Source organism: Sitophilus oryzae, unplaced genomic scaffold, assembly GCF_002938485.1.
Source record: "Sitophilus oryzae breed Bouriz unplaced genomic scaffold, Soryzae_2.0 scaffold_1059_pilon_pilon, whole genome shotgun sequence".
NCBI lineage: Eukaryota > Metazoa > Arthropoda > Insecta > Coleoptera > Curculionidae > Sitophilus > Sitophilus oryzae.
Window position 1 is genome coordinate 5,372,090 of NW_022145681.1, and position 56,322 is coordinate 5,428,411.

The following is a 56,322-nucleotide window of genomic DNA, read 5'->3' on the forward strand; positions in this document are numbered from 1 at the left end:
ATCCAACTTAACAAACTTTAAATACGTTTTTGATATCTCTTTTTCGTTACCAATAAAATTTATTGTTGACGAAGGAGGGTTTATTATTATTATTAAGTAAATAATTAAAACGAAAATTTATTGCACTGCAAGTTTTATAAACAAAATTCAAATTTTTCTTAATAATTTTATTAAAACAAGTTAAAAACATAACAAAAAAATAAATAAATAGTTAAAAGGCAAGAAGTCTTACAAGTGAATAAAGTTTCTTAAATAAATAAATAAATACAATAAATAAATAAAAATGAAGTGTACCTAAACTTAATTTTGAAATGAAGAATTAATACGAGATTCATTTAAAAATATTTTATGGAGATGTTAAAATGGTGATGGTGTTATTTTCTAGAGTTCACTTTATGCCCAAAGTCTCTATCGGTCTCCTCTACATGTGCAGGTTCTTCGTCTGAGTAATCTTCATATTCCGTTTGGTCGTTTTCACTCTGACCAACTCTATCGGTTTTTTGATTGGTATTTTCTTCATCTTCATCATAACTTTCTGAAGAGTCATTTTCTATAAATAAAATAGTTACGTTTGTGGAGTATTTATTTCGGCAAATTTGTGGAAATGTTGCTGTAATTGCAATTATTCGCATTAAAATTTATAAGTTAATTAGTTTGAATAGTCCACTTTGCTTTTACTTTAAGAAAAGGCTTGAAAAAAAATATCAATATGACTCCTACCTCTAGAGGGTGCCACCTACATACTTTTAACTGGTTTGAAGAGTAATAACTTTTCGTACGTATCTGTATAAAACTACTGAGTAAAAAATGTTTATTTACGACGTTTTTTGCGTAAAAAAGGTCTTTGCTAAAAATCGCTACGAGTAATGGTTCTCGAGATACTTGAAATCAAAATTATCAATACCTATCATCATTGACATAAATTAAACATGTTGGCTAAATAGTTATTAGATTGAAATCATAAATTTGAAAGGGTTTTGTGCCAAAAGTTCAACAGAATCTGTTTTATCATCATATCAAAAAGTTACAATTAATTTAAATAATAATAAAAAAAATCCCAAATTCATTATTTTAGTCAAATAACTATCACTCAACGTGTTTATTTGTTGTCAATAATGACATGTATTGGCTATTTCCATTTTAAATATCTTGAGAATGGTTGCTCGTAGCGATTTTTATCAAGAGACATTAATTATGTAAAAAATCAAGGAAATGTATATCTTTTCACTCAGTAGTTTTATACAGGTACGGACGAAAAGTTATTACTCTTCAAAACAGTTAAAACACATGTAGTAAGGTACCGCCTCCTCCAAATATGAGTCATATTGACATTAAAATAAAATTTCTCATATCAAAAAACTCTCAGGCACTAATTTTCGTTCAAATAGTGGCGTTATTTCAGAAATTATTTGGAAAAAATCGAAATAAAAATGAAACTTCTACACGCTGTATCTCTGAAACTAAGCATTTTAGGACGTACGAACTTTTTTACTTTTTATCTGCCGAATATGCTGCCCAAGTTTCCGGAATAAAGTTCGGACCGCCCTGTATACTTTATACTATTTTAAATAGTTTTTTGTGTATTGAATGATGGTGAAACATATACTCCTTAAAACGATGGGTTAGTTTTATGGTTGCTGAAATGTGAAGCACCACTGTGAGTTTTTGTGTATTTTAAAGCTAGTAATTCTTTATAGAAAATAAATATTTTGGTCTTTAAAGTTTCAGTTTTTTTCAGTTCCTATATTTCCAGAAATATATAGATAAGGAATAATATGTGTAAATATAGTTAAATAATATTTCTTACCCGTTTCGGCACTGCCAATTTGCATTAAGTTACTGTTAACTCTACCGGCTGCTTGAAGTTTAGCTAGTCGTTCAGCAATTTCCTGATTAGGTAGAGTACTGTAAAACGACTTTAATGAACCATTATCAGTATCTTTGCGCTTAATTTGTTGTTCTTCAAAGTTTTCTTGTCTAAAAAATATAAAGAGATATAATTAATAGGAATGAACCTGTCCAGTGCAAGATATAGTATTTGTTGTGTTGTTGTCTGCCGAAATCACCATATTGTTGTATGGATTTCTCCAATATTTTGGTACTAAATGATAAAAAAATTGAATGAACACTTAACCAAACCGGATCAAAGAGTTCAAAGAGGAAACATTGGGCATTCTAACTATACAAGTCTATTTAAGAAAAATGTGGATATTTGATTAAAATGAAGCAATACTTCTCTATGAACAGTTTGCTTTATTTTAAGGAGTTCTTTAAAAAGTTTCAAATATATTTTTCTGTTAAATAAAATGGGAAAAATTTATTCATCATTTTTAAAATTTACATGGAATTTTCTATGTATAAGAAAGGGCGGTGTCTCTGCTGAGAATTTATTTCAATACAATTTAAGAGCCGTAGCACTTAGCGCTATATGTTACTATAAATGTCCGAAATGCGGTAAAACCTAGGATTTACCAAAATCAAGTGGTAGTTAAAACCAACCAACCCCACTAAATAACCACCTAACCAATGCATTAACACCCCCCAAATAACCAGGCGAACCAATGCATTAACACCCTCCAAATAACCAGGCTAACCTAATTAGTTAATGTCTTTGGTACATCCTAGGTTTAGCGTTCTTATCCTAGGTTTTACCGCATTTCGGACATTTACAGTAGCATATACCCCGCTGGCAAGGAAACCTTTAGGTCGGCGTTTATATGTATAGGAGTGAGTCGTTATGGCAATCTAGTAAGTCGGAGTGAGCAAAAATACGGAGTATTTATTACATAACTACTTAATCTGACGCTAGATTCCATGCGCTTGGGAAAATGCTCGCTTTCTGTCTTTATTCAGTACATCTTATTTTACTAAGCGTGGTTGACCGTACTCTTCGTACACATGAAAACCGGCACCCAAGACCAGAAATGCCGACCCTTAGTATATTGTTGATTACAGAACTTAGGATATTTTACATTTAGTTATGACGATTTTTTTGGCACTTACATAGACACCTTATGTCCTTTTTGGAAATAGGTGTTTAAACCTTGGACAAGAACTTCATGTTATGTTTATTTGTAAACTTCTGTTTCTGTCTGTTTTTTTACTATAAATGTTCTGGCGAATTAAATAAAATGATAAATTATGTTAAATTTAGTTAATTCTGTTAAACCAAATCAAATAATGGGTGTTAACAATGTACAGGGTGGGTCAAATTCGACGCTTTTAAAGGGGAACACCCTATATATTTCTACAGGAAATTTAATAATTAAGGAAAACTAATACTTGTGTCTGGAGTTCAATTTTTATCAAAAACAATGATGGTGAAAACCGCACATCGATATCTGTTACCGTCTATGAGTTACGGGGTGTTGTTGAAAAATGTGCATTTTTAACAAATCGCTGTAACTTTTTTGCTATGGAAAATTTTGGATTTTTGTGAAAGCATTTTCAAAGCACCTTTTTACGTAGAATTTAACGATTTAAGTATATTTTTTTTTTAAATAAAAATTTAAGGGTTATCAACAGAAAAAATGATTTTTTATATGGGACACCCTGTATATTTTTAATGAAGCGAAAAGAACTTAAAATTATTTTTGCAAAAATATAGCACACTTGATATTTTGTTATAGTCCCCTTCGAAATACAGAATTTTTAAAAGTTCGCCTCTTTTAACTAGTATAGGCTTTGGACCCTTTATAGATGATCTGCCCCTAATGGAACTCGAAAACATATTTTTCCAGCAAGACGAGGCACCGCCTCAGAACGCTGAAGTTATCAGCACATTTTTGCAGCCAATTTCGAGAATAATTGAATAGCTAACCCAGATCCCAGCGGTTGGCCGTCGAGGTCGCCGGACTTAGTGCCTGTTATCGTTAATGGATTTTTATCTTTGTGGAAGAATAAAGGTTCCTATTTTTAAATTGCCCTTATAATCTAGACAAGGATTAGAAGTACTTAGCGGTTATGTGAGAGGGTATCTTTCACCCTCCCTTGAGTTAATGAATTCCGCGAGAAATGTTCAAAAACGGTCCCGTCTGTCCGTAATAGAAGACGGTCGGCATGTCGAACACCTGTAGCAAAACCTCTTGTCTTGGTTTGCTACTAAATTTTATTGTCATTAGATATAGTTTAAACGTGTTGATGTTGTTAAATATAGTTTAAATTGTTATAAAATTCTGCATCTTTCATTGCAAATATTATTTTCGTTTTAATTGCTGCTCACAGGGTAGAGTTTTTGCATTACAGCTGGCGCCGCCGCGCCGCCGCACACTGGAACGACTCAATGCTAAAGAGTGGACATTGGCTGTTTTAAAAAGTTCGAAATTTCTAGCGTTTTAACGTAAATACTTTTTGTTTTAAGACATATTGGTCTTCTAACCAATCTAGTAACACATTATAATACGCTTTTTGCTACTACCACGTTGAAAGCGGGACAACGATTTTGGTAGAAAATGAAAAAACGTTTAAACAAGGCCGATTTTACATCAACTTTGGTTGTGATTTAAAAATAGAAACGAAAATGTATATCTATTTTCTGTAAAGTGGATAGTAAAATGACTTCTTGGGATACAATTAAACAATGAACAGTCAAGAAAGAATGTATCTCAGTGATGAGGTGTTTATTTAACTTTATTACTGCAAGAAAAGTAAAAAAAAAATTTTTTTTTGGACTATAAAAAAATGTAACCAGATGTAATTCACGGAATCATCTATAATATAAAGAACTTACCTTACAGTAACTTACTAAATGAAAATTAGCTGCAACTAGCTGCAACTTTAAGAAATATTATTTTTATAACGCAGGTCTACCTCTTTTTAGATGCACTTGAATCTAAAACTTATGGTATCCTAATTAGTGTTAAAAACTTAGCTATTGAGGATAGTTATTTGTGCATATACCAAGGCCTTAAACTGATATTTTTGGCCGAATCCCAATATTTATTATTAAACAGTTTTCCTCAATATGTTTCTCATTTATGTTTTCTAGGTGTACGCATTATGCAACTTTAGATGTGATTATAGGCCGTAGCTGAGGTACAGCAAATTTCTGTCCAAAAAAGATCATTCGGCGGGGGTTGGGACACGATTTTTGGCGACCCTTTTTACCAATTATATGCGATACATTATCAAAATGTCTGTTCTTAAAAAAAGAAATAGGTAAATGGCACTCTAGTAGGCGAATGTTATCTTGAATTTATAAGTTTTATTAAAGTTGCTATGTGTAGCGGCAAACTGGGAAGTCTGACAACAGCGCTAATATTGATATTTGATATTCAAGTCCGCATGCTCAAAACTCTTAAATATCAAACTTTTTAAACCCGACTTTAGCGAGGATAATTATTGACATTATTAAGTCTCCACCTGTATATGTATTAAATTTGTCCACCATTTTGAGTTTTATTAAATGTTCAATTTTATAATAATTTTAAATTATATGGAGTACTATTCTTTCTTTAAACTGCCCACAATTCTCAAAATCGAAGGTGTTCCTTGCTTTTGCTCATAAACTATAATAATAATAGTGTCTGTATTTACAATAATGTCCGCCATCTTAGATTTTTAGCAAATGTCAAATTTTATAATAAATTCCAATATTGTAAGGTGTTCTCTATACGAATTGGTCAAAACTATTAAAATCGGACATTTCATTGCAATGTTAAAAACTCTATATTTCGAAGGGGAATCGAACAAAATATCAAGTATGCTATATTTTTGGAAAAGTAATTTTAAGTTCTTTTCACTTAATTAAAAATATACAAGGTGTCCCATGTAAAAAATCAAATTTTCTGTTGATTATTCTTAAATTATTAATTTTAAAAAAATTGTACTTAAACCATTAAATTTTACATAAAAATGTGCTTTAAAAATGTTTTCACAAAAATACAAAATTTTCCATAGCAAAAAAGTTACAACGATTTGTTAAAAATACACATTTTTGAAAAATACCCCGTAACTCCGAAACGGTAACAGATATCGATGTGCGGTTTTCACCATCATGTTTTTGAAAAAAATTCAGCTCCAGCCACCGATTAGTTTTCGTCTATCTCCTATAGAAATGGGTGTTCCTCTTTAAAAGCGTCCAATTTGACCCACCCTGTACATTGAACATAGTAAAATAAATTTAAAATAATATTAAACAATTAAATCTCTAAAACACTGTTCTTACATTTTCTAAATTCTTAATTTATGTAATGAACATCTCACCTTGTTCCAAAGTAGTTCTGCACGATTTCAGCTTGCTTCAAAGGATCGACTACTGTTTGAGACCCATCTCCGTTGTGTTGAACCAGGTCTCCTAAACTGTACGTAGCCGACACGTAATTAGTATTCTCACCTACGGTAGGTAGCATAATTAATATATTAGAAAGCTAATTCATTTAATAGATAATTACACGCACCAGTTTTGGTTTGAGCTTGATGTGCCTGTTCGTCATAGTTGAACGAATGGTATTCAGGTTGAATATGAATTACTTTCTCGCTGGATGCCTTAAAACCAATTGTCTATCAATTAAAATTGGTACGGAATGAATAATATTCTTACTTTTACAAAACCTTTATTAAATTATTTAATTTACAATTAGTTTTTACAGTAAGCGCGTTTAGTAAGTAAACCGAGTGATAAAATCGTCGGTTTACAAGCAAAACACACTAAATCCACTTATTTTAATTTTTATTTATTTATATCATTTGACTAGATTTCTTCTAGAATATAGATCTATATCCAGGAAAAATCTGCTGTATACTTTCTAAAAATTATAAGTTTAATTTTTAAATTAGTTTCATAATATTCATTAAGTCCATAATGGCGCTATATTAGTTCACTATAACTAGGAAATCCCATGCAAATTTTGAACTGCTCAAATATTGGTTTTCCAGCGAAGTCGTAAATAGATTTTTTAAAGGTTTATGTATGGTAAATACACATGCCAAATTTGAACAATTTTGGACCAGCCGGTTTTGAGTAATTTAAAAAAGATTGCTACTATTTTTAAATTAAAACCGTAACAGGTAACAAACACCAGTCAGTGGTCAGGTAGGTTTACAAACTATGATTTTGTCATTGTCAAAAGTATCTAATTTAATTTTAATATTCAGGGGAAATTAACCGAAACATGTCAGATACACTGTCTAAGCTATTTCCTGCATAGTACCATTTTATCACTTTTTCTTTGTGTGTATAACAATAAATGATTACTAGTACTGAATATTAAAATTAAGTTACGTTTGAAAATGATGCTGACAACTTATGTTATGTCGGTTTTTGACTGGTGTTTGATTGTTACCTATTCAGTTTTCAAAAATCGATTCAGTTTTTCTCAAATTACTCAAAATTGGCTTGTCCAAAATTGTTCAAACCTGGCATGTGCGTTTACCAAACGTAGAGCTTAAAAAATCGATTTACGACTTCGCTATAAAATCAATAGGGGAGCCAATATCTGGACAGTTCAAAATTTGCACGGGATTTCCTATGTTTCCAACGACGATGCACCACCCTGTATGGAGCGGTTCATGGCGATGCGTGGGTTAGACGTTTATGGAGAACCGGTGACTGGATTTTTTTTAAATTGGGATCTTATGTAAAGGTGCCTGCTCCATCTATCTAAACTATTTTCAGCATCACAATGTTGCTGCATCAATTAAAAAGTAGTAGCAGCTTCGATATTTTATATGGACCATTCTTTGTATTTTCATGATTTTTCTATTGTACTATCCTGAGTATCCTGTATTTATCTCTAATAATTTTCCATATAAAATATAACACATACATTACAGGGTCCGGCAATAGTTTGTCGTAGCTCCTAGAATAAAAACTTGGGAATTTTGTTTAAGTGCAATCGTAAAGTATGTACTAGGATGTATTTCAGGAAAATATTTTAACTACTATAGGGTGGCTTAAAAAAGTGTGAAGGGATCGGGATGATTTTTTTTAAATGGAACACCTTGTATATTATTGCATTTTTGGTTTTCTTTCAAATCACTTTACATAATCCTAAGATACGTGTAAATCGATTTCTATAGTTTCAGAGATATTAGTAAATAAATAAAAAATATATATTTTTCAGCATTCCTTAAAAAATTATATTAAAAAAATACTTGTCCTGCGATCAAAACTATATTAGGTATTTACTTTAGATAGTCTGTACTTACTTTGCTATAAATATGGTAATCGTAAATCATACAGGATGTTCAAAATTCTACGCCAAACTTTCTAAAATTTAAATAATTTTTCTGCGTTTTTTTAATGGAACGCCCTGTATATTATTTTTTTCAATAGATGGAGTATTAAAAAATATACAATTTTTGTACTTAGAGTATTTCATAATTTTTAACGGTTACGGAGATATTCGCCGTTTTATATTTCATATGACATTTCCAAAGTAAATTTTTCTCAAAGCCAGCCAATGATTTTTTTCCTGTTTTAACGGCTGAACGAGTCATATAAAGTAATACTGCATATATCTGCGAAACCATTAAAAATTTTGAAATGCTTGTTATTTGAATGATAATTTTTTGTATTTAAAGTATTACTTTCGGTTTGCACTTCTTCGGTTGCAAAATTCTGAAGTTTTTTATTCTAGGAGCTACTGATACCCGACCCTGTAGAATATATGTAGGTATAGTATACTACAATAGGAAAATCATTAAAACTAAAGTTTTTTTTCGAAAAATGTACTGAAAATAATATATGTATCCTTTCTTCTTCAAAATTTTTTAGAAATGTAATGGTGAATGTTTAGAAAGTTTTTTAACTTCCGTAAAAATTTTAATGCCTTTCTTCGATATGGAAATTGATATATTTATCTGTTTTTCAAATTAAATCATTTACACCCTTGAAAAAGGAAATAAAATTTCTGAAAGCTTAGCGTATGTAATAAACTGTTTAATTATTTGCCATCATTACAATTGATTGGCCAAGACCTCTCTGTATTACTGGAAAATAATACACTAGATAGATGGAGCAGGTACCTTTATGGTAATAAGCAAATTTTCCAAAAAAAATCCTATTATCGGTTCTCCATAAATGGATACCTGCTAATGATAAAACTGCTCCCATAGTTATTTATATATTCCTAAGATTTATCAAAAAACATCCCACTTTCTAAGTTTAAGTAAAACATATTCCTACCTGTTCCGGTTGGTAATGCTGAACATAACCAGGTTCCGCTTGCAAGAACTGTTGTGCCAATAACTGCGGTTGCTGTTGGATAAAACTAGATTGAATGGCTTGGGTTTGTGTCTTTGGTGCATTATAAGCTGCATTCATAGCCTGTAAATTCAAATTGTATTAATTTGCTACAACTCTCTTGATAAAATACTCAAACCTGATAGTGTTTTGAGTTGGAAAACATCATGTCCTCGAGATTCTCGTTATTATTATCCTGATTTTGAGCGAAAGCAATGTTAATGCCATGATCTCCGTTGTTTTGAATGGTCAATCCCAAATTATCCTGAGGGAATAGTGTAGACTGTAGATTCTGGAATAGAGGAACATTGTTTTGTTGTTCTAGATTTTGAATATTGAGTTGGTGAGGTGAAATATGTTGATACGACGCGCTAGGATTCTGGTCCAATTGATGTGTGGCATGATTCAATTCGTCTCGAATAAAATGTAATGGTACTTGTTCGTTTGGTTCGGTGACTTGGTATTGATGCACCACTGGAGGTTCCTGTTGCAAACAAAAAATAAAAAAATACTTTTAAAATCCTCTATTAACGTGTTATAAAATTTATAAGAATAATTTTACTACTTAAACAAAATATTATTGATTTAACTAATAAACGTAATAAAATGTATTTTTTCTTATAGTACTCTTACTGCAATGAATTGGTGTTTTTGTTGTTGCTGCTGCTGTTGTTGTTGTTGTTGTTGTTGTTGTATTTCCTGGTATCGTTGCTGTTCTATTTTACGTTTCAAATGATTGGACTTATCGGCAGGTCCTAAATTTGGTGCTGGTATTGTATGAATAGGACCTATAACAATTTATTAATTTAAATTAACCATATTGTAATATTATAATATTAATTATTATTTAAACTTATTTTGCTTCTTCGTAAAGTTCGTGATTCAATTACCATTATATATTTTCACCTTCAACTATACATTTTTTAATACCGGGTGCGTTTTAAAAGTGGCCCATCCCTATAACTTTTTTATTTTTTCAGATAAAAAAATTGGGATTGATTGACGTATTCAATTGTTTTTAGTCACTTCTTGTTTCACCGGAAATGACTAAAACTTTTGATTTTTAAATGACAACCTCGGTATTTTTTTAATTTATTTGAGAGAAATTGACACTTTAAATAGAATGACATATCATATGTCAACTTTTGACATTTTCGCTTTAAAAAAAATCGTATTTTAAATTTCAATCTAGAGTGCCATGGTTGGTGCCATTTAAAAATCCAAAGTTACAGTCATTTCGGGTGAAACAGGAAGTGACAAAAAACAATTGAATACGTCAACATACTAACATACCAAATCTCGTTTTTTTATCTGAAAACATAAAAAAGTTATAGGGGGTGAGCCACTTTTGAGACGCACCCGGTATACATAATATCGTTTTCATACATAGTTACACAGGGTGGTCCGAACTGTATTCCGGAAATTTCGGCAGCATACTCTGCAGATAAAAATAAGTAAAAAAGTTCCTATAAATGTATGTCCTAAAATGCTAGTTTTGGAGATACAGGGTGTAGAAATTTAATTTTTATTTGTTTTTTCCTAGTAACTTGTGAAGTAACGTCAATATTTAGATAAAAACTGGTTGTGGGGAGGATATAAGAAAAAAATTGGTTGTGTTGGATTGGATGCTAGAAGTTTTTTGACACGAGAAATTTGATTTTGTTATCAATATGACTCCTACTTGTAGGGGCACGCCAACATATTTCCTAACTGGTTTGAAGAGTAATAACTCTTCGTCCGTACCTGTATAAAACTACTGAGTAAAAAAATATACATTTACGACGTTTTTTACGTAAAAAAAGAAATCTTGGTAAAAATCGCTACGAGTAATCTCAAGATATTTGGAATCAAAATTATCATTACATGTCATTATTGACATAAATTAAACATGTTTACTAAATAATAGTTTAGACTGAAATCATAAATTTGAAATGTTTTTGTGCCAAAAGTTCAACAGACAATGTTTTATCATTATTTTTTCAAAGAAAAATTTATGATTAATTTAAAAAAATATAAAAAGTTTCCAAATTTACAATTTCAGTCAAATAACTATCTACTCAACATGTTTATTTTTTGTTAGTAATGATATGTATTGTCTATTTCCATTCTAAATATCTTGAGAACGCTTGCTCGTAGTGATGTTTACCAAGAGTCATTTTATACGTAAAAAATCACGGAAATGTATATTTTTTCACTCAGTAGTTATTACTCTTAGGGCCGATTCTACAAAGCAAGTATAAATTCGGAATAATTATTCTTCGAACATTTTATACTTCTTGAAAGAAAATTTTAATAGATATTCCAAGAATTCGTTGTACCTGGTATATACTTGCTTTGTAGAACCGGCACTTAGTATAAGCTATTACTCTTTAAAACAGTTAGAACACATGTATGTGGCGCCCCCTACAAATAGGAGTCATACTGACATGAAAATTAAATTTATCATATCAAAAAAAAACCAGACACTAATTTTCATCCAAATATTGACGTTAGTACAGAAATTATTTGGAAAAAAATCGAAATAAGAATGAAACTTCTACACCTTGCATCTCCAAAACTAAACATTTATACAAACTTTATTACTTATTTTTATCTGCAGAATATGCTGCCGAAATTTCCGGAATACAGTTCGGACCACCCTGTAGAATACTTACGTACCTATTTCTCCAATTTGCTTGATAGGATGAGCATTGACAGGTATATTATTGGTTTGAAGATGGTAGTCGTACTCGGGGATACTCGGTGAAGATATGAAATTGGGCTTTTCAGGTTTAGCTACGAAAAACATTGAATAAGTAATTTTATTTTAAATTACATTTTGTTGCTTACGTAAAATACTTGGTATTATTTTAGTTTCTTGCGGGAATTGTAGTAAATTCGGAGAAGCACTGGGTGCTTTAAATTGTACAGGATTTTTAAAGAACCCTTTACCAGGTGGTATCCTTTGCTGCTTGTTCTGTTGGAATTTTGGTACACCGAAATTATTATGTTGGAGATGCTGTGCTGGACCAACATTATGATTATTCATTGGTGGTTTATAACCTTAAAAATATCTTGATTATTTTAATTCTTCCCCGATTGGTTATTGTTATTACCATTATTAAAGTTTCCTGGTGGTATTTTTGGTCTATTTTGTCTTACTGGTGGGTACCTGTTGTGTTGGTTAAATTGGGGTGGCATTTTCGGTGGAGGTTTATTTCTCTTTATAAATTGAGGAGGAGGTGGTCTTGGAGGGCCCATTTGCTGCGGTCCTGGACCTCTTCGTTTAATTTGAGGGTATTTGGAGTTGGCTATACTCAAACACGTGCTCAGAAGTATAAGAAGAATTATCTGAAAGAGAAAAAAATTACATGTCTCAATAATGAAATTTAGTTCTTTTCTGGTAAATCACACTAAATTTATCTAGTATAAAACTAATAAAAATATTGATGAATATTTAAACAGGTGCTTAGGCAACGTAATGAACCAATCTATAAAACCAATTTTAACTTATAGAATACAGTCTATAATTACTGTTACTGCCTAGTGATATTCTAACTCAATGTTTGTATTTTGCTATTTTTTAAAGAGCATTTTTAATGCTCAAGTTATGTATGTAGGTATGTACGCTGATCGATACGAAAAATTAAGATCTTATCTATCATTTTCAAGTACTTAAATTTTAATATATTTTGTTTTAGTGGCCCGATTTTGGTAAATCTTAAGCAAAATACCGGGTGGCGTCTCAAAAGTGGCTTACCCCCTATAACTTTTTTATTTTTTCAGATAAAAAAACGACATTTGGTATATTGTAACTAATTTTATACATAAATTAGGATTGATTATTCAATTGATTTTGGTCACTTCTCAAATTCCTGCTTCACCGGAAATGACTACAACTTTTGATTTTTACATGGTACCCTTATTATATTTTTACTTTATTCGATAGAAAATGACACTTTGAGTAGAATGAACTTTAATAATAGAAACTTTTGACATTTTCTTTTAAAAAATAGTATTTAAAAAAAAATAATTTTTAATGAAGGAGCCTTGGAAAAATAGATTTGATCGTCTAATGTTTTTAGTGTCTTATCCTGGCAGGTTAAATGATGCCCATATTGTATTTTTTATCATAACTTAATTTTTTCAAACGGAACGAGGGTGGCTCATTAGCATATTTGAGAAAAATGCATCGTTTTACGAATAATTTGGAACCACACACTTGGTATTTCGAGTCAAATTGTTGTTATGAACCGCAGTTACAATTTCAAATAAACAATAGATATGCGAAAATGTCAAACGTTGACATATGATTTGTCATTCTATTCAGAGTGTCATTTTCTATTGGACAAAGTAGAAATATACCGAGGGTGCCATTTAAAAATTAAAAGTTGTATTCATTTCCGGTGAAACAGGAAGTGACAAAAAATTATCATAAATTTTGTATAGTATATTAATTAGCTGGTCATTATTTCTGTTAGTAACAGTATTTAAGCAAAGGTACCAGTGAAAAATGTCATAATAATCATTGAACATACATAATAATATGTTTAAATATACGTACTGAGTATAATAATTATATTATTAGTATGTAAATTATCTTGTAATCTTAATCTAATTTTAATAAATTTTTAATTTTGCGTACATTATTAATAAAGCCTTTAAAAAGAATATTCTCGTATTGTGAACTAATTTTGAATAAGTGAGAGTTACAAATGTTTACCGTAACTGTAAAAACTATTTTAAACAATGCTAATTTAAGTATTTTGAATAGTGAATCTACATAGTTTAGATTTCTCGTGCGGCCACTAATTTTTCAAACAAAAAATTTCTCTTCAATCAGAATATAATAGTCACTTAAAAGAATCATATAGAACAAAAATATATTCTATATTTACTTTTTAGGGATATAATATTAAAAAAAAATAATTGTACTGTCAAAAATACAAAGATTCGTATTTCCTAAAAAATCAAATGTATCTAAATATATATGAAGTATACCGGGTGCGTCTCACAAATTTTTTGAGACGAATTTTGCTCGAAAAATCACTGCTGTTAAAAACCCATATAAAATATTTTTCTCTTCAGTCTGTACCTGTACTAATCTGTACACAAACCCTTGATTGTACCATTAATTATGCATATTTGGTAACCTGAATATTTATATCATCCTATAATGTCTATATACCGGATGTGTCGCATTAATGGTCCCAACGAACTCAAGAGTTTCTGTACAGACTGCACAGCTACAGACTGAAGTGAAAAATATTTTTTTATGGGTTTTTAACAAAGAGGTTAATTAGACAAGGTGTAAATGAAAAATGCCAAGACATTCGGAAGGATTGTGCTTTTGAACAATTAAAGCATTTATTTATATAAAACTAGAGAGCAGAACTAGAGCAGAAAGTTGTGGTGGACTGATGAACTTGAAAAACTTGTAGAGGAAAAAAAGATACTGTATTTGAAATGGCTAAATTCGAAATCTGAACTAGACAAGCGCACTTATAATGACAAGAAAAATGAGGTGAGGAGAATGGTAAAAGAAGAAAAGAATAAAGTGTGGGAGAACAAAAGCAAAGAAATTAATACGTATATAGGCGGAAGAAGGAATACGGAAGTATGGAGATTTATAAAAACAACAACAACTGAAAAACAGGAGTCAGCCCCTATAGAAATAATAACCAACAAAGAATGGCTGAAATATTATTCCAAATTGTTGTCAGAGAACAGACCTGACTATCAAGAACCGCCACAGCCAGAAATAAACATTGAAGGAGAGGAAATCTACGTGGATACCAACAAAATAAAGACCGCTATAATGTCTTTAAAGAATGGAAGAGCATGTGGCCCAGAGGGAGTATATGCGGAACTCATAAAATCTGGAAGCAAAAAACTGTTTAGAATGTTAACAAACATAGTTAACCAGTGCTTAAATGGTCATCCAGTACCTGAACAGTGGAAAAAAGCATATATCTCCTCTATATATAAAAAGGGCCCAAGGAAGGATCTCAATAACTACAGGGGAATTTCGGTCACCAGCACTATGAGTCGCCTCTATGGAAGGATACTGAGGAACTTAATTGAAGAGGAATACTCCAGCTACGAAGAAGAAGAGCAGAATGGTTTCAGAAGCGGAAGATCATGTACAGATAATATCTTTGCATTGAAACAGATCATCGAGAAGAAATCTGCAATGAACCAGGAAGTTCATATAACATTCGATCTACAAAAAGCATATGATACAGTGCCAATAATAAAATTATGGGAAGTATTGCACGAATCAAGAATTAACGCAGCTCTGATAAAAGCTGTACAAAATCTTTACCATAGAGGAAAATCACAAATAAAAACGGTCAACGGTCTCTCAGAGGAAATTTCTATCACTAAAGGACTCCGACAGGGTTGCTGTATATCCCCAACACTATTTAAAATTTATATTTCCAAGGCCTTACATCTATGGAAAAGAAAATGTAACGGAATGGGTATAGAACTAAATGACATATATGCAATTATATACCTTGCAATTTGCAGACGACCAGGACATAATTGCAAACGACAAAGATGACATGGAATATATGGTGCGGAAAATAATTAATGAATATGCTAAATGGGGCCTCACAGTAAATACAGAAAAAACAAAATACCTTCCAATTGGAGCTAATACAGAAAATCTTATTTTAGACAATAATATGGAAATTAGGACATATGAAGATTACAGGTATCTGGGATCGATATTTACAGGAGATGGAACGGACGATAGAGAAATAAACAACAGAGTAATACAGGCACGAAGAGTTATCAGATGCATAAATGGCATTCTATGGAGCACTGAAATTGCAAAAAACAGGAAATATAATATATACGAGACACTAGTTAAAAGCATATTACTCTATGGATGTGAAACATAGCGACTCACTGAAAGGAATAAAAGGAAATTAGAGACAACAGAAATGGACGCGATTAGAAGAGCAATGAGAATTTCACGGAGGGATAAGATCAGAAATGAAGACATTAGACAACAGATGGGAATAGAGGAACCAATAGTAAATGATATAGAACAAAAACAATTAATATGGTACGGCCACGTTCAGAGAATGCACAATGAAAGAATTCCAAAACAAGTCATTCATTGGATACCACCTGGTAAACGAAAGAGAGGACGTCCCAAGAAAACATGGATGGAAGGAATAAGAAGGTCGATGAGCGAGAAAAATCTGACCGAAGATCAATGGGAAAATCGCACAGGGTGGAAGTTAGGCATCGGACAACGTCGTAGGACGTTCTGACCCGAATTTATTTATATTTACATAAAACTTTTCTATATAAAGTTATTTGCTTATGCAAAGTGAATTTTAAATAAGTGCAATTATTTAGAGCTGGTAGAACCTTTTCCCGTATTTCAAATAAGTCCAAAATATCCGAGTTATTTGACTAAGAATTTGCACAAAAGTTATGTAAACATTATGAGGATGATGGTCTGGTTAGGTGAATTGTAACCGAAAATATTAGACAGACTACAAATGCAGGTTTTAAAACTTTTTGTTGGCAGTTCCAATGTAACTATCTACTACTAATAGTACTAACTAAACACCATTATTTTATTCATGTTAACTTTCCTTTACCGGGTGTTTCTTAAAAGGAGCTCACCTCTAACATTTTTATTTTTTTCAGGTAGAAAAACGAGATTTGGTACTTTAGTAATCTGACATAAATCAGGAGTGATTGACGTATTCAATTGTTTTCGGTCATTTCCGGTTTCACCGGAAATATTTAGAACTTTTGATCTTTAAATGACACACTCTATATTTTTTAACTTTATTCGATAGAAAACGACACTCAATAGAATGACATATTATATGTCAACTTTTGACATTTTCGCATATGGTTTATTTGAAATTGTAACATGCGGTTCATAACGATAATTTGACACAAAATACCAAATATGTGGAAATAAATTATTCGTAAAAAAATGCTTTTTCCAAAAATATGCCAGTGAGCCACCCTCGTTCTATTTGAAGAAATTGAGATATGATTAAAAATACGATTTGGGTACCTTTTAACCGGCCAGGACGACACGAAAACCAATATTAGATGATCAAATCTATTTTCCATTTAGATGATCAAATTAATGTTTGTAACACAACCACACTATAACACACTATAGATCGAAATTTAAAATAATGTTTTTTAAGGGAAAATGTCAAAAGTTGATATGATATGTCATTCTATTTCATTGGAATCACAAACAGTTCTTGGAAAAAAATTATAATAAATTGAAAAAATGAAGATTTTAACATCTGGTAGCTACGAAACAAAGCAGAATCGGACCTATGTTGACAAATAAATCTGTTTTTTTTACGTGAGGAATCCCCCCACGAGATATGGCACATGTTTTTTAAAACACCCTGTATATTACCCTGTATATTATATTTAAGTAAAATGCGTCTTGATTTCTGATATAAAATATAGGTAGTGTGTTCATTTGGGCATATTGGGATTTTATAATTTTTATAGCTTTTTTGTAGTAGATTTTTTTTATTTAGAAATGGTGATAATTCAAATACAATATCACCACTACACAGGGTGTTTCAAAAAACATGTGCCATCTCGCATAGGGAGATTTCTCACGTAAAAATAAGATCTATTTTTTATAACAACATAGGTCCGAATCTGCTTTGTTTCGTAGCTACGGAGGCTTAAAATCTTATTTTTTTTCGATTTATTATAATTTTCTTTCAAGAACTGTTTGTGATTTGAATGAAATTTTGAGGATAGAAGTCAGTATAAGTGTTACATATTTTAATGCTAAAATAGTGTCAACAGATTCACGTGCAAATGGGTTATTACTGGAAAAATTTTCAATCGAATAAAATCTAAGTAAAAAAATTCCTGGGGTGCCATTTAAAAATAAAAAGTTGTAGTCATTTCCGGTAAAATAGGAAGTGAACGAAAACGATTGAATACATCAATCAGTTCTAGTTATTTAAGTTGAACGAATTTATATGTCATATACTAACATAACAAATCTCGTTTTTTATTTGAAAAAATAAAAAAGTTATAAGTGTGAGCCCCTTTTGAGAAATACTTTGACTTTGGGAATATAAATAAAAATAGTATGTTGGTTTATTAGGAGTAAAAATCATATTTTTCGTTTCGAGGCTGTACTTTCGACGCCGAATAGAACATGCTATTTTTTTTCAAACGTCACAAATTTAAAAAAAAAATCAAACGTCGGCGCAAATAATATAAAAAGTAATACCTTGTAAGTAATTATAAATCAAGCAACAATGGGCACACTCGTTGAATTTGACACTTAATGTTACTTAAATAAGATAGAGAGATACATTAAGTCAGTTGATCGGGTTTGTTAATTGACTAATAAGTAACTTTTGATAACAACCCAGTGGAGCAAAGTTTTGTCACATTTAGGGAACATTCGGGAACAGTTAAGATTCTGCGTTTTATTGCTTCATATTAGGAAAAAGATAGGCCTGGTAACGTAACAACGACGTCCCCTAGAACACATTTCCTTTAAAGGAATAAAACCTCACTGGGAATATCTAATATATAAAATTCTCGTGTCACAGTTTTAGTTACCATACTTTATACTTCTCCCAAATGGCTTGACCGATTTTGATAAAATTTTCTATGTATATTTAGTAAATGAGAGCATGGGTTGTTATCTATTTTTTATACCCCTGTATGTATATGTGTCACCTCTAACTAAGTGATAAGGGTGGTCCACCCTAATTTTTTTTTATTTTTTGGACAACATTTTTTATTTTTATTTTTTTATGATGTGGCATTAAAACATACATACAACCCTAAATTTTCACCCTTCCACCACCAACTTCTATTTCTTAATAGCGATGGCAAAACAACATTTGCCGGGTGAGCTAGTTTTTATATAAAATACTAGGTAATAAATAAATACTACGACTGTTATAACTCAATCAATTAAATATTTTTCTTGTACAGAGACCTACCTTCATGTTGACTATAATTTCAAAAAATTATCCGGGAAAAGCGGAAATATATTTTCTTTCACTCACTCTCCATTCATGCACTCAGAAAACGTCGCGCCCCACACTCACAAACACGGAGAAAAGTTTAGCCAATTTCCCAAGTTCTTCATGTATCAAGCGCAACGTGTGTTCATAGCAAAACTAAGCAAAAATAGGTCACTGTCGCGGCATTTATACGCACAGACGGAAGAAATGAAGATATTGAAGTTGGCATCCGCACACATACGCTCTTCTTTTACCGTCTCTACATTCTCGATGGTCAGGTGAAGATACCTACACCGGCCGATCAACCTAAAGATAATACCGGTATCAAATAAGCAGTTAGAAATTGCTTTATATATAAAATAGTTTTTCTACCAGTTCTTTTAATTTTCTTTTTTAACGATTTGCTATTAATAACTGTATTTGTAAGTATTTGATATAAATATTTGTTTCACCGGAAATGACTACAACTTTTGATTTTTAAAGGCACCCTCGATATTTTTTTACTTTATTCGATAGAAAATGACACTTTGAATAGAATGACATATCATATGTCAACTTTTGACATTTTTGCTTAAAACAAAATTGAATTTTAAATTTCAATCTAGAGTGCCATGGCTGTGTTAAAAGTGAGCCTTGGAAACATAGATTTGATCGTCTATTCTATTCAAGACACTAAAAACATTCATTTTTTAGTGTCTTGAATGGCTAAAAGATGCCTAAAATGTATTTTTAATCATATCTCAATTTTTAGCCGACCATACCAATAGGTATGGTAGGCTATTAGGATCGGCAAAAAAAAGATTTTTTTAATTTCACTCAAAATGCGTTACTTGGGTCATAAATGACCTAAATACAAAATATTTGTGTCTGTCTGTCCGTCCGTCTGTCCGTCTGTAACACGATAACTCAAAAACCGCTGAACCTATTTTAACCAAATTTGGCACAAAAATACTGTGGCACCCGAGAATCTGGCTATTAGTTTTTGGTGGGGGTGGTGGGTTTGAAAGGGGGTATGGAAGGGGGTTAAAAATTTTAAAAAATCGTAACTCCAAAATTACAGTAGCTAGCGAAACGCGGTTTTCAAATTAAGATTAGGAATAATATTTGCAACAAAATTTGTAATAACATCAAAATCAGTCAAAGTCGCAGTTTTCGAGATATTAACATATTTTAGTATGGGCGGCTATACGTGCCTCCCGGCGCCATTTTTTTTTCAAATGGGACGAGGGTGGCTCATTAGATTTGGAAAAAGCATTTTTTACGAATAATTTGGTACCATACACTTGGTATTTCGAGTCAAATTGTCGTTATGAATCGCATGTTGCAATTTTAAATAAACCATATTCGAAAATGTCAAAAGTTGACATATGATATGTCATTCTATTCAGAGTGTTTTCTCTTTTGAGACGCTCCCGGTATATGGATTTTTTCGCGAAAAAAATTGAACATTTTGTATTTTTCTAAACTTTTTGGAACATTCTAATATGTATGTGAATATTATACAGGGTGTTTCATAAAACATGTGCCATCTCTCATGGGGAGATTCCTCACGTAAAAGTAAACTTTATTTTTCATATCAACATAGATCCGATTCTGATTTGTTTCGTAGCCACAGGAGGTTAAAATCTTAATTTTTTATCAATTTATTATAATTTTCTTCCAAGTGTTTTTAGCAATTCGAATGAAATTTCGAGGGTAAAAGTTAATGGGGCTAAAAAAGTGTCGACAAATTTACCAGGGACGTGCATATGGGGTATTACTGGAATATATTTCTAAAAAAAAATGTGGCGCCAATTATTTTTTTTAATAGCAAAATTGTGTAGAGGTGTAAACCATTTAATGCTGATTAAAAGTTGTATCTTGGTATTTTGTCCATTTCTATCTCCTTGATGGGATAAACGCAATTTTATTAATCACAAATTATATAATTAAAATAAAACAATATACACTCCAATATATGTTCCATATAGGCAATACATCATCGTTTCTCAAATTTTTTTTAGTGTATTTCTGGTTCTGGGTATGCGACGCACACCTGGGTATGCAAACTCACTAAAATTTGTGAGTTAACTTAATCATTTGTAGTATTAAAGACAATTTTGAAATTTGCGATTTTTTCCCTTTTTTTTCAGTGCCTTCAAAATGTTTGTAACGGTTTTTTTCGTGTGTATGTATTTAAATTTGAAGTGAAGCAGATAACAAATAAATAATTTTAACTTAAATTGTTACAATTATTTTTTAATCTAAAGATTATATCAATTGATTTTCTCTTTAATTATGTTTTAATACACTAGGTTTAATTATCGCGTGCACCACGCCAGCACACTAGATTACTGGGTTGCTCGATTTTTAATTTTCAGATTATAGAACTATTATTGAAAAGAAAAACTATACAAATTGAGCTGGCAATTGCCTCGTAGCAGAGCCATCATAAAAGCAGAAGTATATTCACATGTTTGTGACGTTTGCATTGAGGGTTAACAGTAAACTTCTGGATATCTCCGCTGAAACTAGTTTAATATTTAGATCCAAATATATTTTCTAGTTTACAGCATAACAAGCAGGAATAAACTTCAATCAAAGCTGGTATGATGTAGAATGTAGAATGTTCAGGAGGGGAGTTAATCATCGCGAATCGCGACCTTACAGATCTATTGTCTGTTTCCCTTTCTTGAGTTATAACGAGTTATAACTCAACAATCTCAGGGCTATACCAAAAGCCAGTATCTGAGACGGCTCCACAGAGGCCAGCTCCCCATTCCCGACATCAGTCGTACTAAAGTTCATGGCACGAATGGTCGCCGTCTCGGCGCACTCAGTGATAAGGTGTTCTTGTGTTTCCCCATTTTCCTCATCTGCATTTCCCCATCTGCATTCGCCGTTGTTTCTCAGCTTCAGGTTACTGAGGTGTTCGTTGAGGAGACAATGTCCTGTGATAGAAACCCCGGCCCCGTAACAATCCGAAAATTGTTTTACTTAAATCAACGAAAATCTTTGTTTTTTCTCGGTCGTAAGTTTTGATGAACTTTTTCGAGTGTCTTAGACCGTTGGAGGACTCCCATTCCAGGTTACGGATGGACTCCTCCAGGTTCCTCAGTTCCGCCTTTAGTTCGTTTCTGCTCGGAAAATATGATGAATGAAAAATATGATATTCACTCGTAACTTATGTACAAAAATTGCCTCTGAAAGCTTTGAATATCAAATATTATATTTTATTAGAACTATACTGGTTTTAGAATCTACAGACACAAACTTCACAGTAGACAGTAGCTCGTAGAAAAAATATCCCTAATATCTCGACGATTTACCTTTCCTGTTTTTATCATAAGAAGTAAAAAATATAAGTATATCAACTATGTGGAATGTTATCAACAATTTTCAAAGTATAACATACATAATACCACCGAATAATTATAAACACTTAACAATCGAATTGTATCATACAATATGTACCATACATATTGTTCTTTGCTATGGTAATTTTATGTTTGATTAGTCTCTCTTTTTCAAGAGAATTGCCCGACGACTGGACACACTCCACTATTGTCACTCTCCACAAGAAAGGGAGCATACATAAGTGCAGCAACTATCGTACCAATTTCCCTCATCTCACATGCCAGTAAAGTAATGTTCCAAATTTTAAATGAACGACTGAAAGCTTTTCTAGAAAGAGAAATTCCAGCAGAACAAGCAGGTTTCACCAAGGGCAGAGGCACTCGGGAACATCTTCCGAATATGCGCCAAATCATAGAGAAAGTAAGGGAATTTAACATCCCTCTTTATATTTGCTTCGTAGACTATAAAAAAGCTTTCGATAAAGTCAGATGGCATCACGTGTGGAAAATCTTAAAGGAAGTGGGAGTACCGCAACACCTTATTTCACTTATCAGTTGTATCAGCACACTACAGGATCAGTTAGAATACTGGATTCAGCTTCAAAGGAATTTTCTCTTGAACAGGGGTGTATATTGTCTCCTCAACTAATTAACATACCTATACGGAGAATACATCATGTGAAGGTCGCTAGAAATTCAATAAATGGCCAAAAACTAAATAATCTACGCTTTGCAGATGATACAGCACTACTCGCTAGCAGTCAAGAAGAGTTAATCAATTTAGTAAATAGGGTAGAAAACGAAAGCGATCGACTCGGTCTGGAACTAAATACACAAAAAAAAACAAAATCATGATAGTTGATCGGCAACATAACAACCATCCAAATATAAGTCATATCGACCGCTTTGAAGTCGTTAAGTCATACGTATACCTGGGATCACTATTGACAAATACAGGCACATCGGAAGAAGAGGTGAAGTGTAGGTGCAACATGGCAACGGTAGCTGTTGGGGGCTGACCAAGATCTGGAGAGACCGCCAAATTTCAAGAGCCATCAAAAACCGGCTAGTCAATTGTTTGGTACTCGCAATATTGACGTATGGCTGCGAATCGTGGACTCTCAGGCAGGCGGAACGTGAGAAGATAGATGCTACCGAGATGTATTGTTATAGACGTATGCTCCGTATCCCATGGACTGAACGCCGTACAAACGTTTCCATTATAAATGAACTGGAAAATCCGACTATAAAACAATTAAAATATTTTGGACATATAATGAGGAAAAGTCTGGACAATATGGAAAGACTCATAATTCAAGGCAAGGTGGAGGGACGTAGACCACGTGGTCGCTCTCTGATTCGATGGATAGGCTAGATAACGACTAGCTGTAGGAAGCCAATGCACGATGTCATCGAGATGACAAAAGACAGAGGCGCATGGAGAAAAATCATCCATGATGTTACGCTGACCACTACACTCCCTAATGGGGGTCAGGACTGTAGAGAGAGATTTTCTCTTCTAGATGTATCAGGCGCCACTAAAATATGCATATTATGTATATCATTTAAATACGACAAATTATTCTTGGAAAATTAACGAAATAAAATTGGGTTATGCGCTGAAAAAAACAATACTGTAATTTATATTTTTAAAGAAATAATCTAAATTTAATATTGGAGAAACTTGGTTACGGAAAAAATCCAAATTCAGCTAATGGGAATAAAATGATAATATCTAGTTTCTAAAACTGAAGCGTGATTTAAAATAAATCAAATAGCACTAAAAACTAAGGCAAATCTAAACTTGGACGGTTCATTTTCGTGCAGCCGAAAGGAAAGTTACCCATATCTAAATTATTGAAATACTCCAAATTCATAAAAATATGCTGAAGAAAGTGAAAAGTGATTATTGCACGGATACGGCACAATTGTTAAGGTCAAGGTATATTTTCTTTTTGTTTTAAACGAACAAATACTTGTTAAGCTTTAAAGAAAGTATCCAATATAATATTTTATTACAGTTAGCTTATTGGTAATATATTTTCTCGTAATTTTGATATATTACAGTTTTTGGGAAAACGTCTAGCTACTGAAAGAGAAATCAAACACCTAAAAAGGTTTTTTTTTGTATGTTAGAATATAAATGGAAACCAGCTTGTCTGTTTATTGTAAGTTTATTGTAAGTGGTATTATTTCTAAAGAAATTTGCTACAAATTCGGGGTACGAGCATTGGAAACCGTAAGAGAGACGAACATCATTAAATTGGGACAAATTTGCGTCTTGAGATGTCAACAAAAAAGTTTCAAATATTTCAAGGATTGCTGAGTTTTTTAGAAAAAATGTTTTTTTTTTAATAAATTTTTTTTTCTGTCATTAGTCATTACTTTTTAGAAAATTCGAAAACTAATCCTACATTCTCATGTCCATTTTATCAAGGCTACCTGATTAATTTTTAATCTGTGCGACACATAGGCCAATTTAATTTTTTTAAATAAGGACCTCTATTTTTTATTACCTATTTTGAAAGAATTCGGTCTCATGAGTACAATGATATGCCACACTAAGTTTAAATCTGGTTCTGTTTTTTTTTAAAGATTTAATATGTACCTTCATCAGTCGTCATCGTAATTCATCGAACAATACTGATGAGCTTTAAAACTTAACAATGACGTGTGGTAAAACATTGAATAGAGAGAACCAAATACAGTAAAATAATAGAAACTAATATAAAATAGATAATAAAAAATAAATAATATAAACAATCAAATCATTTCCCCGGAAAATAGATTAGAAATGGTGGAGCAGTATAATGAACAGCGAGGTTGCTGGACCTATCGCCTGTCGTTAAGGGATATTTTCCTTTTGTGAACAGTACTTGACGTCATTTGTAAAACTGAAATCAATACACCTCAATATTTAGAGCAAAAAGTACAACATGCATTCGGTAAAAAGGCATAAGTATAAAATCTCTTGAAAGGGCTATAGATAAAATTGGACAAAAAGCGAATTTGTGCATTAGTGAGGGTGGTAATAATCCTTTAGAACATATAGAACATTAGAAACTGGTTTGTAGAAGTTGATTTATTTATATTACTTACGATTAATATTATGTATATTACTAGATCGCTATATGTATTCAGACTTGGAATAATACAAAAAGGTAAAAATAATATCTTTAAAATACTGATCTGGATATTACTTATTTGAATTTTTCATTTGGCTCGATTTTCCTTGTTCAATGTTAATTAGCGCTCATCAATATTGTTATGATTATTAAAATAAGGTTAAACAATAATTTATTAAATAATTAAAAAAAACCAGAGCCGGACTTAAATTTAGTTTAAATAGTGTTGTTATAAAGTGTCTAAAACAAAAGTAAATATTAAGTGTTGTATATCGTTGTACTCAAGAGACTGAATTCTTTCAAAATCTGAAATAAAAAACGCAGGTCCGTGTTAAAAAAAATAAGTTGGTTTATGTATCTCAGAACTGTTATCTAATTTGAGAATTTAAAAATACGATCAGATAGACCAGATAAAGTGGCCATGAGAATGGGCAATTAGTTTTTCGTTTTTTTTTCAAACGTGACGACAGGAAAAAATAAAATTGATTTTCCAAAAAATTAGTTTTATTTTCAAAATACTCAGCAATCCTTGAAAATTTTCACACTTTTTTGATAGTATGTTGGCGGACATCTCAAGACGAAACTTTGCCCCAATTTAAACATGTTCATATCTATTGCGGTTTCCGAGATACCAATGCAATGGTCGTTCCTCGAATTTGTAGCACCCTGTATCTTCCTATGTCATCAGGAAAAGAATATAGAATAAACTATTAAAAATGCACTTTGGCTATTTAGCATAGACACTTTTAATAAACAGATGATGTTCTGATCTACTGATATATGATTATGTCAGATGTCAGATCCGAAATTAACAATTACTACCTAGTGATACTTAACTAATTATACAAGACAAAGCCAATTTAGCATGTCTGCTGTATCATGTTTTTTGTTAAGAATACATTATTATTTACAAAATTTTATTTATTTTTATTTATTTAGCGTATGGCTTACATCACAGTATCTTAAGTTATAGGACATAGAATGGTATAAACAACAAAAAAAAAAATGTATATAAAAAAACTGCATCAACAACAAAAAAAATATGTAGATAAAAAAAACTGCATAAACAAAGAAAAAAAAACATCCACAACAAAAAAATAGGCTAATTCGTCTCATAAACAGATATCCAGTCGTTGTATACAAGGAGGCAATAGATTATATATAATCAATTGCCTCCTGAGTAGCCATAAGGAAATCTTCTGAGTTGCCCATATATGCTCTTATTGGGCAGTCTTGCACTATATGTTTGACAGTCTGCCTGTCAGCTCCACTGTCGCATGCGGCTGAAGGGACATTTCCCCACCTATTTAGAGAGTCGGCACATCTTCCGCAGTTAGTTCTGATTCGGTTAAGAGTTGTCCATGTTCGACGGGGAAGGTCGAATCCTGCAGGTTCATTAATAACTTACGGTAGACCATGGTACGTTGGAGCTGCCTCATTTTCCCATTTCTCTCTCCATCGCTCATTTATATTAAAATTATTTTGGTGCAGCTCATATGCAGTCTTCAATGGAGGGTGTCTTGATCGTAGTCGATTTCCCTGGATGTGTGGTACGTCATCATGAACCTGCAGCTGAGGGTTATTCATTATTTTCGTAAACTCTCTGACCAAGGCATGTTCTCGGCGCAAATTGGGAGTAGCTATGTTGCTAAGAGTGGGCAGCCATATTGTAGGTGTTGGTCGAATTGTCCCTGATATAGTGCGCATAGTATGGTTTACTTGAGTATCGACCATACGGGTGTGTTTGCTATTAAGCCACACTGGAGCACAGTATTCTGCTACAGGATACACCAAACCCAGCGCAGAGGATCTCAGGGTGGATGCTGATGAGCCTCAAGTTGTGCCACATAATTTTTGAAGTATGTTGTTACGTGTTCTCAACTTTGCTGCCATTTTTGTCAAGTGTTCTTTAAATGTAAGCGTCCTGTCCAGAGTAACTCCGAGATATTTTCGATGTTTATTGTGAGTGAGTAATTTGTTGTCCATGTACACTCGCAATTCTCTCTTTGCCATCTTATTATTAAGATGAAAGGCAGATACTTCAGTTTTTACGATACTTGGTTGGAGTCTCCATTTTTTAAAATACTCGCTAATAGTTGCTATGTCTCTGGTAAGTACAACTTCAGCATCCTCCACCCTCCTGTGCGCCGTTGCCAATGTCCAGTCGTCTGCATAACCAAATTTTCGTGATTCAGTTGCAGGCATGTCCGCGATGTATAGACTGAAGAGTATGGGGGCAAGAACCGACTCCTGAGGAAGACCGTCATTCAGTTTCATAGTTTTGCTCCTGTTATTCCCCATTATAACCTGGAATGTTCTATTTGACAGCATATTGTTAATGAGGTTGGATATTCTTACACAAGGAATGACGCGAGTCAGTTTATATATTAGGTCCTGTCTCCAGACGGTGTCATATGCTCCAGTGAGGTTTATAAATGCGGCAGCGACTACATGTTTCTTTTGAAATCCGGCTTCTATAAATGTTTGGTTTGGTTTGGTTTGGTTTGGCTTTTTAATTATTTACAAAAAATTTACAAAAAAGGATGATTATTTACAAAAAAAAATATTTTACAACCAACATCACCTAGTTCGTTCATTATCGATCGGTTCCTTCATTATGATTTTGGTATTGTTCTAAGTCTTCTTCATGGCCTCCTATGAATGTGGACAAATTTTAGATTTGTAAATTCTCCTTTTTATAAATAATCTTTGTTATTAATATGGACATTTAAAGAACTAAATATTTCACCAATTTAAAATATGTCACATTAGTATGGTATTTTGTATATCAAATACGAATCTAAGTGAATTTTGGGTTTAAAACTGTGTTTGTATGGCAAAATACCTTTTTTACAAAGGTCGGAAAGAAATATATTTGAATATGTACACCTAAAAGCCAGTAAACCCATCAAACTATGTTCAAATTGTTGGAGATAAATTTGAATAAGAGTTTAGTTCGTTTGAATCCGGAAATCCAAGACTAAAATTTGGAGACAGTGTTAATTAGGAAACCAAAGAAGATTTAGCCAGTGAGGCAAAATTATTATAAATAATTACGAAATACACATTACTGGTAAAAATACATATTAAAGAATCTCAATAACATTAGCTAAATAAAAAAATTGAGTTTGATTCGTTTAACATATAAAAATATTCCGTTATTAAATCTGTTATTAACAAAGAAGAAACTTTTTAATTATATGATATTTCCACCTTTATAAAAAACGAATTAATTATATGTGAGAGGAATGATGGCTAAATACAGCAATTTGAAAAATATCTTTATAATCTATTAGAAAACAGACTAAAAAATAACATGCTTGGCCAGCCCACCTATTAGAAAGACCGTCGTTAAGGAAGACTTTTATGTGTCTACGTGTGGTCGTAGTTATAGAAATCTAAAATAGTTTTGTGCCAATTATTAACAGTTGTTTTTTATTTTATTTTTATTCTTAAAATTTTACACAAACGTAACTTTAATGAAGGAATTATGTGTAACACAGATTGGTGATAAAGGAATAAGGAATATATAGGGTGGTCCGAACTGTATTCCGGAAGCTTCGGCAGGCATATTTTGCACATAAAAATAAGTAAAAACTTCGTCTAAACTTATGTCTTAAAATGCTTTGTTTCGGAGATACAGGCTGTAGAAGTTTCATTTTTATTTCGATTTTTTCGAAATAATTTTTGAATTAATGTCGATATTTGGATGAAAATTGGTATCTGGGGTTTTTCCATCATGAGAAATTCGATTTCGATGTCAATATGACTCCTACATATAGGGAGCGTCACCTACATGTTTTTTACTGTTTTAAAGGGTAATAACTTTTTGTCCGGCCTTGTATTACGCTACTGAGTGAAAAATATACATTTAAGCCTTATTTTACGTAAAAATGTCTTTTGGTAAAAATCGCTGCGAGCAACCGTTTTCGAGGTATTTGGATTCTTAATAATCAATACGTGCCATCAATGACAAACATTAAACATGTTCACTAGATAGATTTGTGAGTAAATTAATAATTTTCGTAACTTTCTGATACCAAAGGTTCAACAGAAGCTGTTTTAAAACCTAACTGTCAATTTTCTCGAAATTTTGTAATTTTTGATAAATCGTATTTCCGTTAAAACACGAGTTGATACTAAAGGTCCTACAGAAATCATGTTATCATAAATTTTCTAAAATTTTTGTCAATTACAAAATTGACATGCATTGATTATTTCAAATCCGAACATCTCTATTATAGTTATTTGTTGTAATTCTTACCAAGACACATCATACGTAAAAATTACGAGAAAAACTATATTTGTACTTAAATAAATTTAATATTTCCTACAGTTGAGGGGGAGGGGTATACCTTTTGTTTTTAAATTAATTAATGTTTTAAAACCGCAAAATTTCTAGAAAACTTACAGTTAGGTTTTAAAACAGTTTCAGTTGGATCTATAATACTAAAATGTCTCGAAAATTATTAGTTCAGCCAAATATCTTTCTCTCCAAAGAAATCCTGTATGGGTATTTCGCCATTGCAAGAAAATCTACAAAATATAATAGTTATTTTTTGTAAACACTGCTGGGCGTTAATCCAACGGAAACTACTTGTCAGCAGTTAAGTTTACAGCCATATTGACACCGAACTCAAATTTTTCATGGTAAAAAAAACCCTATACTAATTTTCATGAAAATACTAAATTTAGTTCAGAAATTATTAAGACAAAATAGAAATAAAAATGAAACTTCTACACCCTGTATCTCCGAAAGAAATAATTTTAGGACATTAGTTTATACGAACTTTTTTACTTATTTTTATGCGCAGAATATGTTGCCGAAGTTTCCGGAATACAGTGCGGACAACCATGTATATAATATATTTTATTTTTTTCATAATTTCAATTAATTTTTATAATTCATCTAGCTACCAGTTAAAAAGTAACTGCTCATAGTAATTTTTTCAAAAGTAAAACAAAAAATAAATGCATAGGGCTATTAACATTTTTTATAGCATTGTCTTGTCACTAGCGATGAGCGACACTGGTTATCATCTTGCGGTCTTGGCCTTGATTATCAAAAAAGTAAGACCAAAACTAGCGCTAGCTCTGCAAGACCAAGACCAAGGCCGATCAGTATTGTTTTAATTTTTTGCAAATAGTGCTTTACCAATTTTTGCATAAACTATTTAAAGAAAGGAACGCTGACACAATCTGTATTTAAAAATAAAAAAAAATCATCAGGCAAGTACAGTTTCTTTCTGTAAGGCTTCATTTCTATCTGTAAATTAAGTGTTGTTATATGTATGTGTTATCTATATATGTTATCTATTTATGTATATGTTATCTATTTCGAAGGATTTGATCAGGGATTTCTATATGATTTTGAAACAGCGGTAAAATTGTAGTAGGTTGTAGAGAAACCGAAAAGACTGCAGCAGTTAGGTCCCATTAGACTCCTAATATATCCTACCTCGGGAGGTACCGATTTAGATATGAAGGTAACCACCTGAATCAGAGATATTTTCTGTAAATCGAAACATCGGCATAAATAATCTAATCTGGACTTTACTCAGAAAAGACTCTTCGACTGACGATAGAAGGTCTGTTCCCAGAAGAATCTCTGACTAGTCAGCGCGTTTCTTATTGGTTGAAATGCGTAGAAACCTGACTAACAATCAGGTTTCTAGTCAGGGATTCTTCTGGGAACAGACCTAGAGCTGACCAGATGCTTTGCATAAGCTTAAATCGGCCTGTTTCATTTATACACATTTCTTGCAAAGTGATGACTTGTTTAATTTGTAATAATGTCTATTTTTTTTTGTTGAGGAGGGGAAAGATCTTGCATAAGACACCCCGAAAGGGTAGTGCCGGATTCCTGCAGGTTAAAAAACCCTCTGCCCTGCCACAGAACCGCATTGGAATCCGCTTTCGCATTTCTTCAATCCGGCCGTTGTCCTTAATCTTCTTCTATCAGACTTTGCATCATCTGGGACTCGTTCTCTTTCTTTTCCATAATATGTCTTATAATCATTGTAACTTTGTCCCAGGCATTTTCCCCGCCAACTAAGCTATTTGCTACATTTCCTATGTTGAACACTTTTTTTGTATCTTGCAAATATTGACCTCTAATTTGATCCCGTCTAAGGCATTCAAATAAAGTATGTTCTGCGTCATCTTCGGCATGACAACATATACACTGAGGTGTGGTCTTTTTTTTCGAACAAACAGATATTTACCAAAGCACCCATGACCCGACAACGCTTACGTTATGTAGTAGTCTACTTCTCCGTAGCCTCTAGTAATCCACTTTTCAATGTTCGGGATAAGTTTAAGTGCCCGTCTGCCATGTTTTCCATTTTCCCATTTATTTTGCCACTCAGTAATCATTTTACTTCGGGCTTCTTGCCTTGGCAACCCACAGTAAGTTGCATGTCTTTCCTTTTTAGAAGCTCTATTGGAGGAAATCCCTGGTCGTCTTTTATAAAAGTTAGGATGCTCTCCGAATTGCCTCCCTTCTTTATCTTAGATCATCGGCCTTTTTTTATGACCACTTTATGAACTATTCCGTCCCTAATCTTCCTATCCGCCATCTGCAGACCCGTTCCATGAATGCTGAAACTCATGGGACGGAATATTATACTAGCATGTACATATGTACAGTATCTTGGTGCATATCTGTACAGTACGTTCTTATGTATGTCGGCAAAATCTCTTTCATGAGCTTTTTCTACTCTCTGATACGTAATGTTATCTGTCTACCGCACTCCGGACATTCAAAAATCTCATTGCTTTGTTGCCTCTTTAGTTTTTGGTTGTCGCTGTTAACTGAGTTTACGAATTATAAAAAGTGTTTTTTTTCATAGATATTAAAGAGAAATCTACAAAATAATATTAACTCTTGTGCGGGAAGCTTTTATACCAGGTGGTGCATCAGCTTTGGAAATATAGGGAATCCCATGCAAATTTTGAACTGTTCAAAATTGACTCCCCTGTTTATTTTACAGCGAAGTCGTAAAGAGGTTTATTAAAGGTTTGCTTGTGCTGAATACACATGTCAAATTTGAACAATCGTAGACAAGCCATTTATTTTTAAATTAAAACTGATTTTTGAAGCAGGAAACATTACAAAACCATGCAAATTTGAAGAACTTTAAACACTTACTTATTTTTTACCCTGGGAAGTTGGCATATAAAAGGCAGAAGGTAGAAGAAGAAGATCCAGAAATATGAAAAAGTCATTCAGTGAAGATCATGAGTGATCTCATCTCGTACACAGTGAAGTACACTACACCATGAAGAAGACGCATTTGCAGTCCTGTCGAATATTTTTTTCTTATTCTATTTTCTGTCTGTAAAATTCTAGAGATTAGAAACAACAATATTATTTTACAAATTATATTGTTTTAAAATACTAATAGTATATTATGTTGTCTCTAGAATTCGATACTCGTCGACGGTCATCCTCGAATGCAGTAAAAACAAACAGTAAAGCGAAATTGTGAACTAAAAACCTACATAGAGAATTTCTATAAACGACTCGAATGGATTTCAGAGTCAACAGGTTATTTTAACAGCTCGAATGTACTTCTGACTGCTGTAGATAAATATACCGGGTATTTGAAATTCTAAGTCACACTATTTCACCACTTTTACCACTGTAAAGTAATGTAAATATATTTCTCAAAAGAAAATATACAAGGTGGTTTAAATTGCAACCTCTATTTTTCTGAGCGGAGTTGGGTTCAGCATGCACAGATTATATAAAGTGATCTGAAAGGAAGCCAAAAATGCAATAATATACAAGGTGTTTCATTTAAAAAAATCATCCCGATCCACTCACACTTTTTGAGCCACTCTAAAGAAGTTAAAATATTTTCCTGAAATACATCCTCGTACATACTTTAGGTTTGCAATTAAACAAAATTCTCAAGTTTTTTATTCTAGGAGCTACAGATGCCCGACGCACTATTGCCGAATCCTGTATGATAACACTATATAGTGCTTCAAATACAAATAGGTTACAGTATGCAGAATTTTATGCTGAACCCAATTCTGTACTAAAAATGGAGGTTTTAATTTAAAAAATTAGATTTACCGGGTGCGCCTCAAAAGTGATTCACCCCTATAACTTTTTTATTTTTTGAGATAAAAAAACGAGATTTGGTACATTCGTGTATGATATAAATTAGGATTGATTGACGTATTCAAATGTTCTTGGTCACTTCCTGTTTTACCGGAAATAATTACAACTTTTGATTTTTAAATTACACCCTCAGTATTTTTTTACTTTACTGGATAGAAAATGACATTCTGAATAGAATGACATATCATATGTCCACTTTGTACATTTTCGCATATGTTTTATTTGAAATTGTAACATGCGGTTCCTAACGACAATTTGACTCGAAATATCAAGTGGGTGGTACCAAATTATTCGTAAAAAATGCTTTTTCCAAATATGCTAATAAGCCACCTTTGTTACATTTGAAAAAATTGAGATTTGATTAAAAAAACGATTTCAAGACACGAAAAACATTAGATGATCAAACATATTTTTCCAAGGATCCTTGATTTAAAATTAGTCTTTTTAACTAGAGTGAAATTTAAAATACGATTTTTTTGGAAGCGAAAATATCAAAAGTTGCCATACGATATGTCATTCTATTAAAAGTGTTATTTTCTATCGAATAATGTAACAATATACCGAGGGTGTCATTTAAAAATCAAAGTTGTAGTCATTTCCGGTAAAACAGGAAGTGTACAAAAACAACAATTGAATACGTCAATCAATCCTAATTTATGTCATATACTAACATACTAAATCTCGTTTTTTTTATTTGAAAAAATAAAAAAGTTATAGAGTTGACTCACTTTTGAGACGCACCCGGTATAAAAATTTAACATTATCTTTTTTTTATATATCTTGTATATGTTACGGTTAAAGTCCAATGTCCGGTTAATGTCTGGGTTAGGTTATGTTTTTGGTTGTTTTGTTGTGTGTTATTCTCGAGATTAACCGGGTAATGTCGACATTAACCGGACATCGGACCTTTAACCGTAGTATATACACTATACAACAAAACATTTTTACGATATGCAGTTTTATAAGCCATGCAATATTTGTATAAAACTTTTTCATATCTCTGAGGACAACGTATTTGAACTTCTTCGAACTAATGGGCCATTGTGCAGGCTTAGGAAAAATATATTCTTTTGGACGAATAACGAAAGTCCTAAACAAATAAAGTAAAACTTATAAATGTAAGCACTTACTTTACTAATCATGAATCAAGAATTTCGGTGAAGGTATACTAAAATTCCGAATATATTACGTTAAAATTATATTCAAAAAATATGTCTTAAAAATTCCAACCAATCTCCCAAATCGATAGGTAGAGTGATAAACAAAATTTAGAGTAAGAGGCACTTTCCCTTGATAGCTTTTTTGTTTGATAGAAATTCATTATTATCAAAGCCGCAGCTCAAGCGAAGTAGATTTCACTCCTCAAGTGCATCTAATCGACGATAAAAAATTCGAAGAGTTAATTAAAAAATTGTTTATCTACGACAGTTTCGAACTCTGGAATTCGACGGATCGACGATGGGAGAGATTTAATCAGTTTTTGGAACGCCACAGTGGCGTACTAGTGATTAACATATACAGGGTTTTACATCCAGTTAAATAAAAAGATTGTAGATTGTATGCCTTCTTCTTCTTCTTGTAGTAGTATTTTTACCCCTTGTAGGGGTGGTTTTGGGGTGACGGGCTCAACTGTTCATCGCTGGGGTTTCAGGATGTTTAAAGATCTACAAAATGAAGCTCCATGCAAAATTGCAGCTTGTCTCTAATTTGTTGAAGGTCACCCATGTCAAACGATGTATCGGCCCTGAGCTATAGAACGAGGTTCTGTCAATTCTGTAAATTATGGTCCACTTGTAATGTTGACGTCCAGCTTTGTCTTGCCTCTGGCTTTTGTGTTTTGGCCCACTAGGCAATTCGATCTGGAGCCATCCTGTCTACGTAGTCTCTCCAATAGTCTCCCGCCAATAGTGGCGCTCTTACCCATCTGACAACGTCCTGTACTCCCAACTCTCTTAGCGTGTTGCGTTGCGTATTCTGTCTAACAGTGAAGTCCCTTTTATTATATAATAAATGCCTTTATTGTCAAAAAATTTTACAATTTGTAGACAAAGGTAAAGTAAACAAACAAGGTACACAAACAAACAAACAAAAGATAATTCAAAACATTATACAAATAATATTGTCAGTCTTATTGCTTAAAATAAACATTTATAAATGTTTACAATGTCAAAGAATAAAAAAAATAAAAATAATATTCAAAAATATTTAGTTAGTTTATAGTAGCAAAATAAAACACTAAATCACCACAATACACCAAAACACTTTTACTTTTACACTGGATGCGCGTTTCAGCAGATGATTATAAACTTCTCTTTATTTCCTCAAGTTTATAATCATCTGCTGATGATGCTAACATGGTTAGAGAAACGCGCGTCCAGTGTAAAAGTAAAAGTGTTTTGGTGTATTGTGGTGATTTAGTGTTTTATTTTGCTGTGTAACACCAAAGGTTCCAACCCTCAACTGTAATAGTTTATAGTAAATATCAATGACCTCTAAATAAATTTATTTCGGTGTCATTGGTAAATATATCAATAGCAAACATTAGACCAGTGTTTACAAGATCAAATTCGATTATCAAAATATAATTCATTTACGGCGTAGAAAGCCTTGTCTAGTAAATAAGAGGTCAATGCCTTGCGAAATGAAGAAAACGATGTTATGAGTTTGATTTCAAATGGCAGGTGATTGTGCATTTTTTTCGAGTTGTATAATATTGAACTTTTAACTAACTCCGAGCGTGGGGTAGGTAGATAAAGATCTTGCTCCGCGTTCCTGAGTGAATAAGTGTGAGATGGCCTTTCTTGAGAAGCTGATACATGCTTACGTATTAGGCAAACGGATTCAAGTATAAATAAGGAAGGAAGAGTTAATATTTTTAATTTTTTAAAAAAGTCCTGGCAATTAGTTCTGCTGTTTAGTCCCAGTAAATATCGAACAGCTCTCTTCTGGAGCTTGAAAATGCGGTCAAATTGAGTCGCATAACACGTACCCCAGAATGGAAGGGAATATCTGAGGTGCGACTCAAAAAGTGTATAATAAACAGTTCTAGCCACTGACAAGTTAAGCTCCTAGAAACAGATCTTAATGCAAAACAGGCAGAGCTCAATTTTTTCGACAAAGCTTCGATGTGCATGTCCCATTTCAGAGAATTGTCTACAACAAGCCCTAAGAATTTTACAGATTTTACGACGTCAATTGTGGTGTTGTTAAGTACAAAAGGCTGCAGCGAGTTTTTATACGACAAAGCTTTAGTTTTAGAATTGTTGAGACTTATGAGGTTCGAATCGCACCAAGATTTAATGGTGATTAAGTCATTTAATATAATCCTATGAAGTGCCGTGACGTCCTTGTTGCTCCAAGTGAAGCTAGTGTCGTCCGCAAAAATACATATTTTGCCACTGATGTTTATGTTAGCAATGTCGTTAATAAAAAGAAGAAACAAAATAGGGCCTAGTACTGAGCCTTGTGGTACTCCACATTCTATTGGCTTGCTAGAAGACAACGTGGTATCCACTCTCGTTGACTTCTGTTGCTCAGATACGACTTAAACCATTCGAGAGATGCTCCCCTGAACCCATAGTGCTGCAGTTTATTACTTGTTCGTAATATTTTCATCTCTGTTGTTCTCATTTTTCTTTCTGATTTCTGATTCTGATGTTTCTGTTCTTGTTTCAGCAGCGTAAGTCAGTATGGGTCTTATACAGGTCTTATAAATTTGAGTCTTACTCTTTGTACACAAGTATTTATTTTTCCATATTACATCACGTAAATACCCTGATATTCTTGATGCTTTTTTAATCTGATTGTCCACTTCAGTCCCGTTATCCTTCTTCTGCTCGATGTTTCTATCCTTAAATAATTGAAACTCATTACCTGATTTATAATACGCTCATTTACTACTAGTTTGCACCGTATTGGATCTTTAGATATTACCATAGATTGTAATAAATTGTTCTTACTTAAAAATTAATAATTTGTATATACCCTATGAGAAAAAAAAAACAGCATTATAGTGGCTTTGGAAATAACAATTGATGACAATTATTTCTGCCAGGTAGACCACAATATATCATTTATAAAAAATTTATAAAAATTAAAGAATGAAATGTTAAAAAAATTCAAAGCTCATATTTTTTTAAATTAAGGTTTTCACCTTTGAATAATAATTGGTATGTTTGAAACCTTTTTCCTTTTTTCATTTAAATATTATTTTTGACAAGTTTTTATATCAATTTTTAATAAATGATATAGGAATAGACGTTGACCTCAGAGACCTTAAATATTATTGATGATAACTTACCATTGATAAAGGACTGCCACCACTTTTCAACAGTTGTTAAGTACAGTCCTAAATGGTCTTTCTGAGTCTTTTCCTGCAAGTTTCATTCCATTTAAAGCTTTTTAAAGCCCAACCACCATAATATTTGCAGATAGTACGGCTTGTGGATTTTCAACAGCAATTGTCCCAGCGTATACCTAAAATTCCAAAAAAATATTAAGTAAATTTTTATTATACTAATTTTGGAAGATTTCTGAAAACAAGATTAATAAAAACAAAACAAAAAAGATTAATCAAAATTATATTTATTAAAATATGTATATATTTATTGCGTTTATTCTAGTGGGAACATTAATATATCGTCAAGGTGTGTGTGACGAGTCCTGTAATTTTAAACCAGTTTTGAATAGCGAATGTTGACAATTTGGCGAAGGATTTTTTAAAATAGTTAATTGTGTGTTGTAATCAGTATAAATTGTGTGTATATAGTGCGAAAATAAATCCGTTAAATATTTTATCGTGAGTTTAAATTAGCGGACCCATGTAATCCGTACCTATATGCAACCAGTATTGGATCTTTAGATATTACCAAAGATTGTGTTTTTCGCATGAAATTTGCATGTTAAGACTCTGTGTTGCTAAGTTAAATTTATAGAGGAGGCGCTGTAGGTTCAATCAGAATGCGTAACAGAATATCTCTCAGGTAACCGTTGTTCATCTTAAATCCTGCATTAACTTCGTTTACACTTTTAATTATTTGGTCCATTATTATGTTAAAGAGACATGGGCTAAGGCTATCTCCCTGAGAACTATTTTCCCCTAACTGAACCTGAGTTCTCTTTAGAGGAAGTTAATCACCGAGACTTAAATATCTTTCTTGAGTTATAACTCATCGTACAGTCACAGGGTTTTGACAAATCCCAGTATCTGAGACAAGTTTCCAGAGGTTTGCTCTCCATCTCCGATATCAGTCGTAACAAAATTTATGGCATAATGGTTGTCGTTTTGCGAGGTGTTCTGGTTAGGTTAGGTTAGGTTTGGTCTCCATTTTTCCCACAGAATCTGCATTGGCCGTTGTTTTTAAATCAAATAATTTTAATCTAGTTGTTCATCGAAAAGATGCCTGTTAAAAACCCTGTGACTTTCCGAAAATTGTTCTTACTTAAATCAAGGAAAATCTTTGATTTTTCTCGGTCGTAAGTTCTGAAAAATTTCTTCGATTGCCTTAGACCGTTGGAGGATCCCCATTCCAGGTTACGGATGGAGTATTCCAGGTTCTTGAGTTCCGCTTTAAGTTGGCACTTGGGAACCAGGGCAAATTCTGGTTCAGTTAGTAGAATGTTCGCTCCTTTTCTGTAAGCTAGATCGTTTGCTTTTTTATGGACCATCTATCCCTTTGTGGGCCGGTACTTAAGAGTGACTTTATTCTCTTTGCTTTTCTTTGACCAACTTTGATTGATGGTTACTGAGTTGAATGCTTTTAATGCTGCTTATTATATATTACTATCGAATCAGATGTATATTTCTTGTTTCCGATAGTTTTAAGAATACTGAAAGATGCGTTTGCGTTAGAATCAAAACGGAAACCAGCTTGTCAGTGGCTTTTTACTCGTAAATAAACTTGCTAACCAACAAATAGTAACCCTTCAAGGGGTATATTTCTACAAAATCTATATAAAATATCGAAACCTACTATGAGAACACTTAATTTTTTTTGAAACATTTAATAGACAATTCTATTAAAACCGTTCACGTTTTGATAAACTATCATTACATATTAATTTTTTTTATAGTTGTTTCTTGGGTTTGGTGGTTATGGTTAGATTAAAACAATAGCTTATCGACGAACGTTTCGCATTTATTGTGTCATGCTTCTTCAGGATTTTTTTTATAATGTTGTTATTAATATGTTAATAATAATTAAAATTTTATAAATTAATAATTTGTTTATTTTAATGTTTATAATATGTATAAGGCTAAAGAATCACTGTCAATAATTACATATTAAGTGTCAAGATTTTGACGCAACTAATAGCCTCTCATGTACTCGAAGATTTGACCAGCGGATAAAAACTTTGCGTTTGTGGGGCGAACAAAGTCAAACCTTTGACAGGCTAAATCCGTAGACTTGATTTGCCACATTAGATTGGTCTAAAGAAACGAACGAAGGATATAGTCGCGGACTTCTAACTCAAAAAACGTCCATCTTTTAATTCTCAAAGAAAAAATGAAGAAACATTATTTTATATTTTAGAAAGTTTGGCATAGAATTTTGGATATCCTGTATGATTTAAGATTACGATATTTGTAGCAAAGTAAGTACAGATTAACTACAGTAAATACCTAAAATAGTTTTGATTTCAGGATATTTCCTGTATTTTTAATTATTTTTTAAAAAAGAGCTGAAAAAAAATATTTTTTTATTTATTTATTAATATCTCTAAAACTATCAAAACATATTTAATTACATCTGAAGGTTATGTAAACTGACCAAAAATGAAGCCAAAAATGCCATAACATACAGGATGGTACCTCTCAGACGACGCGGAGCCTCCAAGGAGAACGAATGAAATTGTGTGAGCATATGTAGGTTAATTTATAGCATTATTTCAACATATAGGCGGTTCTACAGGGTGTCCCCAAAAAAAGTTACACATCAAAGTTATGTTTTTTGTAATGGACCACATATATCTATTAGGTATAAAAGGGGGAGCCTTAATTTTTATTGTATTTACAATAAAAATGACTTCATGTAATTTTTATACTTTATTCTCCAATTTTTGTTTATTTCTCCATACATAACAACTAACAACACCATAACAACAAGCTACCCATAATTCTATGCTTCCAGGAAGGAGTTGTCAGCCTAGTTTTTGGCGCTATATTTAAATAATTCTTACAACTCGACCATCCTGACAATTAGAACGACCTCGTTCTATCCTAACGTTAACATAATACTTTAGGTTACATAAGAGGTTACATAAGCAATTCATAATCAAAAAAATTTAACATAAGAGACATAAGAATTCTGATCATAACACATAAGTATCGTAATACATAAGATTAATTCTAAACATAATATTTTTATGATTTCATAACATCATATCATAAGTAATTCATAAACTAATTGCATAACATAATCTTTATGACTAAACTAGAAACTAGTACATATTACTAATAAAACTAATTCAGTACATCATAACATAATTTTCATAACCAAAATCATAAATTTTTGCATTATATAATCATAATGTTTCATAAATTATCTCATGTGATTAAATTTTAAATTATTTTTCATAAGTCAAAATAAAATAAGTCAATCCAATATTATATGACTCTTTCAGGAAAATAAGTTAAGTAAAATCAATTTGGGCAGATTCAAAATATTAACATTGGTCAAGATTTTGGTCAATGGCTTTGTCAATAGTGTCAGATAATTTTAACCATAATTTCAAACTATTTGAATCAAAAATACCTTCAAAAGGTCTATGAGTTACCTGGAATCCTTCAATATCAGTTATTAAATATCTGTCATTTGGCAGACATTTTTTTTTATTACATAAGGACCTTTATACTTTGGTAATAACTTTTTATTGATACCTGGATTCACATCTACATTAGGTATCATCACATAATCACCTTTACTATAAGTTTTACCTTCTTTATGCTTTTTGTCGTAATAGGTTTTATTATATGATTATTTTTTTCAATATTCCTATTTGCCTTATCTCTTAGATCATCAAGGTCTGTTTCTTCTTCCTTATGTGTTAAAAGAAATTGTTTTAAATCGTCATTCATTAACCCTTCCTGTGGAACTCCGAATAATAGCTTAGCAGGGGTTTCTCCAGTGGTACTATGAACACTATTATTTACAGCAAATTCAACGTCATTTAAGATATCATCCCATTTCTCTGGAGTTTCTGTTAATTTGGCAATCATAGGAATAATAAATTTATTTAATCTTTCTACCTGACCATTAGCACGTGGAACACCAGTCGCAATTAATACATGTTTTACATTATAATTTTGAAGAAATTCTGAAAAAATTGTTAGAGGTGAAGGCAGAACCTCTGTCTGTGATTATTCTAAGTGGTTTACTATAATCAGCAAAATATTTCCTTAAGTATTTTATTACCTCAGTTGAATTGGTAGTTTTACATGCGTATATTTTTACAAATTTTGTAAACCCATCAATTATAGCAAAAATAAATCGATTTTTCTTTTCGCTGGTTTTTGCTAAAGGCCCGCAATGATCTAAATGTAATGTAAGGAATGGTTTATTTCCCTTAGGTATATTATGTAAAAAACCCTCTTTTTTTCCACTTACAGGAGAATAAGTAATACATTTTAAACAGTTTTTTATATATTCATCAACTTTAGTTCTCATGTTTGGAAACCAATAGAGTTCTTTTTATAGCATTAATACATTTATTATCATATACCTACATGTCCTAAATCATCGTGACAACTTCTAATTACATTTAATTCCATAGTGTTAGGTACATAAAATAGTAAACGTCTATTTTCTTTTTTATAAACAAGATTGTTATTGATTTCAAAATCTTTACTTTCAGTTTTCTAATTCCTCTCTAATTTTGTTAATTTTTGAATCTTGATATTGTCTAATGCTAAGATTTGTTTCAAAAGGTGTCTCTTCTAGTACTAAAACATTTTGATAGCATCTACTTAAAGAATCAACATGTTGCATATTACTTCCACTTCTATGTTCTAAAAGTATAGTCATAATTTTGTAAAAATAAACTCCATCTCATTATTTTCGGGTTAATGTCTTTCTTCTTAAGTGCTAAAGTGATACTATTACAATCTGTATAAATTTTAAATTTAATGCCTAGTATATAGACATGAAATCTTTTAATGCTATTTATTATGGCTGCTAATTCTAAAATAAAACTATGTTGCTTAGACTCTGACTCTGTGGTACGTTGGCTATAATAAAATACTGGATGGAACTTTAAATCTTTTTGTTTTTGCATTAAAATACCGGAATAACCATGCGAACTAGCATCACAATGAAGCTGAGTTTCTGCTTTAGGTGAGTATAATGCTAAAACTGGTTTAGACATTAATATTTCTTTTTAAATTATTAAAACTAGTAAATTGCTCAGATCCAAAATTGAATTTACTGTTTTTTTTAGTTAAATTATATAATGGGCCAGCAATGGTTGAGAAATTTGGAACAAATTTTCGAAAGTAAGAGGTCAAACCAATGAAACTTTGAACCTGTTTTACATTTTTGGCACTGGGTAATTTTTTAATTGCTAATAAATGCTCATCATTCGGACGAATTTCTTTTTCATTAATAATATATCCTAAATATTTTATCTCAGTATATAAAAAAGTACATTTATCTATTCTCAAAGTCAAGCGATTTTCCACTAATAGTTTAAAAACATGCTTTAAAATTGAGATATTTTCTGGTATAGTTGTAGTTGGTATTAAAATATCATCAAAATAAATAAAAATTTTATTTAGATCAATAAGTTCTTTAAATATTTCGTGAATGTACCTCATAAATACAGAAGGAGAATTTTTAAGACCAAATGGCATCTTTAAAAATTCGTATTGAGCTACTGGGGTTACAAACGAAGTATATTTTATCGAATCGTGTTCAATATCAACGTGATAAAAAGCACTTTTAAGGTCCAGGGTTGTGAAATATTTTTGACCTTGTAATTGAATAATTTGATCTTCAATCAGGGAATAGGAAAGTTATCTCTTACAGTAATTTTATTTAAAGCTCTAAAATCAGGACACAATCGATAATCATTAGTTTTCTTTTTAACTAGAACTATTGGAGAGCTGTACTCGAAGTACTCTTTTTTGTATTACATTGTTTTCTAACATGTCGTTAATCAAATCTTGCACTATATTTTTTTCATAAAAGATAAACGTCTAGGTTTAAAATAAAACGGAGTATGATTTGAATTAACTACTATTTTCATTTTAATTTTAGATTCTATTTTTTCAGGTCGCTCAGGTTGTATATAATCTTGAACAAAAAGATCAACTAATTTTTGACGATTTTTGCATCAATTTCAGAATTTATATTTAAATCAACCTCATTTTGATCAATGTAATCAATTTGTAAGATTTCATTATTTTCCTGATTTTCCAATAAATTATCATTTAATACTGATTTTATTTTGACTTTTCCAGACTCAAAAATTAAAGAAATATTTTTATTTGTCATAAAATTTCTACCTAATAGACATTTAACAGGTATAGCATCATCTGGTACTATATAAAAATAAAACTTGGACATCTATGCCTTCAACATATACTTTAAACATTATTGAACCTATAACATCTAATTTAGATTTATTAACACCCTCAAAATCTACAGATGGGGCTTCTGAGATTTCAAAATTAAATGGTCTGATTATGCTATTAGTAATAATAGAAATTACACTACCTGAATCAAGAGTACCTTCGATAAATAATTGTTTACTGTCTTTTACAAGACACAAAGGCAAGGTGAATCTATCAGGGAATTTGTTCTCGACCATCAATGCTTCTTTCTCTTCAACTTCTTTCTTGGATGTAGAGGCTCTTTCTCCTTTAATCTTTGGACAGTCTCTTATTTTATGTTCCATTGAGCCACAATTGAAACACGAACCCCTCACTCTAGGCATCTTTTGCATTGCGACGCCAAATGTCCTAGCAAATTGCAATTGTAACACATAATGGTTTTATTATTAACTTGATCTAAACTGGTAAATTTCTTCAGAGATGCTTCAATTGTCTTCTGTGGTTTTTAATTTCATTTTTTCTTTCAGGCAATCTATTTTTCCTCGCAGTAACAATTCTCTCGTATGCTATAATGTCCTGGTATAATGCATCTTCATCTATATGGAATTTGGACATGACAAAATTACTTAATTCTCTGGACCATAATCCAATAGCTATCTGCTCTTTCTCTTCTTCGAATGATAAACTTAACTCTTTGCATAATGATGCTTTGGAATGAAAATATACGCTTACATTTTCATTGACAGACTGTACCCTCTCTTGCATTCTTTTCCATAATTCGGTTTTATTCTTGGTAAATACAAATGTTTTAATAAAAGCCATGCGGAAGGATGACCAATCTACAACTTCACTGCTTCGCCCTGAATACCAATGGCGTGCAGCACCAATCAGATTACTTTTGGCTGTTTGGAAAATAAACGCATCTGGCCAATTGTGAAGTGTTGCGGCAGTTTCCAACTGCTGTAACCATAACTTAGCTTTACTTGGCTCTTCTTCAGCACTGAATATTTCTATAGTTTTCGAGAGATCTGGCATTACGTTATAATTTCGAACTGGAGATTCTTGATTTGGCGCATGTAATGGCTGCTGCTGTTGTTTTTGTAGCATTTGCAACATCTGAGTATTTTGTTGCAATAAGGTTGTTATCGTATTCATAAATTGATTAATATTAGCATTACTGTTTGGATTTTCTTCAGCTCTATTTTGCACAAATCTTTCAAAATCATCAGCAGAAAATTGGTAACTCTGGTTTTCGTCTTGATCTTCCATTTTATTTATTGCCGGTAATCTTCAAACTATTGTTATAACTTATCACTCTTCTTCTCTTCTTGGGGACTACGCAGATTTAACCCCACACCTGAAGTTATAAAAGGGGGAGCCTTAATTTTTATTGTATTTACAATAAAAATGACTTCATGTAATTTTTATACTTTATTCTCCAATTTTTGTTTATTTCTCCATACATAACAACTAACAACACCATAACAACAAGCTACCCATAATTCTATGCTTCCAGGAAGGAGTTGTCAGCCTAGTTTTTGGCGCTATATTTAAATAATTCTTACATAGGTAATTAATTTTAGGATTCTAGGAGAAAAATAAAGGTGAGTTTCATTAGAGTAGTATAACTAAAATGTAAGGTTTTTTCACATATTTAACATTTTCTAAAAATGAAGAATGATTTTTAAATTTAAATTAAAGCTACCTAAATTCGAATTAACGATAGGGTAGATGTTATTGAAATTTAAAATTTATTCTTCATTTTCGCAAAATGTCAAATATGTCAAAATCTTTATAATTTAAGCATATGCTTCTTTAAAAAAACTCACCTTTATTTTTTCCTAGAATCTCAATTAATATAAGGTATAGGGTGTGTGGTCCATTACAAAAAAAACAACTTTGATGCTTGATGTAACTTTGTTTGGGGACATCCTGTAGAACTGTATATATTTTTATAAAATGCTTTCAATTAACCTACATATATTCCCAAAATTTTATTTCGATATAAACTTCCGTTCTCCTTGGAGCCTCCGCGTCGTGTGAGAGGCGCCACCCTGTACAGGGTGTTTCATTTAAAAAAAAAATCTTTCCGATCCACTTACTCTCCTTGAGTTAAGTTAAAATATTTTTCTGAAATATATACTTTAGATTTGCACTTAAACAAAATTCTTAACGTTTTTATTATATCTATACCTCTGACAAATTGGTTGACTATAAATTGATTAAAATACCACTGAGAAAAAAAAATATATTTAGTAGATTTTCTTATAGTGACGAAAAACCCATAAGTCTTTTCAAGAAGTCAATAGTAATGTAATGAGTAAGTATTCTTTAAATTGCTGCAACTTATTCAAATTGCATTACAATTTACAGTTTTTCTGTTTTATGCTATGTCTATCAATACTGGGAAACTATCTTTGTCACATAATGAAAGCAAACGAAAGTATTTGAAAGAAGTCTCATGTAGGTTATTCGCAATCGATTAAAACTTGAACACGGCGACAGGCACGATTTAGGATGGGAAATGAACGGAAATATAATGCTTCTGATTATACAGCTATACAATGCGAATAATAACTAGCAATTTGTTTATGGAGAATCGCTTTCGAGTCAATGAATGCTGCACGAGTCGGTGAATAAAATTTCTTTAGTTCACACATATTAATTTTTCTAATCTAGTTTTTATATCAGAATAAGCAATACCCACTATTTAAATATTGGGTCATAATTATTGAAAATAATATCTGTTTTAATTGTGTCAATAGCAAATATTTTTATTCTTTAAGACTAGAAAAAGTAATATACCTAAAAAAAAGGAAAGAAAATTATTTTTTATCGGTAAAAAGCAAATTTATTTTACAATTTAGTAAAAAGCCACTAACAAGCTGGTTTCCCTTTGGACTTAATGCAGTTGTGTTCACAAAAAATAACATTTTTATTTTGTCGATTTCTCTCTGAGTGACACTAAAACATTTTTCATAAATCTGCTGCTTGTTGCTTTGATATATACAGGGTGTCCCAGAAATAAGTGCAAGTATTTTAACTGGTAGTATAGTTCAACCCCAGAAAAACGCCTCATGGTGGGGTATTAGCATGAAAAAGGTGATCGAAATTCGAAAAAGCAAATGTGTTTAAGATTTCCCAAAAAAAGATAAATGATAAGTTAAATCATGTCTGCCATGAATGGCGTTGCTAAGGGTGTGTTTAGATGCATTCATTCGTTTCAACGAAACGTCAAAGTTGTTACTTCTCACATGGCTAAATTTTATGTTTAAAATTATAAATTGTTGTTGTTCTTGTGCTTTTTTTACGTTTATATTATTGTTTCGATTGAAAATGGCTCAGCAAGCTGCAGGCATGTATTCTACAAAAACGTATTATTTATTTTGATATTCTCTATACTAACGATTTTTTTTGCAACTAAAAGTTAGGCGTTCAGAAAATTTGATTAAATTTGTGACATTTTTATTATACTTAGAGATTTAGTTGCATTTCAAAGAATTCACCATATTGTCTATATACGTTTTACTTAGTAAACATTGGGCTTTCATACAGTAAAATAAAATACTGCGACTTTTTGCGACTTTGCTGATAAAATGAGAAAAACATTCTTGGTTTTCTCTAATTTGCCAATCAGTGATATACTAATGCGAGGTGTAAATCGCGATGGCATTGTGTACAAAGCGATCGCATTAGTGCCATTAGCAGTATAGCACAATTTGGCATTAGTAGCGACTTTAGTGGTATGGGCATTGCTCGCGGATCAGTCGTAGCATTAGTAGTATTAATTGCGATATTACTACTGCCATTAGTGGCATTGATCGTGGAAACACTGGAACAGTGATTTTTCTTTCTTTTTTTAGAATCGACGAATTATCCTTTATTTTGTTCATATTATTTCATCTTTAATTGAAAATAGCAATAATTTATATAAGGTCTACATAAAAAAATTTCGATCAACTATCTGTGTCAAATACCACACTGTAGCGCCGGTGAGGTTTTTTTTCGCGAAAAAAAAATTTTGAAAATTCGAAATTTATTGAAAATTTTTTTGGAATTCTTTTTAGTTTTTAGTTAAAAACCGCAATTTCTTGATAATATGGCAACATAGGTATTAGATTAAATTTACAAGAAAGAAAATCCAGAAAAGATCGGGTGTTTCTCAAAATTTTAGCAAAAAATAATTTTTTTTAATTTTCAAAGTAAAATAACTTCGTTATTTTGGACTTATTTGAAAACCGATAAAGAGAAAATATATTTCTTTTATCGAGATCTACCACCCTTTAAAATACTTGCACTTATTTCTGGGACACCCTGTATATCAAGGCATATAACCTGCATGTCTTCTGACGTATGCCTAAAAGGATTTTTTATTTTTTTATGTATTTGGAAAAGGAAGGGGACATAGGACCAGAGGAACTATGCTCCCATCCTATCAAGTACCTCTACAAACTGATGCAGGACACCGAGACTAAGTTCAAACATAAAATAGGCCTTTCCGGTCGCAGTGTTTTCGGCACAGACGGCTTCTTAATATTGAAAAAAACCTTTGCAGAACCATTTCATTTTTAATTTAAATTTTTTGATAAAGCAATCAAAGATCGAAATGCACAAGGAAATGCACGGGATCAAAATTAGTCAGTGAGTCATATAAAAAACTAATTTACATTACTATGGTAAAAATTATAGTTACATATGTTATAGCAGCGAAGTATGGCTTATACAACAGACCACCAGAAAAATAATAATATCAGAAATACCAGAAAAATAAAACACTAGAAATGGATTTGTGGAGAAGAGCCGCTGGAAAATCATAACAGATATGGTCAAGAACTAACGAATATGGAAAATAATGGGAGCTAAATTAAAAGATTGTCGATAATATAAGAGCCAAACAAGTGATATGGTACCGACATGTTTAAAGGATGGCAGATGCTCCTAAAGCAGCTGTTATAATGAATGCCCTAATGGAGAAGAAGAAGAGGAAGACCTAGAACAATTTTGAGAGAAGGAATAAGAAAGGAAATGGAAGAAAGACACTTTACATATAAGATGTGGCAAGAGAGAGAACAGTGGCGGTTAGGAATCGGAAAACGTCGTAAAAAGTTGTAAGCCGTTGGATAGATAGGTTAAATTATCACTTTTACAAATAGACGAGCACTTTCTATTGGAATTTAGCATTAACATTATTTAACTTAACTAGGTTGTATTGTGTATTGAACTTAACAAAACGGGATTTGTTCAACTTGGGGTTATATGTATTTCTAAATTCTGTCTGGTTACGTGTCGGAATGGTTTTGCACTATTCTACTTACGCTAAGAGAGTATTCTAACTCGCTGAGCACAGGTGTGTTGAGAAGTCTTTGATATTGATTAGGCTCCACGAAGTCTTTAGCTAGAATTTTTAGCCTAGTTAAATTTGTTAAATATTTATCAGTACGGAGAATATGGTTATTGGCTAACGAGTAGTACGACGACTTGTTGAGTAGACTGTAGACTGTACACTTTTCATCAAAGATTCAGTAACACTTTTCGTGTTGTAAAACGCAGTGAAGCAATAGTGCATTGAACCGTAGAGAAACAAGAAGTACAACCTTAGTGTCTTTTCGGAATGAATCCGTAGAGAACATTTTCTTCTTTCCATACTTCTTAAACTCTTCTGCCTGTGGTAATGTCTCACCGGCAGATGGTGTCGGGGGGTTCTGGCTTAACCGTCCGGACCAAGAAGAGACAGCCTTGCCAAAAATCTAAATCCTATGATGGCGGGAGCAGGTCAAAGAGATGCGTGGCTAGATAGAAGCTTAGCTTTTACCTTGGGACACCAGGGAACATTCCATTGTAATTACTCCTTACTTCTGCTATATGTTCTTGTACAAAAAACTTCTACCTACATCTCTAGCAAAGGGTGAGAGAGGGAGCGAGAATATCTCATCTGCTACGACAAGGAGAGAAAATAGCCAGGATGGAAAGCCGTTCAATGTAATGAGTTGGCGAGTCATCAACTCGAGGGAGGAGGGCCATGGTCAAGTTCTCACAATAGAAATTGATATCAAATCCAAGGAGGCAATAGAGAAAGAGGGATATATCCTCTATTGTAGATACGGGACAACACCGGTATCATGTCTAAGGAGAGACCAAGTTAAAGAGGTGGAGAAAATGAAAACAGATTCTCCAGCCTCCACCTCACCACCTCAGTCGGAGACAAGCTCATCGACTGTAAAGCATAAGGTGGGCCAAACTCCAACCGTAGAAGGGTGTATACCCCCGGAAGAGGTAGACATCCACTCCTCGGAGGAAGAATATCTGTTGTCGGAGGAGGATGGGAAATGCCCTGTCCCCCTACAACAGAAAAATCTCCATTTATGTAGTTATAGATTGTATGATGGGTGACATTCTACGTTATAATTTTTTCTCTGGGTAGTTAACAACTAACCTCACCAGTTACGGGTTAACATTGAATATACACTCATCGGCAAAAATTTGTTCACCCCCAGATAAATTTATTTCTTTGCATAGCATATTATTGTGGCTATGTGTACAAATACCTTAATATGTGTCTACAAAAATAGGTCATGAAAGCAATGAAAGAAAACCTTATCGATGGAATGTGTATGGCTTTGCTATTTGCGGTCAAATTTTGTTTCTCAGTTCGAGTTCAATCTTCTAGTAAGTGTTGTGAAAGCGACAAAAATGCCAGGGCACGAAATTTCTGCCTTCGATAGGGTCCGAATTATCGCTTTGCATGAAGAATGTCTCAGCAGGCATCAAATTGCGGATCGTTTAAATTTACTGCGAAGTACTGTAAGCCGAATTATACAACGGTATTTGGACACCGGAAATGTAAGATCTCGTTTTAGGTTAGGTCGTACAAGGGTAAGGACTGAACGACACAATCGCTACTTGGCTCAATTTGCCAGAAGAAATCGGTCAGTTCCAATTCGAGAGCTACGATCTCAGTTTCAACGAACTTACCACCGAGTGATATCAAGCCGAACTATTTCCAGGCGATTTTCTAATGCTGGATTGCGGCGTAGACGTTCACTGCGAGTCCCTCTATTAACTTTACACCATAGGCAAAGGAAGCTACAGTGGGATAGAGAACATCAGAATTGGTTATTACCTCAGTGCAGAAACGTATAATTTTCACTGACGAAACCAGGATAGGTTTGATCTGTGATGACTATCGTCAGCGAGTGTGGAGGGAGACAGCATTGCTTGAATACAGCCCTTGCTGTTGCTCCTTATCAAGGAGGAACTGAGATATTATGGGGTGGCATCATGTACAATAGGCGAATAGAGCTAAAACATATTTTATTAAACTTGGTGAAAGTTTTTCTTTTTTTGTGTTATTTTTTAATATAACTTTAGCATCTATTGATTTCCACGAAAAATTAGTTTGAAACATAATTTTTTATTAAAATTGTAAGGGGGTGCAAGACTTTTGCCGATGAGTTTATTTTAATATGGGCCCCAAACCGAAAAAATAGGCTATTTGCAACATGATGTACATACGCTTAAGAGATCGTATGAAATATTTTTTGGGTAGAAACATATGGAGATCTGCATAGATCAAGCCTATGAAGACCTGAAAATACTAATGACAAAAGCCTTTGAAGACCCAACAGTTGTCATAATAGTCATAATTTTGTCAAAATTCAGTTTTTATTCTTTTCTGTATCTACCTCTCGATATCTTTATTTTTTGTGTTTCTCCAATTGTATCTGTGAAAAAGACTATTTTATTTAATAAAGATATAGGTTTATTAAAATTCACGACAGCTGAATTGCTTAAAATATTCTTAAACCTGCCTCACTGGAGCCATCGTGACCATCGAATCGAAGAAAAGAAAAACAAAACGAAGAACCTGTCCGTCGATTTTGAGTCCTTGAAAGGCGGAAACAAGGTCAAATATTTAAGAAGGTCATTGGCGGTGACTCAGAACTATATTAAGAGGAACCCGGCCACAGTAATAAACAATTTTTTTCGTACTTTTATTTTAATCGAGCGGTAGGTGAAGTGAAATTCGACAGTTAAAAGGTTCCTTTCTTTGTTTATTTGTTTTATTTTGTTAAAAATGTGAAATGTATTTTGTATTATAGTTAAACAATTCTTTGAAAATCATATAATAAAAATATATCGGTTTAGAACGTCTTACGACATAAGTTAATTAGTTCCTTTAAGTCATTCGGTCATTTCATTACCCCACACTTATTTCTGGCACTCATTGCCAGTTATTGCTTTTGTTATACCCTCCTTCCTAAGCCTTCTTGGGTCTTAAACCCTTTCTCTCGTTTTTGAGATAGATATCCATTGCATAACTTAGTAAACTTGTTTTGGATGTGGTATCATCCATTCTCTGCACATGTCCGTACTTGTCCGTATCATGCATGTTGTTTGCGTTCGATGTCGGTTGCCAAAGATCTTCTGCTCAGAGATGTGACTTATTTGTAGGTCTGGGAATTTAGCTTCCATACGTCCGGGGCAGTCCGGAGGGATTTGAAAAAGCGTCCTGGAAATCTGACCGCAAAAACACTTTTACTTAGTAAAATATTTCAGTTACATTGAATTAATATCTGTTACTTTGTTGAATATTTTGGTTCCTACGATCCTGCAGCTCTACTTAACCGACGCATGTTCGAAAGTACCCATTTCTATACTTTGGCGATCAAATTTTCTGGTTTTGGTGGACTCATGGAAAGTGAATGTTTTTTTTGGTTTATATTTTGTAGATTCCGGGGCTATTATTTGCGTACTATGGGTGGATGATATTAATTGTTTGTGCAACGGCAATCGGTATAAATTAAAAAGAAGAAGAAAACATAGGTACTCAAAGAGTCAAAGTTGATTTAAACCAGGTCTCTTTGAAAAGAATGGACGCCTTCGTTAAATCAGCATAAAGCTGGTTACACAGCTTTGCAAAACAGTTACTCAAAACTTTTGTATGAAGCTGTTTTGCGAAACAGGGTGAGCAGCTAGTTTTTTTGAAACAATGACAAGCTTCCGTTGGGTTGCCCGTTGTCTTTATGGTCCTTATCAGGTAAATAAAAATATGTATAGGCCCACCGATATATGGTGCAATATTAAATTTTACGAATACTATTAAAATTATTAAAATATAAAAAAAGTTACGGGATAAATGTTTAGAATATTCCTTTCTTAATTTCCCTCTTAAAAGTTCATAAATAAGTTTTAAAGAAAAAAAATCTTTTTTGCGACGCGACGATCCGGATTTCAGAATTCACTTGTCCGGCATCAGTAAAGTAAAATTAATGCATTGATTGCATTGGAATATAATTTATTGGATTTACTTGTGTCATTCATACGAAAAAAAAATAATTTTTTATTTTTATTTTACTTAACTTTAGTAAGTTAATAGAAAATGTGTCATTTTTTGAAGTTTCCGTATATTTATGAAACTTGATAAATAGACAACAAACCAAATTCTGAACAACTTTTCTTTCACTTTTTTGGCTGTTTAGTTCCCAGTATATCGCATGAATATTGTGGCTGTCATTAGCGTAACTAGCAATTCATCCTGGGGGGGGGGGCTGATGTTGAGCCCAGGGTAGGCCTAGGTCTTTTGTTCTTTAACATTAAGAATAATATTAAAAAACACATTTTTTGAATAAAACGTTTACATGAATTTCTCTATCAATAAATTTCATACACTTGGTTATCAAACCGTGTTCCTGTAGATTACTTAAATACCTACAAATTTTTTTAAAAAATAAAAATTAACACATTTTTTGAACACAACAAAATAATTTTAACTAAACAAAACTAGAAAACGTCATTTTTACTACATCACAAGCAAATAAAAATTAATACGTAGCCAGGAGTCATAATTCAAGATTTCTCTGGCGGTACCCCGCAGTAGCTGGGGGGGGGGGGGCGGCATTCCCAGGCACCACTGTAGTTACGCCAATGGTGGCCGTATGTTTTTTTTTTCGAACATATATTTTTCCTTGTTGAGTTGCTTTCATTAAAAAATGCCGCCTCTCATCAGCCTGCCGCTCTAAGCAGCTGCCAATCTTGCCTAATGGATAAAGCGGCCCTGAGACTATATGGATTTTCTTTCAATTAGCGGATTAATATACAATATCTGATTATAAGGTTTAACTAAGTAGAATTATCTTTGGTTTGCATGTTCCATGTAACAAAACTTATTTCATTTACACCCTGTATTTCTATGAAAATATTTCTAAAATGTAGGTACCCTAATATTTTTCACATATTTTATAAAAAGAAATCAAGGGAGCAAAAAACCAGGAACGAAAATGTCAAATAGGAAGCTTAATTGGAGCTTTTTGTGGATACTCGCACTTTTTTTATAAAAATATTTTAAAGAAATAATATTCGAAGTCTTTAGAGTTATTTGGCATGTTTATCATTCATGAAGAAACGTATTCCACTGTATTTTTATAGTATTTTATAAAAAAATGCATTTGAAAATGTCCCATTTGCAACAAATAATCTCATAGTTGGTACGCATATTAACAATATACCTATAAAATACCGTTTCCTCATCCTGCGCCACCTTTGATTGTAAAGTGAAAGCATTAATACTGCTAGTTCGATTTTCAACTTAGAACTCTTTAAAATATGAAAGTAAAAACTTAGTGTATCAGAAATATTCACGTTAGATTGTGCTAGCTTTATGGTTGAAATATTTAACCAATATAATACCGTATGATCGAAGAAAAAACGACGTCAAATACGGCTGGGGAATGAGAATCGATGTTATTTTTGCGAGGTCAATCTCTAGACGTTATTTTAATATACATATAATAAAAATTTAGATAAAACTTACAATTCATTTGTTTTGTTAATAGGTGGTAAATCTAGAATGATATTGTGTCAAAGCTTAATTTGACAGTAATATTATTGCGAATTGCCGAAAAAGAATGTAAATTTGTTAGTTATGCAGAAAAAAATCAGCAGAAATAAGGAAACTTTTCACTAGTAAGCAACTATTCAATATACGTTACATGTAGTAAGCCAATCAATTAAGAAATACTTAGAATTAACTAATCACATACAGGGTGTCCCAATATTCCGTAGACATAAAACTACTACGTATTTTTGGAATCAAAATCTGGGGACACGGCAGTGCCCCCGCCAAGTCGAGCACAGCCGTACCATTCCTTTTCTCAAAGGTATTAGCGGCACTTTTGACCACCTTGTAACTTCGTTGTGCAAGAATATTAATTTTCACTACACTTGAAGACATACTATAGCTGGCTAAGTTACCAAAATATCTAGTAATTATCCCTCATAGTTTATGAATTATCGCTTGTCAAATTTCATTAATTTCGACATTGACTCACTGACAGATTATCAAAATTCTAAGGTACTTCTAGATGTGTCACAAACTCCAAATTTAGAATTTTAGGTAGCTTTAAGCTTATAACCAAAGGAAAAAATGACAAATCTCGGAATATCCTTATGGATTAAAAGTAACTGCCTTTCCAGTCGAGCAAAAAGGTAGAAAACTAGAATTAATCGGAGCGGTCTCCTTCTGATTTTATTTATATATCAATGTACCAGCAATAATTCAAGGATTATGAATTTTTTCTTGTCGGACTTTAACTTATAATGAAGTCCCTAGGTATATTTTTTGTTTAATAGGTTAAATGCTAGGCTTGAACATATATTGAGGAAGGCTTGATAGGCTAGTCGGCAAGGGTGTCGATGGCGGGAGCAAATCCGGACAAGTTGGAATAAGTTTTATTTTGTTTAGTTTGGTGTCGAGAAGCACGTATTAAATTTGCACTCCCCGTAAAGCCCGGAGTTTTGATTTTTTTCCCATCTTGGAAAAATTGGCTAAAATTTGGTTTATTTTTCATTATTTCATTATTTGTCAATAACTCGATTTCTATCAACTTTAGTGCAAAATATGTAGAGATCAAAATTAAAGAAGAGGAAAAACTCTATAAAAAACGTTGTTGGTATTTTTTCGTGCGACTACCCAAAGTATGGAATTTTACGTAAACAAAATTAAAGTTTGAT

General features: G+C 32.3%; 1 protein-coding gene across 2 annotated transcripts; it reads right to left on the reverse strand.

The window, feature by feature from the left end:
- Positions 1–222: 222 nt before the first annotated feature.
- LOC115877045 (nuclear transcription factor Y subunit beta-like) lies at positions 223–38,240 on the reverse strand. Of its 2 annotated transcripts, none has more exons than XM_030893122.1 (11): positions 38,065–38,240; positions 12,280–12,514; positions 12,014–12,226; positions 11,843–11,959; positions 9,818–9,972; positions 9,324–9,668; positions 9,128–9,268; positions 6,399–6,486; positions 6,205–6,334; positions 1,808–1,977; positions 223–550 (listed from the first exon to the last, which is right to left on the reverse strand). In XM_030893122.1, exons 1-11 carry the CDS (start codon positions 38,065–38,067, stop codon positions 375–377), a joined length of 1,773 nt encoding a protein of 590 aa, XP_030748982.1. In that variant the 5' UTR covers positions 38,068–38,240; the 3' UTR covers positions 223–374. The 2 variants fall into 2 exon arrangements, with proteins under 2 accessions (XP_030748982.1, XP_030748975.1); XM_030893115.1 differs by lacking the exon at positions 38,065–38,240 and adding an exon at positions 19,150–19,343.
- Between the last annotated feature and the right edge of the window lie 18,082 nt (positions 38,241–56,322).

What these genes read in the sequence shown, in the direction of transcription:
- LOC115877045 (XM_030893115.1), bottom strand. An exon ending in ACCAGGAAACTTTAATAATG is followed by an intron (nt 12,227 to 12,279) that starts GTAATAACAATA and finishes GATATTTTTAAG; the next exon opens with GTTATAAACCACCAATGAAT. An exon ending in AAAAACACCAATTCATTGCA is followed by an intron (nt 9,669 to 9,817) that starts GTAAGAGTACTA and finishes TGTTTGCAACAG; the next exon opens with GAACCTCCAGTGGTGCATCA.